This window comes from Malaclemys terrapin, chromosome 2, assembly GCF_027887155.1.
Source record: "Malaclemys terrapin pileata isolate rMalTer1 chromosome 2, rMalTer1.hap1, whole genome shotgun sequence".
Classification (NCBI taxonomy): Eukaryota; Metazoa; Chordata; order Testudines; family Emydidae; genus Malaclemys; species Malaclemys terrapin.
This window is the reverse complement of record NC_071506.1, coordinates 233,668,190-233,740,278: the sequence shown is the minus strand read 5'-3', so window position 1 is coordinate 233,740,278 and position 72,089 is coordinate 233,668,190.

Here is a 72,089-nt window from a genome sequence, read left to right as displayed (position 1 = left end):
ATCCAATTACTTTCTGTGTATGGTTTACACCCCTTGTGCTGTATCCAATTACTTTCTGTGTATGGTTTCTATACCCTGGTTGTATTTGTAGATGGCTGCCCAAACACTCAGCACTTCGCCAAGCTATAATCCAAACCATGCGCTCAGTTGTGGCATTGCCATAGGCCCTGAGTAATGGGCAATGGACAGCTGTGCTTGCTCAGGAGCCAGCCCAGAATCACACTGTGGTGCTGAGACTCAGAGTCTGATTCCTGGTTCCCCCCCACCCCACTCCTTGCTCTGGGTGGCAGGGGAAAAGAGGAAGAAGTGAGCTGCACTAGCCCTATGGCTGGCATAGAGTGCTCTCCCCCTGCACAGCGGTTCAGCTGTACTGGTTGGTATGTTGGAGGAGGGGGACTAAGGCTCTGCCCCACCCTCTTGCCTTCCCACCTGCAAAGGAGGGTAAGTAACAACCCTGTGGAAACTTCTCTCTCTTCGTCACTTACCTTGAGCTACTACCTGGGCGCTTCTGTGAACATGACCTGGGAGTTATAATCTCACCATGAATTTGTTAATTGTTCCTCCTAATTCCTTCAACCCCTTAATCATTTCAGTTTTTCTCCTCTAAACTCCCTTCAGCTTCTGTTAAGAGGTATCCAGGTTTGCAACACTCCATGCATGCTCTCACTGGAAAGGTGCAGAGGCGGGGCTGTAATCTCACTGCTTCTATGATCCCTCTATGTCAGCCCCAAAACTGCACTGGCTTTTGTTTGTGCCTGATGCTATTGAAAATGTGGATTTAATTCACTATCCACTATCCACCCTAGAGCTCTTTTTCCATTACTTGGGCTGATAAACTGTGTTTGACAGTTTTCCTCTAGATGTAGTAGTGTGGATTTTTCTGAGACACATATAGTGAGTAACTTTGCTCACATGAGTATACCCAATGCCGCCAATATTAATAACTCAGGTGATTAGAATTACCCATGTGTAAATTTTTGTGGGATCAAGCTGTTAATTTCTAATCTCTCTATAAGACCCTTGGTATTATTTCTCTGCTATTACTGTTCTTGGTAACTACCCCCTCCCCAACACACACACACACACACCAGTTTATTATCTCCAGATGTAAAGGAGCCTGGTCCTATCACTGATCTTTGTGGCATCTCACAAGTCATGAATGCACCAAACTCTAGGCAGCTGTCTGGCTCAGTCGTGCCTTTTCTTAGGGACTTCTCTGGGTAGGGTTACCAGATAGCAACTGTGAAAAAACAGAACCGGGGGTGGGGGGTAATAGGCACCTATATGAGAAAAAGTCCCCAAAAATGGTCACCCTACCTCTGGGATAAGGTGTGCTAAGGCTGCAGGGTTGCTTTTAAGGGGCACTGAAAAACTGGCACACTCTATCTCATTCACTACATAAGTAATAATCAAGATGGAACTGACATTAGCACTGGGAAGAGTTTTTCCTTTGTATTTTAACATGTTACTGAACTAAGTATAGCAGAACAAATCTAATATCACTAGTTAAGATACCAAAATTAAAACCAACCTCTTTTCATACATTGCATACTACCGTCTCCTGGGTGACCTTGGATAAGTCACATCCCTTCTCTGTGCCTCAGTTTTCCCATCTCTAAAGTGGGGATGATGTTACTGATCTCCTTTATAAAGCACTTTGAGCTCTACTGATTAAAAGTGCTATGCAAAAGCTGTGTATTATTATTATCTAATTCTTTGGAAAGTTGCTGGAATTAATAGCTTGGATGGCTAGAAGCCCCATCCTCTCTACAGAATGTTTGTTATCCAGGAATTTAAAATGAAGTGTGTACTAGTTATGGATAATTTGGACAGTATTTGTTGCCACCAGTCAGAATTCTTTTAAAATGTCAGATGTACAGCTAGGCTAGCAATTCAGAACAACTAATTTAGCCGATGAAACACCATCTTTTTTCTGTTTATGAATTGACTACAGAGAGACTGTGATTGTCTTTCTTTTTTTTTTTATTCACTATATTTTGCCAAATATTTTCTGCAAATAATTCTCAATCTGTGGATTATTTGAAAGCAGTTCATTATGAATTTTCAGTATTCAACTTGCTCTATTTCGTGATAGGATGAGTTCAGATTTTAGAATCAGGTTTCTGGGACAGATACTTACCATTATGAATTTGAATTTAATTTTCAGGAATATTCTGCAATATTTGCAAAAATATCAATTTTAAGTGAACATTCCTACCTGTAAAAGCATAGTATGGAAAAGAGGTAAAAACAGAGTCAAAGTGAGCCCTTTAAAATGTTTATAAGCATATGTGCAAAATAAATTTTGCAGTATTCATCCAACTTTACCCAGATTTCTCAACGGTGGACTATGCTGAGAGAGTGGGCCCTGATTCAGAAAAGCATTCCGATACAAAAAAGGGGCTTAAAACACGTGCTTAACTCCATCCCTATAAAGTAAGTACTGTATGTGATTTCCTGAATAGAGGTGAACTCAAGTATACACATAAATGTTTTCCTGAATCAGGGTCATAGACCGTGGGAATAAAGTTTTGCTCACCTGATATACAGTATTACTTGGACAGTATTTTCTTTGACCAAAACTGATTTGTAAGTTTGAAAGATCTTTGTAAAATAAACTGTGTTAAAATGAAAGAACATAAGTATTCATATTTATTTGGAAAACCACAGTTCCTTTAGTTGCAGAGTACCTGAAGATTAATTTATCTTTCTTCTCTATTGCTGACTTTAACTGAAGGCACCGGGAATGTTTCTTTAATTTTGGTTTACTACACAGAAGAAGCTATCTTGTTGGGTTTTCTTTTTTAAAAACTGCTGTTAATTTGAGTTGTATAGCAATAGTATTCTCATATTTTATTTGACCACAGAATCAGGTTCTACACTGTACGTGACAGGTCTGCACTCTGATTCAATCCAGGGAAAGGAATGAGATTTTTTTCCTTGTTGATTATTGTCTAAATGTGGAGGCTAACACAAAGCCTAATAGGTTGAGGAAAAACAAAAGCAAAGATGTAGTTTCATGGTTCTCTGCTTCAAGGAAGCTGGAGTTATAACATTTTGAGCCTGGTAACCTCAGACATTCCTCTGGTGGGAGTTCAGCCAGGGGTGTCTGTCTAATCCTTTTTGTACTTACAAGATAAGTAGGGTCAGGCTGGGTGAGTTCTTTGATAGCAGAGAAGAGCACTAGAGAAAATCAAGGTGTGGCAGGAAATTATGTTGGTGGTTCAGCGAGTTAGATTCTCTCCTTTTGAGTCAATATTGAAATAATGCCCTCAGCACAGTATTAGGGTTCCCGTGCCACTGTTTTAGGTGCCATCTTTTGATGAGACATAGAATCAATGTCCTAAAAACTTATAGACCATTGAAAATAATATACCACTTTCTGCAAGTATAGCATTGTGGACAATGGTGGATGATTTCTGCAGGATTCATTTGCAATAAACAAACTCCTGCAATTTTGTCTGAGGGCTCAGATTCTACATAGTCAAAGCTTCTAAAAACTCCCTCTTCTATAGTTTCACCCATGGCATTCTCCAACAAGGCCTGGATTTGGAGGAAGGGGAAGTAACCTTTACTCAGGCATTTCAAGAAGACCCTTTCCTTTCTAGTGCTGCTGCTGGAAGAGATGAGGGAGTCTATCGATGTCTTGTTTCTTTACCTTCCAACCTCATGGCTGGAGAGGGTAGGGCTGGCCCATGAACTGCAGAGCTCCCAAACCAGCAGCCCGTTATTTTGCCTGTGCTTAGTTGAGGTAGTGCAAAAATTCTGGAGGGGGCTGCATATTTGCAGCAATGAATGTGGGAGCTCCTACAGCCCTCCAGGGAAAGATTCACCATGGCAGAAGTACATGGGGGGAGGGATAAAAGAGGAAGGAGAGCTGCAGCCGTGGTCCCTGCTTAGCTTATAAGCAGCATAGGGCTTTCTTTATTAGGAAGGGAGAGGATTGATGATTACTCATTTTTATCTTTGACTGCTCTTTTACTATTGCAATTTCTGTCTTTCTGGCTGTATTTTAATGATTAGTACAAATTGCTCACAGTGAGAGAGAGAGAGAGAGAGAGAGAGAGAGAGAGAGAGTAGATTTAAAAGAGTATATAGAATTTTGAGGCTATTGTTGGTTCTCTTGCTGATTTTAAGTCCTAACCCCCTGCGCAATGGGGTAGTCTGCCCCCTTAAGGGTAATGGTGCCTAGGGGTCAGCCCACCCCCGTCACATGGTATAGCCCTTTTAAGATTTTGGTAGGTCTGATATATACAAGGACATAGGAGATATTGGTAGAGAGTCCTGGGAATAAATACAGTTTGGGAGGAGATCTTGTTATCCTTCCTTTAAGGATCCAGGACTGAAAACTTTACAGAGTAGGTTCTCCCAGCCAGTTGTCTCAACCAACATATCTGAGAGACATCAGCACAAAGCTGCCTGCTGAATCCTCTGAGTCGGAGGGCTGACTGGGGGGAAAGGAGCTAACTGAAGGAGAAGGCCCTGCAGTTGTCCTACGTTACAGTTGAGCTCTAGAGAGAAAAGCTGGGGACTTCTGCCTTCAGGAGAGGGACTCCCTATATCACAAGGCAGCTCCAGGTAGGATTGATGGGGACTCCAGTTTGGAAAGAGCGACTGTTTAAAATACAGCTCCAGGAAAAGGGTCTGGGGAGCCTCCTGACCAGGAGCAAGAAAAACCTATCGGGACCAGAGGGGACGTGAACTAAAGAAGTTCATTACACGCTGAAAAAAGCATTACTATACTGACCCCTCCCCGCCACACACACACACACACACGTGAAAGTCAGGGATGGGAGATGTGTTCTGAACTACTCAGATTTGGGTAACTGACTGGAAGAGTCAGAGTGGTTGCTGTGAGCAGCATGCTTCCAGGGCCAAAAGCAGCTCTCTGAAGGTGGTCGCCCCGTAACACAGCGGTAAGGGAGAGGAATGCCCCACAAGCAACTCAAGAGTTTTTTGTGCCTGAGGCTCAGTAAAAAGCAGAGAAAAAGAGGGCAGGAGTAAAACACATGGCCTTTATTTTAATGTAATTGGTCACCCCATGCAGACTTCAACCCCAACCAAGTGTATTCAGAATAGGTTAACTACAGAGTGGAGTTGCATCCTCTAAACTATGATTCCTTTTTCCTTCCAAGTATTGTAGCTTGGCAAAACATTTTGGATGGATGGAGCACCTAGGCAGCCATGAAGTCAGGGTAAAGTTCACCTCCCCACCCTATCAGAATATCAGCAAAAGGCTTATGTGCCACTTAAATCCCATTCAGCATCTCAAAATAGTCTTAATTGGGACTAAATTGGTGCATAAGTCTTGTGCTGGCTCTCTGCACGGGGTGAATGTCACCAACCATGAACATACTGTAACATAATACACCCTTTTGATCACTGAGACATCTTTTGAAACAGCAAGATCAATTCCATACATAGCCCGGAATAATTGCTTAGCCTGTTTGTCCCTGTACAGAGCACCTCAGTGTTAACTGTAAAATAAACCAAGGTTATGATTGCTGGCAAATCAATTAAATCAAAGGATCTGTAATCTAAACTTTAATTAGCTTAACCAGAGCATGTATTTCTTTGGAACTAATGAATCGAAGTATTATTGGCTTTGTTTTTTCCAAAGCTTCTGGATACATTATTGTTTAAATAAAGAAGAGTAAATATTATATTTGTTAACAGGCTGATGAGCTAGCTTTACTTTTCTGATCACATTTTATACTTTGGTTGGATTACGACATTCTCATTATTGAGCCTGTGTCCCGTCATTTCCCTGTCTCTGAGATAAATATGTCTAGTCAACTAATCCTTCATTTCATTTTTTGGTTGGGTCACTTTATCTCAGAGTACTGGGGATGTGTACAAGAGAAGCAATCAAAGTGAGCATTTGCCAAGGTCAATGTTCGCCAATCTCAGCCACAAACTTAACACATATCTCCTATGCTAATTATAGAGGGGATTATTGTAATCTCAGATACCACTTTGTGGAAACTCTTGGGAAATGCTGGTTTTAGGCCGCTTCCTATGAAGCTTCCTATGAAGATGGGTGGGCAGCTCGGTGCTCTAGATCCCGTGTTAGAGTCTGGCTGCAACAGTAGATGTAGCCTCCACCCGAGGAAAAGCAGCATCCAACCTGAGAAAGAGAAATAACAGATGGGATAGCAGTTGACAAGTCTCCTCCCATAGGATCCTATGCTTTCAGGTTGAGACTGGCTACTGTCTTGTCTTAATGCCACATCTCTGCTTACAGTCAGGCCCTGGAAAGGAAGAAAGGATTCTTTAAAAGGGAGATGATCTTTTCAAAGGGGATGATGGAAGTGAAGGCTATCTCCTACACTGTTGTTTTTGTCCTTGCATGCCCTTTGGGGGATGCTGCCTTGAATTCCTTGGCTTGGTTCAGTAAGGCATTCAAGCATCTTGTCAACTTTAAGCAGGTTCTTAAGTCCTATTGAATGGGACTTCAGTAGGGCTTTGGTATTGCCTAAAATAAAACAATGTTCTTAAGTAGGGATGGACTGCTGAATCGGGGTTCTTCTGTGTAGTATATCTTTAAGACCTTTGCCCCTCTTTCCAAGCAAGCCCTTCTTTATCCCATTTTAAATATATTCAGCCAAACTTGGGACTGAAGCTTTGATTCAGGAAAGCACTTACGTTGATGCTTAAATCCCTCTGAAATCAGCAAATCATTCAAGTCAAGTCGTCGGTCCTCTAGCTAAAGAGACCACACCAGGCAGTGTTTTATGGGTTAAATCCAAGATTTAAAAATCATTGCATTGATGCACTTAGAGCCAATGCAATAGGCAGAGCATAGAGGTGATGTGATCAGATGATTTAGGCAGCCAGTCTTAGAGATATGACTGAAACTGCTGAAGTGAATGCAGAGCATTTACAGGAAAGTTGGCATGAAGAACATTGCAATAATAAAGCCTGCTTGTGATGAATGCCTGGATGAAGGTCATAGCACTGTCCTGGGTAGCAGAACACCTTATCAGGGTAATAATTCTAAGGTGGTTTTCAGAAAAAGATGCCCTAGTGGTTGTAGAGATGTGTTGAGTAAAAAGAAATCTTATGCTTCTGGACACCACCAAGATGCTTTATAGATTTTTCCTGGCATAACATTTACTCCCATCAAAAGGCAAATATGGGAAGCTCTTCTTATTTATTCACTTAGCCGCCTAGCAGCTTTTTCAGCGGTTAGTCACAGCCAAGTTGTATGCATGTAGGACTTTTCAAAATTTTCCAGCATCATTGACATAACGCTCCTGTGCTGACTTTGTGTCCACTAGAAATTTGGTTGATCCTACCACCATTACTGATATGAGTAGCGTCATTTATTTCAGCAAGGCTTCTCATGTAAGTAAGGATTACTCGTGAGAGTAAAGTGTGAAGGATCAGTCCCAAATTATGTATATGTGGATAACAGCTGAATGCCAAAAAAAAAAAAAAACTCACCACCAACCAACCCCCCACTCAATTAACAGACCAACTTAATAGTTGTGTGAAGTATAGTGAGACATAAAAGTTATATAGCATGAACTCCCATAAGGATAGCTGTGAACTTCACATTGCATTTCTGCAGCAGTGGAGTTTTGCTCTCCAAAAGTCACAAATTGAGGTCCTGATCCTGCAATGAGATACAAACAGCATCACCTTTGTGCCTATGCACAAGAGACCATCTGTATGTATACCAAGGTCCATGATGTTGAAAATAGCATGGTCCAGAAATGACAAACTCTCCAGTATTCCAAAATAGTTAATTATGAACTTCATTTAACACTAGGGCTGACTTTGCGTAGTGACAATCCAAGATCAGACCGGAATGTATCCCAAAGTGTTTCTTAAATAAAGTCCAGGCTGGTGTCCCACCACTTACTGGAAAAGCTTGGGCAGAACTGGGAGACTGCCAACAAAGAGGTACCCAGGCAAATAGTCTGAAATGAGGAGACTTTCTTTAAAGGGAATAGTCAAAACTGTTATTTCTAGAGCAGGAGAGACATAACCTCTTAATGACAAATAAACCACGAAAGTCCTGGTCAACACACACATGACAGGATGTAACTTCAGTCAGCTCAGCCTCAGGAACAGGGAAAAAATTGTACTGCCATGTCAGAAGGCAATAAAGGACCAGAAATGCCATCAGCTTTGGGACGACATTAGCAAAAACCTGTGGTCTGAGACCACTGATCTTGTGTATAAAGGCAGCCAGAAAATGATTGCAGTTGACAGAAGCTGTGAATTTAAAAAACAAATCCTAATCCAGAAATAATGAAACTGATAGTGTCTGAACCCAATATATTGTGCATTTATATAACATCCTCTGATATGTGTGTGGCAGCAATACAACAACAGCTGAGTTTAAAATAAACAAGAAAATAATCTTTGATCATGTGTAAGGATGTTAGCAAGTAACATGTTCTAAATGAAATCCTTCCAAAGGAAAAAATACCCTGTGCTGCTGAATGACATCCAGATTGTTGCACATCTGGAACCTCCATTACACATTTCACTAAAATAAATTTTAAGATGAGCCTAAACTCAACCTGTCATTTTTTATATATACTAAGATGTGGGTACAATAATCTAGGGATGCAAATGACCCAATTTAGGTATATTACTAGCAGGCTGATGGGAACAAACAGAAAGTTAGATATCTAGGCCTGGATCCTCAGCTGATGGAAACTGGCATAACTTCATTCAAGTCAATTGTGTTACACCAATGTACACTGGCTAAGGACCAAGCCCCTAAAATTTTATCACTAGTATCCTCAGATGCTTACATCAAGGATGAGTGGCTGCCAAGGGCTATAGGCAAGAAACAGGAATGTAGACAAGGCAGAAGGGCTATTGAAGGAGGCAGACAGCACTGGAAAAAGGCAGTAATTAGTGGATCTGTGGTGATATTTTCTGAATGGAGCTTTTTAAGATATGAAGAAAAAGGGGACTAATGCCTAAGCGTGTCAGATTTGAAAAGTAGGCCAGAGTCGTCCTGCTTCTGCTGCCATTGAAGTCCATAACAAAATTCCCATTCATTTTAATGATGAAGGATCAGGCCCCATGTCTGATGTACTATGATGATATGTGTGCATGTTACGTTTGGAATTTGCAGCAATTGTGGTTATTTAGCTACAGGGAGCCAAAAATGCGAGACTATATAAGGCAAAGTAAAAGAAGATAATTTATTTTCCAATGGCACTTCTGTAAAACTAGTAAATATTTTACTAAGCAAATGCTGTGGCAAAATCCAGTTGTTCCCTAAAGAGGCACTGTGTTAAATATGGAGTATAAAGTCAGTCGTTAAAATGTGAAGGAGAGGGATTTTAAAACTCCTTTCAGAATAATTTGCAATCAACCTTAACTCTGGAGGTGCTACTGATTAGAGCTGGGTGAAATTTTTTGGCCTATACTGTTTTTGGCTAAAAATGAAAATACAGCATCACTTAAGCATTTTGTGACTGTGTCTGACAGTTTTGCTGGATTATTTATTTTGAGGGAAATTTTTTTTAAAAAAATATGAAAATATCAAAACATTTTGTTTCAATGTTTTCAAAATAAGATTTCAGTATTTTGGATTAAAATGACTTTTTGTTTCAAAATATCCTTCAATTGTATTTAAAAATATTCAAAATGTTTTTAAAAATGCTCAAAATTGGCCTTCATGTTTCGTGTTAAATCAAACATTTCCTTCCACTCAAAATTATCTTTTTTTTTTTTTTTTTTAACTTTTCAGTTTGCCAACATGTTTTGGTTTTGGTCCAAGTCTAAACAATTTTTTTTTCTGGCTTTTTGAAATTGCCAGTGAACTGAAAAATCTGTTAATCACCTAGCTATACTACCAATGCCTCCATATTCTGTGAACAATCTTTGTTAAAAGTCTGGAATGTCTAAAAGGGTCACAGAAATATCAAAGCTAGAGAGAGGACCTATTTGCATTGGTAAATCCATGTCACATCCAATGCAGGATCTCTTTAGTATTGTAAATTTTCTAAGGATTTGTCTACATGGTAAGTTAGTGTGTGACAAACCAAGGTGTGAATCTATAGTACACTAGCTTGCTCTGTGGACCCTGCTATCACACATTACACGTCCCAGGATGTTTAGCACCCATACCTTGCCTTAGTGCTTGCTGTGCACTAACTTGCCCTCAGTTTCTGTTTCTGTTATACTTCTTGGAAAGAGAGGTATGCAAACTTGGATTTAAAAACAATTAAAGGTAAAAAGATAAAATGAGCATTCAGGAAGATTTAGAAACCACTTTGCACATCAATAACATTAACTTAACTTATAATTTTTAAGCACCTGGTGTTTAACACTCATACTATGTACTTAATATATGGTTGATTAAAAGGAGTTCAGAACAATACTTTTCCTAAATGGGATCCAGTTGCATTATATTTGTGCTTGTTCTCCCTCTTACTGCTTTGAAACATGTTCAACAAATCACCAGCCCAGTTCTATGTCAAAATGTCTGAGCTTCAGTAAATGTGGAAATAATTGAAATGTTCTAAGTGCTGCATGTTTTACTGGAGAGGTATGTACTCATGAACGTGGTTTCAGTAGTTCTTGTGCATGCATAAAATCTTCTCTGCAACATTCAGAAATGTATCTCAGTATCATTAGGTGAATTTTAATTTCCTAGTTATTAATGCTTTATGCAATTACAGTGTCAGTAGCACAAAATAGTCAGAACTGAGCCAGCAGAACAAAGTGATGCTTTAATGTAAAGTGTAACACCTACAGATACATCACAAGGGAGTTGAAAAGTACAACATTTTAAATACTAGAGTTATAATCAAGTAATGCCACATTGGTATCTATTTTACTGTTACAGTAAATAAGAACAAAAATGCAGCCAAATAATGGATAATTGAATGAAAAGTAAATCTAGAAGAAAGACACAGAAGATTACAGAAAAAGTATATGTGGCATCAAAAGTGAGATATTTTACTAGACTAACAGATTAAAAGCTGCTACTCCAACTCTAAACTTCATCAGGTGTTTGTCATACCAAAGAAACTTGACTGGCTTTCTGCATAAAAACTTGGTATGAGCTGTGGGAAATGATTGCAGAACCGTTGTCAAACACTGTGCTCAAAGCTAATCAACACTGTTCAGCCTATAATCATGAAATGGAATTTCTAGAGAGAAAAGACACCACCTTGGAAATTATACAGTTGTGCTCCTTATTGAAAGTGCTGCCATGCATGGAAATAGAAATCTGGCAATACATTTGGAAAAGCAGAAAGAAAAGAGGTATCTCTTAAAGCAAGATGTCACAACATGGTATATGGATAAAGTTTCCTTTTCCATAATTTGGATAATGTACAGAGTGTAACTTGCCATAGTGTATGTTTGTGTTGTTTTTTTTTTAAAAAAAGGGGGCAGAAAAATGAAGACATTGTTACTGAAGAAGTGGGGAAAAGGCAACTTGAGTAGTATCATGAGAAGATAATGATGTGAAATGAGCAGTCATTCTTATCTCTAAAGCTACCTCCCTGGCTGTCCTAGCTGTCAACATGCTTAGAGAGTCTCAGAAAATTAATTCCATGGTTTGTTTTAATGGGCAAAATAAAGACAGTTTTTAACTCTCAACTTCTAAAACTGACATCAGTCTTGAAATTCTGCTATTTGAAAACCAATTATAGGTGTTATAACAACCAACAATGTCATTGAAAATGATACAGGTGTAAGGGGATCTCTGTTCAGCATTGAGACTAAAGCCTGACGTGTTTAACTTCACAGTTTACAAAGGTTCGGTATGTTGAAAGGCAGTAGAGGGTTAATAAGAGCCTTGTATTCTTTGGTTGCCCTGCTGGCTACAAAACCAGAATATTTCCTTCTGCCCTTGCCAAAATAAATGTTTTGAAAACCTTGTAGTTCTCAGCTCTGGTTGGAAGTGATGGTATGGGGAGGCCGGCAGTGATAAAAAGCTGAAGCATTGATCCGAGGGAGATCTTCCAGAAGGCATGAGACTGCTAGTGGGACAGGAGTTTTTAAATCATGATTTGAGGACTTCAGTAACTCAACCAGAGATTAGGGGTCTATCACAGGAGTGGGTGGGTGAGGTTCTGAGGCCTGCAATGTGCAGGAGGTCACACTAGATGATCATGATGGTCCCTTCTGACCTTAAAGTCTGAGTCTATGTAAGAGAAAATAGTGGATTTGTGTCTTTTTTCCACTTTACATCTTGTGTTAAAACTTGCCAGGCCCTAGAGAAACTCAGAATCTCTGCCTGCTCCTAAGTACATTGAATTCAATGGTGTTTTTCCACTGATTTAATTGGGCATTGGATCAGGCTCTTAATGCAGGACCCTATAGTCACCAAACCACACCCTAAATAGGAAAAGCTTGAATAACTCAGCTAATTTGCCAAAAATATAAAAACCTTCCCCAGCAAATCAGTTGAAATGAATCTCTTTTTCTAGCCAAAATATTTGGGGCCTGATTCTGATCTCACTTCCTCTCCATTGACTTGAATGGCATTAGTCCTGATTCTTAGATTCAGACCCTCAGCTTTTATTTATCACCATAGTTATAAAATTTGAAAATTCTAGGATATTCTAAAATCATGTTGCCAGATTCTGCTCTCAGTTACATCTGTGTAAATCCAGATCAACTGAAATCAGACTTTGGCCTAGTCTTTAGACATACTGCAGTATACCAAAGAACCAATTGAAGGTAGTTGTAAGAGGAGTGAATGAATATGAATGAGGTTAAATTGGAAAGGAGGTATTGCTTAAATGAACTGGAGATAAGGCGGGAGAGGGGACTTTTTCATAAAGCAGGAACCAAATCATACATAATTTGCAAGTATTAAAACCTTTTTTTAACACTCCAATTTTTTAATTGCAAATTTAATTTTTTAAAGGCAAACATGCTTTTAAAGAGCTTCTGCAACTTCACAATAATTTCACTCCATGACCAGGATTGGAATTTATTCTCTTTCAAAGGTTTTATCTTCATACTTATTGCTCTAGTCTTCTGGGCTTTGACAGGACTTCAGTGTGCCAACAGAGGGCAATAGTCAAGCTAGGATAGGCTGCATCTATCATTTTTGCGACTTCTAATGAGTTAGAAGGACACACAGAATCCTCATCTGCCTTTATGGATATTGCTGTGTAATTGCTGTGTAATTATGGCGCACAACAGCTTCAGAAAATTATCTTAGAAGAAAACAGCTGGTTCTCTTTAACAAACAGATGAAATCTTGTCAATTTAAAAAAATTCCAAAGAAAAAATACTAAAAATATATACCGATAATAAACTGGCAGCAAAAAAAGAAATAACAAAAAAAATTAAAATGTATAAATCAGAGCAACTGCTATGAAAATAAGGACTAAAGTATACAACTCTAGAAAATTACAATGATGTGGAGGTGCTTTCATTATATAGCTTTATATTCCAAGGCAAACAGACTGTTTCTCCTTTCACTCATGTACCATGTAAAGCCCCAGTCCTGCAGATGCTTATGCACATTCTAAACTTTGAGAGGGCAAGATGGTCACTTGATTGCAATGAGATTATTCAAACAGGACCAGATCCCCAGCTGCTATAAATTGGCATAGTTTTGCTGAAGTCAATGGAACTACAACAGCAAAGGAAAGTAAGTGTATTTGGTGTATAATATCTCTGAAGTGGAGTCAAGTATCAAAGGGGTAGCCGCGTTAGTCTGGATCTGTAAAAGCAGCAGAGTCCTGTGGCACCTTATAGACTAACAGACGTATAGGAGCATGAGCTTTCGTGGGTGAATACCCACTTCTTCAGATGCATGCATGCATCTGAAGAAGTGGGTATTCACCCACGAAAGCTCATGCTCCTATACGTCTGTTAGTCTATAAGGTGCCACAGGACTTTTTGCTGCTTCTGAAGTGGAGGTAACAGAAAAGTAAATTAAAATGCTGCAATACACTTAGGGTGAGATTCACAATGAAACATAGGAATGAGAATTGTCACGCCGAACTTTTAGGTGTCTAGAAAATCATTGGGATTCACAAAGTCTGAGTTAGGTGCGTAGCTAAGCATGAATGGGGAAAGAGAGGTATCTCAGAATTGGATTTTAAAAAAGCCCGCATGCATGGGATGTGGGAGTTCCTCAGTTCAAGTCCCCTCTCCACCTGAGGAATAGAAAGGATTTGAAGTGGTATCTACCACCTCTCAGGTGAGTGCCCTATCCCTGAACTATGGGATATTCTAAGGTGGGGTTCCCTCCATTTCTCCGGTTGATGTTATTCCGCTGTGAATAAATAATGAAAAAAAATCACTGGGCCAGAGAGAGAGAGCATGAAAGAGACTCTGGAGCCTGGGGGTAGGATAACTCATGGGAGACCCTGGATCCAGTCCCCCTGCTTAGATGACTTTTAAAAATTATGTATCCATAGTGGAACAGCTTCAACAGGAAAGATGGGGAACCCTATGTCAGAATATCCCATAATCCAATGAATACCGTACTTTGCTGACGGGTGGCAGATCCCAATTTAAATCCCTTCTTCCCCTCAGGTGGAGGGGGGCCCTGAACCAGGAGTCTCTGCTGTCCGAAGTGGGTGCTCTAAACACTGGGCTAAAAGTTATGAGGGAGATCCTCCTCTGGCCATTTTGTGGCTCACCTTTAGGGGCCTGATCCAGTAGACAGCTCCGAGCACACTTACTAGACTGAAATTGAAACGTTTCATTTTGAAAATGTTTAAATGAACTGTTTTGACATTTCTGAATTTTTTCTTCTTTCCCTTTGACCAAAACAATTCACCAAAACTGACACAAATTCGCAAAATGTTTTGGTCAACCCAAATCTGCATTTTTCTGCCTCCAAAAAAGTTTGGGCCAAAAAATTTTGCACCATTCTATTATGAGGTGTTACTTTCTTATGCTACTAGTTGCACAGTGGAGGAACCAAGAATTTATAAAATACATGCTAGAGAAATATGTAGAAAGTGTCAGCTGTATGCATCCTTTCTGATAATAGAAGATAAGAGAAATATTTATTCATATAGATAAATATTTAATTTTTGCCAAGAGGACAAGAAAAATTAACCAGAATGATGGCCCTATTAAAATGCATTTGAAATGATGCACAACTGTTGTTAATATTATTTGAGAGAATATAGGCAAATATTGTAATTGAAGGGTATCGTAGTTTTGAAACACAAGGAAATAAAGAAACAAATCAACAGAGCCAGACATGTACCCAGAAGCCTCCTGCTACAAGACAGGCCCAAAAAAGAAACCAACAGAACTCCACTGGCCATCACCTACAGTCCTCAGCTTAAACCTCTCCAACGCATCATCAGTGATCTACAGCCCATCCTGGACAATGATCCCTCACTTTCACAGACCTTGGGAGGCAGGCCAGTCCTCGCCCACAGACAACCCGCCAACCTTAAGCATATTCTCACCAGCAACCACGCACCGCACCATAACAACTCTAACTCAGGAACCAACCCATGCAACAAACCTCGATGCCAACTCTGCCCACATATCTACACCAGCAAGACCATCACAGGACCTAACCAGATCAGCTACAACATCACCGGTTCATTCACCTGCACGTCCACCAATGTTATATATGCCATCATGTGCCAGCAATGCCCCTCTGCTATGTACGTTGGCCAAACTGGTTAGTCACTACGCAAGAGGATAAATGGACACAAGTCAGATACCAGGAATGGCAATCTACAAAAACCTGTCGGAGAACACTTCAACCTCCCTGGCCACACAATAGCAGATGTAAAGGTAGCCATCTTACAGTGAAAAAACTTCAGGACCAGACTCCAAAGAGAAACTGCTGAGCTCCAGTTCATTTGCAAATTTGACACCATCAGAAAAGGATTAAACAAAGACTGTGAATGGCTATCCAACTACAGAAGCAGTTTCTCCTCCCTTGGTGTTCACACCTCAACTGCTAGCAGAGCACCTCACCCTCCCTGATTGAACTAACCTCGTTATCTCCATACTGATTTATACCTGCCTCTGGAAATTTCCATTACTTGCGCCTGATGAAGTGGGCATTCACCCACGAAAGCTTATGCTCCAATATCCTGTTAGTCTTAAAGGTGCCACAGGACCCTCTGTTGCTCTATACTTGATTCAAATTATAGTCCTTGCCACATCCTTCTAATAGCATAACTGACCAAATTTTCTGGGTCCGGACCCCTCCGCCAATGTTCAACAACTGTTTCTTTTGTCATCTTAGCTACAAAGAGGGAGGTGAACAGGGTGTTTGCCCCTCATACAGTTCTATTCAGTTGAGCAGAAGGAGACATGGAGTCTAGTAGGAAAGAAGCTTCATGCTATTTTCTTTGTCCCCAGATTTCCTTTGTCCCCTTTCTTTTCCATCTCACTGTCTGAGGATTCTGTTTACAGCTTATATGCAAATTGAGGTATCCACACAGCCCTTTGTTTAAGACCTGCTTGACCATTTGTGCCTAATCAAGGCTTCAACATATGCCTTTAATGTTATATCGGGGCATTTCATAACTTGACAACTGGGTGACTGGGCAACAAAATGGCAGATGAAATTCAGTGTTGAAAAATGTAAGGTAATGCACATGGAAAACATAACCCCAACTATACAAATAAAATGATGGGGTCTAAATTAGCTGTTACCACTCAAGAAAGAGATCTTGGAGTCATTGTGGATAGTTCTCTGAAAACATCTACTCTATGTGCAGTGGCAGTCAAAAAAGCTAACAGAATGTTAGGAATCATTAGGAAATGGATAGATAATAAAAAACAGAAAATATCATAATGCCACTATATAAATCCATGGTACGCCCACACCTTGAATCCTGCATGCAGTTCTCATAGAATAGTTGGACTAGAAGAGACCTCGAGAGATCTTCTAGTCCAGTCCCCTGCACTCAGGGCAGGAATAATTTTTTAGATGGTCACCCCATCTCAAAAAAGATATTTTAGAAATGGAAAAGGTACGGAGAAGGGCAACAAAAAGATTATGGGTATGGAACAGCTTCTGTACGAGGCGAGATTTAAAAAACTGGGATATTTCAGCTTGGAAAACAGATGACTAAGAGGGGATATGATAGACTGATGTGGAGAAAGTGAATAAGGAATATTTACCCCTCCACATAACACAAGAACCAGGGGTCACCCAATGAAATTAATAGGCATCAGGCTTAAAACGAACAAAAGGAAGTACTTCTTCTCTCAATGCACAGTCAACCTGTGGAACTCATTGCCCGGGGATCTTGTGAAGGCCAAACTATAACGGGGTTCAGAAAAGAGCTAGATAAATTAATGGAGGATAGGTCTATCAATTGCTATTAGCCAAGATACTAGCTATGCAACCCCATGCTCGGGTTGTCCCTAACCTCTGACTGCCAGAAGCTGGGAGTGAACAACGGGATGGATCACTTGATGAATGCCTGTTCTGTTCATTCCCTTTGAAGCACCTAGCACTGGATATTGTTGGAAGACAGGATACTGGGTTAGACAGACCATTGGTCTGACCCAATATGGCTGTTCTTATGTTCCTATGTAATATTGCTAAATAAATGTTACCATGATATTATTGAATACAGGGGTGTATTTGTATTTGTCAAAAAAGTGAAAAGGCAAGCTGCACCATCTCGCTGCCCCATCGTGATGACCTGGAATGACCATATCTGGAGGTGAGGGGTCTGGCCATGGAAACTACATGAACTTTGAGCCATTGGTCTGTCTCCGGAAACTGTCAACAAAGTTGGCAACTAATAACTATGATGTGGCTTTTTGTTGGGGCCAGATCTAGTCCATCAGCAGAACCGTGGGTTCAAGTGGACTTCACAGGCTTTTTTCACACTTTTTTCTTCCTAGTTTTTTATTGTTTGATCATGACACATTCACTGCAGTGGAAAACAAAAGAGATTCGTTTGGTCATAAGTGATATAGTAGTATTTCTGTTCCCTGACTGGATGAACTTAACTCTTATAAACAGGAAATTGTTTGAAGAAGTTGCTGGATAATAGAATCATAGAAGATTAGGGAAGAGAACTCAGGAGGTCATCTAATCCAACCCCCTGCTCAAAGCAGGACCAATACCAACTAAATCATCTCAGCCAGGGCTTTGTCAGGCTTAAAAACCTCTACAGATGGAGATTCCACCATCTCCCTAAGTAGTGGAATTCCAGTGCTTCACCACCCTCCTAGTGAAATAGTGTTTCCTAATATCCAACCTAGACCTCCACCTAGAACAGACAAGCTCTAACCTCTTTGGAACTCCCCTTCAGGTTGTTGAAGGCTGCTATCAAATCCCCCCTCACTCTTATCTTCTGCAGACTAAACGATCCCAGTTCCCTCAGCCGCTCCTCGTAAGTCATGTGCCCCAGCCCCCTGATCTTTTTCGTTGCCCTCTGCTGGACTCTCTCCAATTTGTCCACATCCTTTCTGTAGTGAGGGGCCCAAAATTGGACGCAATGCTCAAGATGTGTCCTCACCAGTGCCAAATAGAGGGGAATAATCACTTCCCTCGATCTGCTGGAAATGCTCCTACTAATGCAGCCCAATATGCCATTAGCCTTCTTAGCAACAAGGGCACACTGCTGACTCATATCCAGCTTCTCATCCACTGTAATCCCCAGGTCCTTTTCTGCAGAACTGCTGCTTAGCCAGTCGGTCCCCAGCCTGTAGCGATACATGGGATTCTTCCATTCTAAGTGCAGAACCCTTGGGGCACTCCGCTTGATACTGGCTGTCAACTAGACATGGAGCTATTGATCACTACCCATTGAGTCTGACGATCTAGCCAGCTTTCTATCCACCTTATAGTCCATTCATCCAGCCCCAACTTTTTTAACTTGCTGGCAAGAATACTATGGGAGACCGTGTCAAAAGCTTTGCTAAAGTCAAGATATATCACATCCACTGCTTTCCCCGTATCCACAAAGCCAGTTATCTCATCTTAGAAGGCAATCAGGTTAGTCAGGCATGACTTGCCCTTGGTGAATCCATACTGACTGTTCCTGATCACTTTCCACTCTGAGGTGAGGCTGACTGGTCTGTAGTTCCCCGGGTTTTCCTTCTTCCCTTTTTAAAAGATGGACATTATATTTGCCTTTTTCCTATCATCCGGGACCTCCCCCAATCTCCACGAGTTTTCAGAGATAATGGCCAACAGCTCTGCAATCACATCAGCCAATTCCCTCAGCACCCTCGGATGCATTAGATCTGGACCCATGGACTTGTGCATGTCCAGCTTTTCTAAATAGTCCTTAACCTGTTCTTTCACCACTGACAGCTGCTCACCTCCTCCCCATACCATGTTGCCCAGGACAGCAGTGTGGGAGCTGACCTTGTTTCTGAAGACGGAGGCAAAAAAAAGCATTGAGTACTGCAGCTTTTTCCACATCATCTTTCGCTAGATTGCCTCCCCCAGGAGCATTGGCCTGCTAAACTCAGGGTTGTGAGTTCAATCCTTCAGGGGGCCATTTAGGGATCTGGGGCAAAAATCTGTCTGGGGATTGGTCCTGCTTTGAGCAGGGGGTTGGACTAGATGACTTCCTGAGGTCCCTTCAAACCCTGATATTCTATGATTCTATGAAAAATCCCACACTTTCCCTGAGCTTTTTCTTGTTGCTAACATACCTGTAGAAACCCTTCTTGTTACTCTTTACATCTTTGAGGATCTTTGAGTATGACACAGGACTTTTGAACAACTGAAGAACAGATTAGCCCCAATTAATTCCAAATCTTATCTAAAACCCAGCACATACTAAGACAGGAACTTTGGAGAATTAGATAGTTTAGTGTCAATGCCCAGCCAAAACATGTGTTCAATACATTTTATAGTTCTTTAAACAATGAGTCACTGACTTTTAGGGTCATATTCTTCACTCAGATCAACACAAACAATAAGCGTCCCACCCATTTATGGGATTACTCATATGTACACTGAAGGCAAAACTTGCAATGGCCAATGTGTATTATTTCCTGGCTTTCATAAACTTGTGCTACTATAAGCTAAATGAAACTTTATTGCTGGTTATATGGGAATTTAAAAATTCTGACTTCTCTTTCCGGACTACTTTCACTTTTGGTATCACCAATGATAAAACTCCTGGAGCACAATGAGAACACCCCTCTGGAAGCACATAGATCACCATAGGAAGGTTACCTTGAATCTAGTTTATCAGACCTGGGTCTCTGAGGGCTTTTTTCCATCATGCAGGAAGGAGGAATTGTGTATTTTTGTCTCTCGTGATGATGGGAATGTCAGGATTCTGTGGTTTGTTGTTGGCAGCTCTACTAAAATAGCTCTCGGCAGCTCTCATATTAGTTTAAACATTGTACTAACAATGTAGAGTTTAAAAAGCCTCCTCTTTGATTTCTGCATGTTTGTAGTAAGCTTCCAGTTGTGTAACTGTTTCTTTCATGCTTGTATATTTCAAGGTCAAATAGAAGATGGGCTTTGTGTTGAGCAACTGAGATAAAAAGCAGAAAAGAGTGCCCTTCTTTGAAGTCCAGACTACTATAAATATTTAGCATAAACTTCATAAAGGTCAAACTAGTCAGTTTTTCATGCCCATACTTCACCCATAACTTCAAAATAGGATTGGCTAACATAAGCAAATCTGTAATCGCAACAGTTTTGTGTTTTAGTAACTTTGTTTGGTGTAGGGTAATTCCTTGGATCTTAATGATCAAAGTCTTTTCATTTTGCCATTCTAAGAACTTACACAAGATGAATTCCTCCTTTGCTATTAAGAATTGAAAAATATGTCCTATTTCATTTTAAAGGTAATTTTCTCCAAATTTGCAATAAACTCTCAGACTTGTTTGATATGGGTGCTGGGCAGCCTATGTTGCCTCCATATAGATTGAAGAATCAACATTTTTTTCACTCTGACGCATTTTCTTGTTGTCCTTTTCTGAGCTACCTGCCTCAATGGTAGCAAAGCAGTTTGTGTGCCAGTTCAGGTGTGCTGGCGAATGCTTTGCGGGTTGAGGCTAAAGTCAGAGCTTCTCCTATTCTCCACCGCTGCCTGCCCACATCCTGCCAACTTGTGGCTCCACCAAGCCACTTTCCCCTTTGTACTGTGACCCATCATGTGGGTTGTCCATACAGAGCTACAATCTTGTCCAGTGTCTTTAAATCACTTATTGCCATTGGATTCTGAAGTTAGAACAGAACAAAAACACCAAACAGTGAAAGGTTTCTGTGTTCCCAGGGAATTCTAACTAATGATAAGGACTGTACTGTAAACAGCACATGCATGTTCTACTGCCATCTTAGAAATCACCAATAAAACTCAAAACATCGCAGTTTCAAGTTACATATATGTTTCAGCTAAGCAAATCTGTTAATTTTACAATCAAAGTTGTTTTTAAATTAATCCTGGTAATTAAAGGGAACAAAATATGTATGCAGGTATTTTCAGTGTATACCTGCCACTAAACATCTCCTTCTCCAATCCAGTTTTTTAGCAGAGGAATCTACAGTTGGCCATGAGCCCTGTCTCCGAGGGATCTTCTTCACCAACATATGGCTGTGCTCAGAATGATTACCCTGGCCTTCAGTCTGCTCATTTAAGTCTAATGAGGTCCTCAAAGGTGACTGTATGACTCATACAATGAAGTCATTTTTCCAATTAGCATTCTGACAAATGCATTATAAGTAGAGCTGCTTCAATAGGTCTTCACAGCTGGGGAAGAGATCAGGTATCACAAGATTTTTCAGTTACTTTCTGCTGGTGTGGTCCAAGAAATCCTATTGTTTCTGAGTATGATTCTTTATACAGCTGACACATGTCTTATGAGGCTGACCCATTCTTAAAACAAGTCCTTTCTACAATTCTAGATAGCAGTATTCATACAAGGCACAGAAAATAACTTTGTCCTTCCTTAGATGTGAGTGATGTCCACTACAAAATATCTTCCCTTTAAACTTCCTTTTAGATTTTTAAATAACTAATTTAGAAACCATTTCCCTGTATATGCATGTCTCTTTGTTTTGCCATTCACGAACATTCACACAAACAGGTTTATGTTTGCATGAATGTTGGGGGAAGAAGGAATCAGAAATCAGTGTTTGTTTGTTTGTTTTAAGTATTCATTATTTATTATACAGTATTTGTTATTTGCCCATCATTATTCTCCTGTTTTTAAAATTGATCATCTGATGGCCTGTGACATAGGTGAACTATCATACACCAGCACCAGCCTGTGACATAAGTGAACTACCATACACGTCCTATAGTGAATAGTCAAAGTGAACAGTTGGCAAAACAGCCTGGAGACTGAAATTTGGCAATAAAGCTGTTCCCAGAACAATTACAAACAATGAATACATTCATAGAAATCCAAGTCCTTTATCAAACGATTTGCAAACAGAAAAAAAAGAATATATCCGTTTAGATAATATATTCACTCAGCCAGCTCTAAGTGCACATATACAATGTAAAAAAAAAAAAAAATCAAGCTTGACCTTGTTCGGTAAAAGACTTGGATGTTTGTGAGCAGTTTATGTGCCAAACTTAAATTTTTGTTCAGAGATGCAATCTACAGCACTACCAAGTAAAATCTACAAAATCTGTACAGTAGCCTCTTCATAGGGAAAAAGGTCTCAGAATTTATTCCAAGAGACAATAAACAAGTTAACCTTCTGCTGCATTCCTTTAAAATTTATTTGGGTTTCAGCAGTCTTACGTTTGCATTCCTGAGGACTCAAACAAATGTCTTCTCTTTGTTTTGTTTTTTACACTATACATTATTTTGCCATTTCCATTTCCATGGTGGAAGTTAAGGTGTAAAGAAGACATTCAAAATAATGTAAAGAGAAAAATAATTGGAAATTTTTTTTACCAAACTTCTTCAAAGCGTAAATAAAGTTTGGTTCCTGTTTGGGGCAAAGGTTCATGTGACTTCTTGTTCCGTTGAAACCTTTTACCATTCACAAAATCAATAATCAACATCTATAATTATGTGAGGTTATTATTATTATTGCTAACATGAAATAGATGTTAACATTTAATTATACACACATATATATGGTAAAATTTTCCAAAGTGCGTAAGTCCCATTTTCAAAAGTGACATACTCACTGAGAACCCTAAATCTCATTGATATTTTTGTTCAATGTGACTTAGGTTATTAAGTCAGTTAGGTGCTTTTGAAAATGTTTCTTCTAGTAAGCACGTTTACTGGAACATTTAATGAAAGCGTAAACAGGGTCAAAGTGGATTATTAATTTTTAGACTCAAACAAAATATTCATGGCTATTGTTTTGTAGTATACGCCTAGCACTACTTACAGCCCACTGATCACCGTAAGTGAAGGGCGGAGGCAAACAGATCAGAATTTATGGGAAATGCTTTTAGGAAAGTAAGATTTTCTACATGGGGTAGATTGTGACTTGGACTGTGGTATAAAGGAAAGTAGGAACTCTACTTTTGCCCCTGTACAGGTTACCAGGACTTTGAGTCTGAGTGCACCATAGTGCAGACACTGCACTTCTGCCTGCTCCCCACTTTGGAGCAAGTGGGATAGGACCAATGGGTAACAGGTAGAGCTTTGATTCCACTCCACATCACACGAGAACCAGCAGTAAATCACTACCCTCTGGAGCTGGAGAGGACTCAGAGGAGAATGTTTCTGAGGCTCAGTGCCTCCCCAGGGTTACTTTTGAGCTGAGGTGATGCAGTTTACATTCTTCCCTCTCCCCACCCCTGCAATGCTCAATGCCCAAAGGCAAGATCTAGTCCATAATGATCACTACAAGTGGTAATTACCAAATCCCCTTGGAGATCATTTCCACCAGTCTGAGGTCAGGAGCTAAAGAAAACTGTGTGTGTGTGTTGGAGTACACTTTACTTTAGTGTGAAATACGAAATTTGATTATCTTTTTATTGTGAGTTAAATATTGTTTTCTATCCTTTTTTAGTTTTTGGTGTGTTTTTTTGCAGAGCAGGGAAAATGTAACCTTTGTTTTTTTGACTCAGCAATACTTTCAAATAAAATGATTTCCTATCATTACCAGTTATCTTAATCTGTTGTTAACATTGTTGGTTACTGACACAGCACTGTAATTCTTAACAAGCTGGCAATCATCTGTTTCATAGTGAATTAAGATACACCTTCTATACCATTTGTTCATTGAACAGTAAGTCCTATTTTACTTTTTCGCCCTTGCCCAGATAAATTGATGCATTTGACAGATACAGGAGCCTGACAGAAATATCAGGCTGGAAAGAGTGGAAGAGAAAAAGAGAATAATATAGTAACATTATACGATTCCAGGGCAGACAGCACATTTGATGATCTCATCATGAAGGTTACTAAATAAATGAAAGTAAATGGCTAGTTTAATTCAACATGTGGTGTAGACACTTCCTTCCCATTCCCCTTCTACAGTACATTGGATAACATTAGGCCTGACAATATGGATTGATTTAGTGGTTTTCAGATCTGTGCAGTGATTTTGATCCTTTGTGTAAATGATTTACTGATTCTCACAATGTACTTTTTAACTCTAGTTTTTGTTAAATCTTTTGGAAATTCTTTGCTACAACATACTGAGTGCTAATTTTAAAATCTCCCAGTTGCTACTTGACTACTACATTTGAATCGTATCACTGACTTTTTCACTCAGTCTTTCCGTGGAAGCAAAGATCATACTTGTCAAGGAAGTAATAGGATACCAAAGTTACTATTGAATTAAGGCAGGTATGAATTTTGTAGGAATGTGTTTGACTTAAAGCAGGCATGAAATATTGGGCATGAGATGCAAATATTCCCTTGTGTAAAATAACGGCAAGTAAAAGGAAATGAACATAAAGTACTGAATCAACTGCTCACAATCAATGCTAGTAAGGATGTTGGGATAGATGGTTTAGAATTTCTGAAGATGGTTACACAATGTTAATCCACTGTCTTGAGTTATTTAATACGTACTTGATAGATACTCGGGCATTGGTGAGGCTTTGCATACATCCTGGAATTAGTGTCATTTAAAGAATTATCAGTTTTTATCGCCTCTCTTGCCAGTCAGTACAAGTTAACATATTAGACTATAAAAGGCAGAGAAAGATGGAGATTACAAATTCTTTTGACAATTTTCTTATAATCATCTTTTCATTTGCCTTTCATCCTTATTGTTTTATGGCTATGAGCCTTTCCAAATTTATTAATGATAGAACTTTCACTTCTAAAAATTGGTTGACCCAAGTAAGTCTTTCAAATTTCTTGAAATTTTTTTTCTGTATCCGATTTAATTAATAGGTCACTATAGACTTTTAAAAAAATCATTAGATCTGGGCTTTTTTTACCATTACATATCTTAGCAGCAAAGAGAATCCATTTCTGGTTTATATTATTAATATTGATTTACCTTCAGTTTCCAAAAATATCCATCTGATAGCACAGTGCAATGGGGCTGGTATTACATCAAGTTTAAAGTCAGCTTTGCAAAGAGATTTTGATCTTAGTCAGGACTGTTTGTGGATTTGACTGAAGTGGATTGATAATCAATTGTTGCTGTGCTTTTGGAACATAAAATTGAAATTCAATCTATATTTTTAAGTAGCTAAACCAAGCAACTTCTTCCTAATTTATTTTTGCATGTTTTGTACAACAAGAATGCACAACACGTTCCATGGAATATTTATTTTATCACGAGCATGCTATCTTCTCTTTTTAGCTAACAATTTCTGGAGCACCCATCACCTTTAAGTCCCATTCTGCCACCCTTGCATATGTTGATTATATTAACTCATTCCATCAGTAATTATTGAAGTCAATGGGACTATTTGTGGAATAAAGGGCTACTCAGCATGTGTAAGGATATCAGAATCTGCCTCTGTGGCATCTAAGCACCAAACAGGAGGCCAAGTCTGCCTTCCTTTACTGCACAAGCACTCCCATTGCTCTCATCTACTTGCAAAATGATAACTAGGGCTGTGCAAAATGTCCACAATAAAACCTGAACCAATCCAAGCTGATCTGTTTTCAGATTCTTAAAATTCAGACCAGGGTGAAATCCCGGCTCCACTGAAGTCAATGGGAGTCCTGCTGGTGACTTCATTTGAACCAATCACTATGGGTTTGTGGGAAGATTTGTAAACATATTGCGTGAACTATGGCCCTATTAATGGTTTTGCAAACCTGGGTGAAACCTTGGTGTTTTTGACAGAGGAGCATGACCCCATGCTGGTCAAAACCAAAGCTAGCATTCATGCAAGCTTCTGTGAACCAAACATCACCAAATTTCTCCTAGCTCTCGTAATAGCAGGCAATTATTCATTGTCTGATCATTGTTTTAGGGCAACAAGAAAATTCTCTTTGTTTCTTGAATGCATTTTGAATGTAAGAATATTTAGCCCTAAACTGTTAAGATAGAAAATGTCTCCAGTATTGTCCAGGCAATTTTATACCTGCATAATTGTGGGGGCAAATAGGCCCCCTGCTTGCATCCATTGTGATGACTATCTTACTGCATACACAAAGCATGGAGTTAGGCATCTAAAAAAGTGAAACTGAGGGAGCATATTAACTGCAATTTGACACTCGCATGTGACTGTGGAGACTAGGCTGAAGAATGGCTTTAATTTGGAAACTGTGAATGTACCTTTTGCCCCAGGACATCAATGAACATATTTCGTATTTCAGAAATGTAACCTCCGGTCAGAATGAAGATACAATAGAATGATGAGATCCTCTGATATGGTAAGCATGCTCCATTCTGCAGACTGGTGGAAAGGAGAATGACTGTAGAAATAGAAATTAATGGAGATATCCTATCTCCTAGAACTGGAAGGGACCTTGAAAGGTCATCGAGTCCAGCCCCCTGCCTTCACTAGCAGGACCAAGTACTGATTTTGTCCCAGATCCCCAAGTGGCCCCCTCAAGGATTGAACTCACAACCCTGGGTTTAGCAGGCCAATGCTCAAACCACTGAGCTATCCCTCCCCCCAGAGGAGCTGGATTGTGTCTGTGGGGGAAAAATGACTGTGGACCAAGGATGTAAACTTTCCTTTTCTGGTGCTCCCCATGCAGGGCCCTACAACAATTTCCATTCCGACACTATTCTGAGCTCAGGGATTTCGTCAATCCCTATATGGAGAAAGATTCCTTGTATACTTCATTCCTGTCACCCCTCGAAAAGCCACAGAAGGGCTAGGCACAATCAGGCCTTATGTAGCAACAAATTCTGTTCTGCAATTCACAGAGGTGATCCCCATTGATGTCAATGGGGTTGTAGAGGGATGAGCAGTATTTGGTCCTACAGATATAAAGATTTTCCAAAACCGATTTTAAAAAGTAATCAGAGTTCATGGTCCTAAATAAAACCTTTGTTTCTGCTCCAAAGTTCTTGGGTGCACTCACATTACTGAGCATTTGAAGAATTATATTCAATTACTACTTGCATGAACTGGATTCATTTGCAAACAGTGAATTAACTCCATCTCTCTCTCTCTCTCTCTTTGTTCTCCATCTATTGATAATGCTGTCTCTATCTTTCAGCATATCAAGAACCTTGGAAATAGAACTGTTCATAAAAATTGAATGAATAGATTTTTACTCCAGCACACTGTAAAGATATTATTTCCACAAGGCAAAACTTATTACCTACTTGGATCTTAAAGCAGTGATTTCCAGGATATGAACTGAAAAACCTGATGTAGAAAAGCCTATGACTCAGCTGTAAGACATTTCATTACAAGAGAGCTTCCATGTGCCATTTAAAATGTATAAGTGTCATCATAAACCTCCCACTCTCCTAAGAATAGAGCTATCACTGGACCCTGTTATCTCACGACCCCAAGGTACAATATGATAATGATACCGCTTAACATCAGTGCAGAGAGAGAGAAAACATTGGAGATGCCGCAAGCGTCTCAACTATAAAGAAAATCAAATTAAAATATTAATTTACTGATTAATATAACATTAGGTGACCCATTTCTCCAGCTTGTTAAACAACAAAGACTTGTGAAACTAAATAACTGCCTCAGAGATAAGTGTTTTAAGAATTCCCATGGAGAAGTTTAGCTCCTTTTTAAACATCATTAAAGCTATGCTTTGCATATAACAGACTGTTTTATTTTCTGCTGCATTGACAAGTCCTGTTTGTGTTTATTAATATACACTTTTTAAAAGGGTCACAAAGAGTTTGTTGGTTACAGAGTTTGAGTAAGCAGAGTGAATCTTAAAATGCTAAACAATATGGTGTGATGGGAAGATGATGGCCTTGTGGTGAAGAAAAGAAAGATGATCTGATGGTCAAGGGATGGGGTGAGGACTCAGAAGATCTGGGTTTGGATCCTGGCTCTGTCACAGACTTCCATTGAGACTTTGAGCAAGCCACTTGATCTCTCTGTGCCTCAGTTCCTTATCTGTAAAATGGGGATTATAATACTTCTTTCCCGGTCTAGTTTATTTAAGTTGTCAGCTGTTTGGGATGGGGGGAAACCCTGCATATGGCTTTCCATTAATCCATTATGCAACCATTAATTCTAGAACCTTCTCAAAAAATGAAAGGTGAGATTCTATAGTAAATTCTATGTGCACAGAATCCTGGAGTACACAGGATTCTAATTACACATGACCGTGTTATATGTTCCCAATACGCCGTATTTAACAGAAAAAAAAATTATTAGGAATATTTTATAGAGATTTTAAAAACTGCATTATTGTCATCTTTCATCTCTCCCCATTTTAGAGCTGGGGGTGGGGGAAGGGAAGGGAGCAAGTCACTTTACCTATCTTAGCTGAGGATACCCAGCGAGGCAGAGCTGGGTGTAAAGACCAAGTCTCTTGAGTCCCAGTCCAGTCCTCTGTCCCATTTGCCACACACTCTCTTTCATGGTACCATGATTCCTACTGTACAGATATCAGAGGCATCTCATGGTTTACTAGGGTTAGAAGTATCAGAGGGGTAGCCGTATTAGTCTGAATCTGTAAAAAGCAACAGAGGGTCCTGTGGCACCTTTAAGACTAACAGAAGTATTAGGAGCATAAGCTTTCGTGGGTAAGAACCTCACCTCTTGCATCTGAAGAAGTGAGGTTCTTACCCACGAAAGCTTATGCTCCCAATACTTCTGTTAGTCTTAAAGGTGCCACAGGACCCTCTGTTGCTTTTTATAGGGTTAGAAGCAAATCCTTTTTCTATTGGAACCCTGGGAATCTCCCTTTCCCAATGATATAAAACTACCATTTCTATCCCTGATAGGCCATGAGATATCAGCCTTTAAACACACCATTGATGTTAACGCTGCACCTCAGACCATCATAATGGTGTTTGAGCACGTGTGGTTGTGAATTCCAAATTTGCAGGGAAAGAAACAAATATTTGTCTAGGAGTTTTTTGTCATTGTTTTGTTAACATTGGCTTTGGGGAGCTACTAAGGCATCTGGAATGCTAGCCCCAGGGAAGAGGTGTGTGTGAGGGGGAATGTGTCATACACACACACAATATTCCAAGCTTTTGGTTTTTTCTTCCTTTTTTTCCCTTGCAAAGTCCCAATTGCTACTTCCAGACTGCCATGTCTACTCTCATGGTAACTGTTCTCTGCATCAAAAATGATGACTGTGTATCTTCTGTCTATGATCCTCTCTCATCTGCAAGCTTCTATGGCATAGATGCTGCCAAGATCTCCCTCATCTCTTTTATTTACCAAACTGTCTGTGTTAGTGCCAGGCCCCGAGGCCATATTTTGTCTTTGAATATAGAGGCATAACTCCTATGTGCAACTCCCATTGAAGTAAACATATAACTGAGGGTTGAATTGGTCTCTTTCTTTCTTCTCCCAGTGCTTTCTCCTCCAATATAATTTTGCTGTCTAGAAAAGGAAAAGAGAATTATTATTTTTTAAACATTGTCCTCCACCATTTCTGTATCTGGGGCAGCATGAACTGAATTGGAACAACAAATATTTTTTTAAAATGCAAATTATATTATGAAAGTGTAGCGTTATATCTGTTTTAAAACATTCCAACTTGTGCTGGACTCAGATTTTATACAGTTTATGTATAGAAAAGGCAAGATGTGAATTTAAAAAAAAAATCTGCTGGCATCAACGAATTGGGGAAAAGATTTCAGAATTACCATTTTCTTTTATTGCTGTTTGGCTCCTTAGTATGCTGGAAAGCCTTCCGCAACACAAAATACTCACTTGGGACTAACGTTCAATTGTGCCAACAAGCCAGTAAAAAGCTAACACTTCAGAAGCAATATGCAGCCATTTAGTAATGCCAAAAGTGCATGGTCCCCAATGATAGAAAACATGGGATACCAATTAGATGATGGTAGGGTGGGAGGAAACCAATGGGGCTATAATGCAGAGCCTGAGTAGTATATGTAGCACTAGATGCTTCATTATGAAGTCCACTTATTGGCTTGTGACCGTGATTGTCACTGTTAATGAAGGGATCATCCTATGCTGCAGTGCATAACCAGATGTTCATTTTTCTATTTCAAAATGATTTTTTTAAAGCTGCAGTAAACTTTCTCCAGTATTTTTTTTTTCAGACCATGGACCCAATACTCAATGGTGCTGAGCACTTGCAGTTCCCATACACCCCAAAGGCAGTTGCAGGTGCTCAGCAGTTCTCAAGACATGGCCCCCTATAGAGATGGCCTGGCCAAACACCATTTCATGGAGAAGTAATTAGCCATCTCCCAGCCAATCCCTAAACTTAGAAGCCTAAATTATGACTGTGTGTAAATAGTGTTCATCAAATGCTAATCTTGTTCAGAGTTCCTGGGTAAATCTTTAAACAGGAGAGCTTGGTAGCTAATTAGAAAACTTTGAACACAATGTCAAAGGTGACAAAACACATTTTTTGTCCAATAGAGTAGAAAAAGCATGCATACCAAGCCACTAGAAAGAGGCATCCCAATTTGAATAATGTTTCAAGATCCACATTATAGCAGGTAATTAGGTGAAGAGAGAGTTATGTGGGTACATCAAGATGGGATAGATCCCAAATACACTAGACTGAGACAACACTGGATAATTCACTTAGGCACGTCACTGGGACCTTCGACAAATGATGTAATCTCTCTGTGCCTCAGGTCTCACAAAATTCCCTACTTTGCATAAGTGTTGGTAGGATACATTCATTAGCATTTGTGAGATGCTCAGATCTTCAGCTGGTTTCCAAAGAAGTTTTGCTGATTTATATCAGCTAAGGATCTGACCTCTTATGTTGATGGAAGGCATGTGAGCACCTAGGTAAAATATTTCCAAGAGGAGAGCTAGTCCCATGGTACCATGCCTTCCTGTGAGGCATGGAAACCTCTTGCTAGCTAGCTAGATATAATTTATTTGTGGTCCATAAGGTAGGTTTAATTATAGCGAATGACAAATGCCTGGAGAGGAGGTAGAAACATGTAAGTCCTGTCCTGTGGCAGGAAGTAAACAGCTTCATTTTTATCTCAGAATCTTCTGATGGTCCATGAATTGAAGTATCCGTGCTTGATCTGCCCCTAAAAGTCAATATCGTGTCCAAGTCTTTCCCCCAGACTCCTGCTTGTGTTCCAGGTGGATAGCTCTACTTTGTGAGTATCTTGAGACATGGTTGGTGGTAGTTCAGTGTTGTGTATGTTTTCTGTGATGAGATGTATGTTTATAAGCTTTAAATTGCTTTCCTGACAAAATACGCATAAGCTGAAAGCTCCTGCTCTTGTAAAATTGTGATAGATAGCATTATTACAACTTATTTTAAATAGCTCTTTCATTTTAAGAAACACACCCTTTAAATGCCATAAGAAAGAAATGCACGTATGCAGACACAGCACGCGACTGTGGAAGGCTTACTCATGTTGCTGAGTGAGTGTGTGTGTGTGTGTGTGTGTGTGTGGACACACATACACACACTCAGGTTTTTTTTAAAACACCATTTTGGGTGCTAAGATGGACACTTTAAAGAGGCCTGGTTTTTTTTAGTTGTTGAGTTCTCAGCCCAGGCCCCAAGCTGAGGACCCAAAAAACACATATTATATGTATGTGTGTGTGACCACATACACAAATATAGTGGTCACATTTAAAATGTTTCTTTTTTCAAGAGAGATTACAGTATTCCTTATTTAAACTGTAGGGCATAATCGTCAATCCAGTGGACTCTTTCAAAACAGAAGTTACTTTTCAAATGTGTCCACTGTGTGTGTGTGTGTGTGTGTGTGTGCGCGCACGCGCATGGGGGGGGGAGCGGGTGAGAGAGAGATAGAGATGTTTGTCTTTTTTCCCCTGACTAAGAAATTTGTAATAGAAGGGTTAAATGTCAGCTATAATTAGACAAAACTGTTGTTTAAAATCCAAAAGAAAATAGCAGGTACCTGTGAAGACTGTCTGTCAGAAACTTAAAAAGTAGTAGTGCATAATTTATCAATGTTAATAGCCCTAGGTGCATTTGTAAGGGAATTAACCTAAACAGTCAAACTATTTATCACATCACAATACATAAAATGTACTTTTAATTAATAAATGGACATTCTATTGCCTCTATGGCTAGAGCAAATCAATCTTTTTTTACCTTTTGTCTACAGTTTGGGTTCCTTTAATGGGTTTTAATGGGTTTTGCTCAACACTCACACAGCAAAGCTTATGCACTTACTTCCTGGAAGACTTTCTGTACTTTGTGGCATAATCTCACAGCCCCTTTGGTATACTTCCACCAAGATATCACTACATACGTAAATAGTAATTCTTTTTGCTACTTTAAAGTATCATTCATTACTCTTGAGTTGACCTCACTGGCCCAACTCTAGCTTGAAAGTAATAAAGTTACTGTAATGTAATGTAGTTCTCGTCAATAGATTAAGTCTGTGTGGTCCTTTTGGTTAAAACCATTATGCTCAGGAAAATAGAATATATTCAGCGACAAAGAGTCCTGTGACACCTTATAGACTAACAGACGTATTGGAGCAAGCTTTCATGGGTGAATACCCACTTCGTCAGATGCATACACCCTTCCCAAAAATGCTTATCTGACAAATGTCTCTGAAGTTAATATGAATTCCTAAATCACTAATAGAAGTATGAGTTCATGTGTTTTGGAGACAGATGGTGAAATCCTGGCCCCACTGAAGTAAATGGCCTAACTCATTTAAGTGGCAACAGTATTTCACCCAAAAGGCCTGATTCTGCATGGCCATCACCTTGTGTAGTTATTTAAACTTGAGCAAAATGGGTGTAAAACATCGCCATTCTGATTTGTACAGACTTAAATGGTATCATGAAGTGTAAGGTAGCAGAGAATTGGCACCAGAATCATCACCACTCCAGTCAGAATAACACTTGCTATTCATGTACTGTCTACTTGTAGCTTTTCGCCAATGCACTTGTATGAAGTACAGTATGAGAGAAGACTTAAATCTAATGCATCTTCTCATTGGAAGATTCCCCTGGTGGCATAGCACTCTGCTCTCTGGTGATCCCTGGCTGCCAGAATGCTGCCAGAAAGTTGCATTGGTTGGTAGGTAAGATCCCATGGGAATCAAGTCTAACAGGAAAAACAATTGAAGACAGTTGGCAGTTTTTCAAAGAGACATAATTAAGGGCACAAGATAGTTATCCCACTGCATGGGAAAGATACGAAGTATGGCTAGAGACCACCCTGGCTTAACCAGGAGCTCTTCAATGATCTAAAAATAAAAAATAAAAAGAGTCCTACAAAAAAACTAAGTCAAATTACAGAGGATGAATATAAACAAATAACATAAGTATGTAGGGACAAAATTAGAAAGACCAAGGCACAAAATGAGATCAAACTAGCTAGAGGCATAAAGAGTAACAAGAAAACATTCTACAAATACATTAGAAGCAAGAGGAAGACCAAGGACAGGGTAGGCCCATTACTCAATGAGGAGGGGGGGAAAACAATAACAGAAAATGTGGAAATGGCAGAGGTGCTTAATGACTTCTTTGTTTCAGTTTTCACCAAGAAGATTAGTGGTGATTGGACATCTAACATAGTGAATGGCAGTGAAAATGAGGTAGGATCAGAGGCTAATATCGGGAAAGAACAAGTTAAAAATTACTTAGACAAGTTAGATGTCTTCAAGTCACCAGGGCCTGATGAAATACATTCTAGAATACTCAAGGAGCTGACTGAGGAGATATCTGAGCTATTAGCAATTATCTCTGAAAAGTCATGGAAGACGGGAGAGATTTCAGAAGACTGGAAAAGGGCAAATATAGTGCCAATTTATAAAAAGGGAAATAAGGACAACTTGGGGAATTACAGACCAGTCCTCTTAACTTCTGTACCTGGAAAGATAATGGAGCAGATCATTAAGCAATCAATTTGCAAACATCTAGAAGATAATAAGGTGATAAGTAACAGTCAGCATGGATTTGTCAAGAACAAATTTTGTCAAACCAACCTGATTAGCTTTCTTTGACAGGGTAATGAACCTTATGGATGGGGGGGAAGTGGTAGACGTGGTATATCTTGACTTTAGTAAAGCTTTTGTTACCCTCTCACATGACCTTTTCATAAACAAACTAAGGAAATGCAACCCAGATGGAGCTACTATAAGGAGGGTGCATAACTGGTTAGAAAACCATTCCCAGAGAGTAGTTATCAGTAGTTCACAGTCATGCTGGAAAGGCATAATGAGTGGGGTCCCTGCGGCCCACCACTTCCCGCAGCTCCCATTGGCCAGGAATGGCAAATCGCAGCCACTGGGAGCCGCCGGGGGCCATGCCTGCACACGGTCAATGTTAGCAAAATGTCTCACAGCCTGCAACGGATTACCCTGATGGGCCGCACGTGGCCCATGGATCACAGGCCCGCCCACCACTGGTCTAGATAATACTTAGTCCTGCCATGAGTGCAGAGGACTGGATTAGACGACCTCTCAAGGTCCCTTCCAGTCCTATGATTCCATTAAAAAGAATTATTATTTACGTATGTAGTGAGTGTTGAGCAATGCTTGGGGGTCATTGGCAGGTGGCATACTTTAGAGAAATCTTGAGGAAATGAAACTGGAAATGACTCCTTTGCACCCCTCACACCTCTGTTAGCTTTGCTCAGCACATATTAGGTGTAGCTGAGAATCTGGCCTTATCTTTTCCCTTCACATCATGGGAATCAATCCGGCGCTTCATGGAAGTGAATGGGAGCTTTGCTTGAGTATGGAGTACAGAATTGAATCCCAATTTGAAAATAACTGAACTATTTTTCCTCCGACTTTTTTTTAAATGTTGAATCCCCTTTTTTATTGTGAGCAAGCATAGAAAATTTCAAATAAAAAAGGAGAATTTTTGAGAGAGTTATCATGATTGGCTGAAAATCAGACGGTGTTATAATAGAAGTCCCCAAGGAACCTTAACATTGGTCTTTACTATTGCAAAAGCTATAATCAATGCTCCAAAATTCCTCTTAATTTACAGGAACAGAACAGACACAACTTGCATTCTTATAGAAAACTGAAAAGCTCCTAACTTATTTTAAGTTCATCTCCCAAAGTACCTCTCATCTCTCTCAGGGAAACTGGCTTTTCTGAAAGTCCACCTCTCTAGCCCCCCATTTGTGTCTGAGTCCAATTACCATTTTGCTCAACAGTGACAAATGATTAATATTCATACTAGTACTGCTACTGATGGAAGAGGAACGATATCTACAGAAACATATACAACCAGTACCAGATAAAGCAAAAAATGCAATCTTTACCTTATACTAAATAACTAATGACAGAAAAGAATAAACACTCTCTGTTCAGTGATTCCACACCTGAAAACAGATGCATGTCACAGGTAATCAGGCCCTGCCAGCTGTTTCTTGCCTTTCACAACTCCCCTTCCGATATATTTTAAGGTGACGTGACTGTGGCTTTTTACTATTTATGGAGTCTCAGATCTCCACTACTAATTCTATAGACATCATTCCCTGAACCAAAGGCCCAAATGAAACTGACACCAAATGGCGATTCACCTGCAAAATTTATTCCAAGAACTTACAAATTCTATTCTAGAATTTAACCTGAAAAAACCTGGCAGCTATCAAGGCAAAATCTACGTGTCATCTTAAGAACATTCAGAGCTGCAGATTATATGAAATTCATTCTGAAAGTGAATTCTTATACTCTGTTCTTCTTTGTTTGTCTAGCTATTTCTCTTGGGTTTTGCATAGACAATTGTAGTTAGAAATTATAAAATAGTATCTTAGAACCTGAGAAATTTTCCCCAAAATAAAACTAAACATACTATTGACACAGCACTGACAGCCATGATAAACATGGATAAAAGTGGTGGTTTGCAGAATACATTCATCCAGCAAATGAGAATCTTTTGTCCTTGAAGGACCTCAAAATGCTACTGAGGATTACCATGAAAAGGCTGGTGAGGCCTGTGCACATTAGCAAACATTGAAAGATTTGTCATTATAAAAAGAGGACCAAATGCTGCTCTCAAATCTGGAATAACACAGAGCAGACTCCAGTAGAATTTGGCTGTTGCAGCCTTATTTCAGAGAAGCACATTTATCTTTACTGCATTGTTTTTCCTTTAGCATTTCCCCATTTGAAATAAGTTGCCTCATCAATTTCAATGGAAGCTTATTTTAGGCTACAAAAACCCAAACATCATTTTCATAAGGATCACGTGAGTCACATTTCCCCAAAGCCATTTTGCTGTTGGGTATTTCAGTTTTATCCCATGTACACACATAATCTTTAAAGTTAAAGTGCATCATAATGATATTTGAAGATATTTAGCACAATGCTGTTTTAGATGGCTTCTTCCCAATAGCACTGATAACTAAAAATTTACGTTTGTTAGTCAAAGAAAGTAGCTCCTTTTTTAATTTTATGTAATTTGAAAGGGTCTTTTTCCCACAACAGTTGATTTGGATACAATTTTTTCCACCAGTGATCCCATCCAGGTGTTGATATTGACATTTCAGAGCCTGTTCACTTCTTGTTTGAATCACTATATACTTTTTTTAATGAGCCATGTACACTTTTAGGAATAAATTAGATTATCATTGGACCAAAATCAGCTACATAACACTGTAAAAGAATGTATCGTCTTTCAGGTTTTTTTAAATTAATAAAGAAATTACAAAATTATGTTTATTCCCTCTAACCATAGATTAATGCCACTAGATGAATCCTCTCTTGTAAATCAATATTAATTAAAAAATATTATGATCAGGCAGCTAAACAAAGGGCCTGTGCTACTAAAGAAAGGGTATGCCCCAGTGACAGATAACTATTACAACCTCTCATACCATTGGGTGATATTTACCATATGTCCTATGATTGATAGTAAGATTTAATGAGTTCTTACAAGCAATTAAATAATCAAGGGTTCCTGCTGTTACATGGCATAGCTTGATAGAACAGTGACAAATGAGAGAATATCTGCAACCTAATCAAAGGGACATATTTCCTTGGGAACAAAATAATAATATCCACCAGAGCAATCAAAGGACAAAAGAACACAGAAAGGATGCAACAGAATGAGATAAATTTTGTGCTCTTTTCATTATTCTGGACACACAGTTTCCATTTATTGGGTTCTATTAAATCAGAAAGAAAATTAGGCTTGTTAAATATGTTTCATTTGTCATACACTGTTGGTTGGTGTGTACATATCCCTGAGTTTTAGAATGTGTCTACCATTCATTATCCAGTCACATTAACCCTTCTTTCCCCATAAAATAAACCTCTCTTATGTTCTTTGTTACTGTTTGCTATTATTTTTGTTGTGGTAACTGAGGTCTTATTATAATTATGTTCTAGTTTTTCATTTTAACTTAAGGGGAATACAATTACATTTACTGCTCAGTAGCAGATTTGTCAAGTGTCTTTGATTTACTAACTAACTGTACATTCCTTGTCATTAGTAAGTCTGTATTAATGTTCACCTAATAGTATTTTATTTGAAAACAATAACCTATCCTCATGAAAGAAGGGTGAGGGGAGAGAGCTTATTACCAGAACTGTTTAGATTCAAACAACATAAAACAGGCCAGTGGAGAAAGTTATTACATACACTGGCCAGTTTTCTTTCCGTTTTAAGTGTTGAGTGTTACTGTAGTTCAGGCACCAAATATAGATCAGCCTACTTTGATTTTGTTTTTTGACACCTTACCTTTTACGGAGAAAAATGTTTGATAAAAGGATCCATTTTGACTCTGATTAATCAAGTTATTCTAACTTGTGACTAACTTCCAGCATATTATTATTTGTGGTTAGCCCTATTGAACTGAATGGGTGAAATCCTGGCCCCATTAAAGACAATGGCAAAACTCCCTTTGACTTCTTAGGAGTCAGGATTTCACCCAGTAGGGACCATTCACACACTTTCAGTTAGGCATGTGGTTAAGTACCTGGCTGAATGAGACCTTAGTTTCCACATAATTTGCATGGTAATGATGCCTCCATTTTGGCTGTCTCTAATCTTAAAGGGAAAGTGCACTATTTTTAAAAGCAATGCGGTTCTTGAGTACCTGACTAAAAAGGTATTACAAGTAACATGTGACCAAGAAAAAAAAATGATTTAACACTCTTTGCAAGCTGCAGCTGTAAAGATATAGCTCTCCTTATCAGAAAATGTAACCATTCTTTGTGGTTGTACTGCAGCTACTACATGCAGTATTGTGTTAGGTGGTGCGCAGGTTAAAAGATTATGGAAAGATTGCAGAGAAAATTGATAAATGAAGGATCAACCACTGATCAACAGGTGTATTCAGATACTTATTTCAAACATATGATCTGTCCTAAGAGATGTACAATACATATGTGTCAAATCTTGATTGACAGGTAGGCTTTTCCAGTCTTTAGTCAAGACTGTGTGGGTAGGTAGCATGTATACGCTCATGTGCCATTAATCCACCTACTCTGCTGCCATGTGGGAGCAGAGTATAAGCTCTCCTGGGACAGGCTCACCACAGGAAAATGTCAGCTCCCTGGAGATTCTGAAGTTCCCTCATATCTTCCTTGGGCGGGGTGGAGCCAGTCAGGAATTTTTGACATTTCGTTGGGAAATGCTGATTAATCAAAACTTTTCATGGAAACATGCTGGTTTCAATTAAATTCTTCTCAGGAAGGTGTCTCAATTCCAGGTTGGGCCTGCATAGGGCACTGAGCTGTGATGTGTGGAATGCGAGTTCAAGTCCCTCCTCTGCCTGATTGAGAGCAGGGACTTGAACTTGTTTCTCCCAAATCAGTGCCCTTACCACTGGGCTATTGGCTAGTCTTGGGTCAGTCTCTCTGCTTTTCCATGAAAAGTCTCAGTTTTGTTCTGATGTGGAACAAAAACCAATAGTGAAACCTCAAATTTTTTCACAAGATGAAATTCTTGTTTTCTGGTCAACCCTACTTGAAGGTGAGGGCCACCTCTTAAATTCTCTGCATCCCATATGCCAGTAATACATCTGTTATATTTCTCCAAAGACTGAGCAAAAGCCAGTGTATATGACTCATATTTCAGATATTAGTCACGTCACTTAATGCACTAATGGAAGTCATTCAGATACCACAGTGATGAGACTGTATAGGAACCTATATTGAATTGAACAGAATTAAGGGAAAGAAAGAAAGGAAGGAAGAAAGAGGATCTAGCTCAATTATTGGTGAATTGGACTCTGTTGTAAGATTCTGTTATCCTCAAAGGCCATGTCAGACAACTCCCATCAGTGAATAGCAGGCTCGCATACAGCATTATGAGCAGCAAGGTCCCAATCCAGGGGAGCCATTAAGCCAATGGTAGTAATCATAAAAGTGGGGTAGTATATGCTTAAATGAAGGCATACACTTTGGATTAGGGAAGCCCTGGTGAATTTATGTGGGTCTTAAAGGTGCAGCACTTTATCTATAATAAAACTTAAGGAGGGGTTTTAAACTTTGTCCAACTGCTGATTATGTATATTCATGAAATGTTTAGCATCTCTGTATAGAGAAGGGTAGTTATTTGGGCACTTGAGGCTGGCAAGACCTGTGCTGCCATTTGCCCATACAGCCAGAACATGATTTAAATGAAAGCAGTTGTAGCAGCAGACATGGCAGGTTTTACATGCTGAACTGGTCACATCAGGTCTCTGCTTAATATGGCCTATTTGAGACCAGTGAAATTAGTTTCATGTGTAGTGGCAAAAGTCAACAATTCATACTAAAATAGTATAGTATATGTAGTAAGTTCTTCATTTAAAAAAAAAAAAACTGGGAGAGAAATGCTAAAAATTTGGCAGCATTTAATTCCTAGGTCTATTCACAATAAATTCACAAAAATTACACACCTCATTAGGTTCCACGCAGATTGCAAAGCTAGCTATAATGTAAAAACAGGCAGACAGTCTGTCTCAATATTATTACAGGAAGGGTTGGTTAAATTAATAGCTTCTCATTGATTAAAAAATCTTGCATTTTACATGTTCTTAAGTTGGTTCCCACCATTACCTTTCAATAACAGAATATGAGTCTTTTGAGAAATGTGGTTATATTGAACTACTCTATTGAAACATAAAGGTAGGCAAAATAAGTTGTTTACATTAGCCTGTCATTGTTTCCTGTCATAAAGTCCTGTCTACCTGAAAGGAAAAGACAATCCCTTCAGTGTGTCCTAAGGATTTCTTTTATGATCTGCCCTACCCTGCTAAAAATGTAATTAGCTTAGAATGGTCACTAAACATAAATCCTCCAAGTCAATTCAGTAATAATTATAGGCAAAAAATCATTACACCCAGGTAGCATCTCGCACTGTATTTGATAATGTTCCCCCTCTTTTTGTCCACTCTTCTCTACTTTATATAATCCCATCATACTATATATGGAATGGGTTTCAGTTATCTGTGAATAAAAATGTAGGTCCTCATCCCACAATGGGCTCTGCACAGATGGCCCCTGTACAGAGTCCTGCAGATTTAGGAACAGGAGTCAATCTGCATAATGTTCACTCTGGGACTGAGACCTTGATAATAGCCATGCTCCAAATACTTCATCAAAAATGATTCTAACAGCCTCCAGAGCACGACAGAGAGAAAAGTGTTCAAATGGAATTTGTTGCAGTACAAGGATAGTGGTGGAAGAATTAGCTAGGTGACACTGAGAAAAAACCAGACTGATTGAAACTGTACAAGTTATCCAGAGAAATTTTTTTTGAAAAAGTAAAACTACTTTTAGTTGTAAATTATCAGTCCTAATTCTCCCTACTCCTCTGCACTAAACAGTTTTCCCATCGTGTGAGAATTTACTAGATTTTTGAACATTTTTCCCAAATCAGGACAAAGACAGACTGTCTCAATATTTACTCCATTAATCTATCTATATATAGAGCAACATAAATATTTGTTTCAGTAATTTTAAAATGTTTCATTGCAGTGTCAACTTTTTTCTGCTTTGAACCTTTGTTAGTTTAAATTTACTAAAATTTCAAAACAAAAAATATTTCTGACTCAAAAGTTTAGGGTATTTTTCCCCCATTCAAAGATTTCATAACAGGATATTTCAACAGTTTCAAAACATCTTTTCAAAAAAATGTTCAGTTGGGAGGTTCATCAGAACTGATCCCGTTTCATGAACTTTTTTGACAAATCAGCTTTTTTCATTAAAAAAAACAGTTGGTTAAACAATTTCCAAGCAGCTCTGCCTTTCACCTATGCAAACTGGCTGTAAAACGCAACCACTCTTCTATAAGGATTCTTAAATCTGCCAGACAACAAAGAAATAAACATAACTTCCAAAATATTATATAAATATTTTGAGATTTTTTTTGTTGAGAAATAATTTTGCTTCCTATTTGAACAGCCACATTACAGCAAACCCTCCCTTTCTTCCTTCATCTCAGAAGACCCCCTGAATTGAGCAGGACCATTGTGGGATCTTCTGTATGGGGAAACACATAGGTAGCCCAAGTCAGGGATCCTTACCTCCTGGGAAGTCATGAAGTTTTCTTGTTTGTTTGGGTTTTTTTTTTTTTTTTTTTTTAATATCTTAATATAGTGGTTGTAGCTCGGAGCCAGGAGATCTAGATTTTATTCATCTGGCTGCAACAGATCTTGAAGTGTGACTTTAGGCAAATCACTTAGATTAATATCTTCAAAGGTGGTCATTGATTTTGGTGCCTCGATTTTGGAGGACACCTGGGGCTTGCTTATTAGAATAACTGAGCACCCACACCTCCATTTGACTTCAGCTGGAGTTTTGGGCGCTTACCCTCTCTGTAATGAGGCTTCAGTGTGGGCACCCCAAATCGAAGGACATATTTGAAAATTTGGCTTTTTAATCTTTTGTGCTTCTGTTTCTCCATCTGAAAGATAGAGATCGTTAACATTTGAAAGTGTAAACTTTATCATCACCCAGAGGCAGGGTGTTAACTACGTACCTAGTGAGCCATTTCTATAACGTGCACAGCTTGGATTTGTACCGTGGTGTGGGCTTGTGGGAAAGGAGAGTCCATATACAGGCCAAGTCAATTTTCCTATCTTGTATCTCCAGTAACAGGAATGTAAATCTATCATGTCATTTGCCCGACACTTCATGGAAACAATTGCTCAGCATGCTGAGTCACTATCCCCTTCTGTCAGCTGTCCACTAACATATGCAGAATTTTGCACTGTATGAAAGGGTGACTTTTCCTTCCCGTGAGACTGAGAACCTGCTAACTCCCAGGAGCAAGGATGTGTCCCCTTCCCCAGTTACTCCCCTTATTGGCTCAATCTCTGCTGATGCCTCTATTTTTTTTTTCTGTCTTTTTCGTGCGTCAGAGCCCCTGCTGTGCAATCAAAAGAGAGTGCCTGGCTCTCAATGAATTCTGTTGAGGTACCAAAAGGAAAGAGTAAGCATCTGTATTTGGAATAAATCTGAACTATTAGCAGCAAGGGCTTTTGGAAGTATTTGTTATTTATCTGCACAGACCAGGAGCAATAGAAAAGCATATGGGTGATAAACAACGTAACCATGGCAAGGTCTTTCCTGTGTCTGTTGACAAGTAATGTGCACCAGGAGGCCAGTGCCATATGTTTGCATGTACATTACCCCAGGAGGGCAGTGCCATATGTTCACATGTATGTCACCCCTCTGGCCTGCTATCATAAGGCTGCTTCCCCAGGGACATGCTCCCTTGAAAAAGGAGGAGGGGAGACGAAAACCCACAAATGTAATTCTTATACATTTTCCTTCCTTATTGACACATTCTGTAAGACCAGCACCATATTGGTGAGCTGTCAGAACAGCTGCCTCACCCCAGAGCAGAGGACTATATAGCCCTACAGCTATTCCTTGGAGAGAGTGGCAAAGAATGAAGACAGTCTGCCACAGCGGACTTCTGACTGAAGTACCAAGAGTAGCACCTGGGAGCCTCAGATGAGACTGAAGTCCCATTGTATTAGCTGCTATTCACACACACAGCAAGAGACAGTCTAAATCAACAAAGAATGGAGGAGAGGAAGAAAGAGACAGAGAGGAGAAGAGATTTGCCCAAGGTCATACAGTAGAGCTGAGGATAGAACCCATCTCCCTTGAGTCAGAGTTCAATGCCCTCTCTGCTGGACTGCATTGTCTTGCTAAGAAATAACGTATCTCCTTTTTTCTTAAACTTTCGTTTCCAAAGAATAGAGTTCCTCCTATTCCCTTAAGGCAAATGGTGAAATCATGTCCCACTGAAGTCAATGGGAATTTTTGCCTTTGACTTAAATGGGGTCTGGATTGTATCCAAAATATTTAACGTTGATATTTTATTTTTGATTCCTGATCCTGCAATTGTAAAAGCCTGCCTGAGTGGCTGACCAGGGCTATAGGTCTGAGTAGTGAATATTAAAGTCTTGCACAGATATTTTCATGATCAATCCGTAGAGTTAAAATATTTCGCACAGAAAAATATTGAATACTTTCAAATAACCAATAAATTAGAGGGGAATGCATATTCTGCAACAGGGGAAAAAAGGCTGAAATTGGCTAAATTATTCATTGCGAGGCATTTGCTTTGTGGAAGAAGTAGATCATGAGCAGGGATCTGAAAGAGGAAAAAGTAGGTGCTTGATATACCTGACTAGAGAGAAGAACTCAAGTATAAGAGGCAGCAAAGAAGAATGTACAGAAGTGGCCATGGGAGAAGGATGTAAAGAAGTGATTAGGCAGGAGGAGTTAGGGTAGCAAAGAGGATGGGTTTGCAGTAAGAGATGAGACCAGAGATGTAGTTCAGAAAAGAGATGTGAAGAGGCCAAGGACTTTTAAATGTCATAGGAGCCATCTTGTGTAGAGATTCAAGAAGATAAGTAACAGTCATATCAACATGCATAGAAGATTATTGGTGGCAACATGGGTACATAGAATCATAACATCTGGAGATCGAGAAGACCTACTAGGTCACTTAATGCCTCCTCTCTGCCAATGCAAGATTGTTTCCTATTGAACACTAACTAGTGATGTAGTTTTAAATATCACAAAACACATTTTCCTCTGGGGATCTTTCTCCCTCTACCCTTTTCTGATACATATTATTACAGTGTCCAGAGACTTGCATTTTCATTATTTATTGTGGTGCTTTCTAAAATTTGTTTTGAATGTCTGTCTCTCTAGCAAAGGCAAAGAGAACTGTCATATTATCATATTAGTTTTATATATTTGCAGTTTGAGTGTGTGTGATGAATAGAAGGGTTGTTTTATTCCACACTGTTAAGCATAGTCACTGTAATAATTCAAGAATTATTACATAAATGTAATTAAATGTACAGCCCCAACCCCAGTTTGTAATTTTATTTTGAAGTTCTTTAGAATTAGCTTATTTATATCAAAATCTTATTCCAGTTTCTTCTCCCCTCTCCTTCCCCCAACTCATGTTTTAGGCAACTCTCTCTATCCTCTTTAATCAAATTCATAGCATATGTCCTCCCTGGCTAAACAGAGTTAATGGCCATGTATGCCACAGAGAGAGGACTGAATCCTGATCACATTTCCAAAACACTGATTTCAAAAAGGATAACATACCTGAGAAAGGCAAGCTAGATTTTGTTCACAGTGCCTCGCTCCCTATAAGGACACATGTCACAATATTATGCTCATAGACACCATCACTAACTCCAACTTCAGTTTTATTCATCATGTCTGGTTTCTTTCAAGTTATTTGGCTTAGGGTCAGAATTACTGGGAGTACAGTCTTTCCGACCATATTCTGGCACTTCCAATTCCAGACCCAGCCACAGCTTGGACATGTAGAGTAAGCTTAAAACTGCAAATAATACTAATTTTGCAAAGTTCATCAATCTTTCTGGAGCTTCAGAACTGTTTGATTGTGGATTTGGTTCAAGAGATGAACAAAGATTCAGTAGGTGGCTGGGATTTTTCCCCCAACTATAACTGTCCCTGGCACATGCTCTTCTCATCCCTGCAATGAGTACAGCATGAATGCTCCTGATCATGTCGGTAACTTGTGATCAAGAACAAGAGATGCAGCAATCTAATGAGTAAATTCAGCCTAACCTTGCATAGGTCTTGGCAGGATCTTGAGAATATATAGAACCCCTGTGCCTATGCCAGCCATGCTCTAGCAGGAGCCAAGCAGATTTGTGGCTTGCCACTCCACTGGGCCCTAAGTCAACGGCCTATCTAATACCAAAAATAGCTCCTCCTCTCCAAAGGGGTGTTGTGGCAACTTGGGGTTTGGTGAGGTCACTTCAGGCTTGCTGTCACCTGGAAGCAGGTGCTGGAGGTAACACATCATGTTCCATTTTGAACCAGCAATAATGATCACTGATTCCCACAGCACCTCTAAAACCATCTTGTGATTTAATTAAACCAACCTAACCCCCAGTATAGACAGCGCTAGGTCACCAGAGAATTCTCACCAGTGTAGCATTCAAAGTGTAGACAAGCCCCGAGTCTACCCTACAGACCCATTTCTCCCCACCCCCAGTGCCATTATGGCAATACACCTGTAAACCAATCTCAACTCTAAATTTGCCCTTCCTCCTTTTATTGTGATACAAGCATAACTTTGGGGTTTTGCCCAGGACAAAAATGAACTGTCACTTATTCTCACAACTAGAAGAAGGGAAACTAAAAAGAACAACCACCTGAAATGGAGTGCTTTGCTCCATGTTTCTATCTACAGTGAGATCCTGTATCACTTCTCCATGCAATCTTTGTGTGTACCCCCCCAACCCTATTTCTGTGATACAATAGGTGTTCCAAATTCCTACATGTGTTCTTCAGCTGTCCTCAATATAATGATGGCCTGACATTGATGCAGTTCCCTAAATTCTAGCCTCCTAGACATTCCCCCTCCACACCCCCAGTTTTAATTATTCAGTCCTTCCACAGCCAACATGTACGCTCCAAGTTTGGTAGCCGTTCTTTGTTTTTCGTTTTGCTTTTATAAGAGATGGGTTGTTAGCAGCAGTAGCCATGCTATTATATTTGTCTGAGTGTGAGATTCCTTTGTCTGTCTGCCTTGGCATTCCTTTGGTTAGTTTGCATAGAGGGAGCATGGATTGCTGTTTTCAGGATGCAAGTGGCAATTAGTGTTGCTGAGCTATCGTTTTGTTTTTTGACAGAGCTGCTGAGTTTAAAGAAAGCGGGGCACAGGAAATTGGGGGGAGCCGTCAGAATTTGCCTAAGCAGCACATGAGCTGCTATTGCAGCATAGACCATCTCCATTCAATAAATGTCCGTTTTAGTCTGGTTTTTGCAGTCGAGTGTGAAGAAAAGTCATCTGGAATTAGTAACAACGAAAATATCCATACGGATACAGGACAGCCCCAGAAGTGAACTGGGGAAGAGAAGAAAAAACAGGAAAAGAAAAAATAGAGAGGTGCTTTTATAACATAACGAAAGCACACGAGTATTCAGTACATGAGATGGGGCCAGGTCTTCAAGTCCAAACGTTCAGAGGTGATCAGTTTCTGGGTTTACTCAGCCCCCTCTGAGGACCTATGTAGATTTACAATACATGATGGGATGGGACAGATTCTTCCTGCCCGTTGCAGAGGGTATGTATGGGAAAAGGTACAAGGAAGCTTGCCTCCCCTGCCCAGTAGGGTGCGAATTATATACCCTTACTTGTATTTCAGTAGCGCCCACAATGCACTAGACACTATGCAGACATGTAGGAAGGATGGTTCTAGATGCATGGAGCTTGCAGTCTAAAAAACAAATAGGCAAAAGGTAGGGGGAAGGGCACAACATGCCACTAAAATGGTCAAGGTGATGATTGGTCACATCTTGCTGATTGAATTTTTGCATTTATTAGCTATGTGAACTATTTGCAATCGTCTCTCAAGCTCGCTATTACTAATTGATTAATTTCTTGTTGGCATCAGACTGGACGTGGGTCTTCTGAGCCACAGTATAGCCTTATGGACCAGCTCACAGGAACAATATAGGAGATGTGAGGCAGGATGGCAAGACCATGTTTCCACCTGGCTTAGATATTTATATGACCCACATTACACCATAGTATCAGAATACAACATTTATCCACACATCAGTCCTGTGAGGTAGGGCATTGCTATTACCCCATTTAAAGGTGGTACACTGAGGCACAGAGAGGCTAGATGATTTGCCCAAGGTCACACAGGAGATCTGTGGTGGAACAGAGACTTGAGCCCAAGTCTAAGTGAGTACCTTACCCACTGGGTCATAGAATATCAGGGTTGGAAGGGACCTCAGGAGGTCATCTAGGTCAACCCCCTGCTCAAAGCAGGACCAATTCCCAACTAAATCATCCCAGCCAGGGCTTTGTCAAGCCTGACCTTAAAAACCTCTAAGGAAGGAGATTCCGCCATTTCCCAAGGTAACCCATTCCAGTGCTTCACCACCCTCCTAGTGAAAAAGTTTTTCCTAATATCCAACCTAAACCTCCCCCACTGCAACTTGAGACCATTACTCCTTGTTCTGTCATCTGCTACCACCGAGAACAGTCTAGATCCACCCTCTCTGGAACTCCCTTTCAGATAGTTGAAAGCAGCTATCAAATCCCCCCTCATTCTTCTCTTCTTCAGATTAAACAATCCCAGTTCCCTCAGCCTCTCCTCATAAGTCATGTGCTCCAGCCCCCTAATCATTTTTGTTGCCCTCCGCTGGACTCTTTCCAATTTTTCCACATCCTTCTTGTAGTGTGGGGCCCACTCTCTGGCGTACACAGTGGGATGAGATCACCAGAGTGAAAAAGATGCACTACCTTAAAGGTTGGCATAGCCTGTGCACTTCCCCTATGTAGCTCCTGGGATAGTGTCTCTGAGACACACTGCTTCCCTGAGCTCTCCTGGTGATGTGGACTACACTGCCGCTAGCAAGGCTGTGCAAAATGGCACAACGTACACCCAGTATGTTGCTGATGGGCAAAACCAGGAGTGATCTGGGATTTATAAAACCTTGGGGTTTGCACTTCTAAATTCATCAGATGCGCTGAGTCAGATCCCAGTGTTCTAGGCAAGGAAGAGTGCTCAGACAAATGCACTGTGTACGTATGACCAGGGCTTCTAAGAGTGTCCATTTTCATGAGCCACTGGCTAATATGCATCCAACAAAGTTTCACTCTTGTTGCTCCAGTTCCCTTGTTTAGTATTCGTGTATATACACAGTGGGCTTTCACGGAATAGCATGAATATTATTCTCTTCATGATGCTTACGTGGTCTCAGTGAATTGACTCTAGGACTTTTTGCCTCATCTCTCTAGTAACACCTTACTTTAGCTCACATTACATCAGCCAGCCAAACAAGGACATTTTCCAACTTGTTCTAGGTCCTTGCATATCTAATAATTACTGGTTCATTCATAAATGTTGGGATTCCCTCTGAGACCTTTATCCACTCGGCTTCCCAAGACCTCAGTTTGACACCAGACTTCATCATTCAAGTGTCTTTATTTGGCATACAGCAAGTCTATGCTGAGTTGATCAGACTCAAATGCACAGGGTGTATGCAGAGTACACCATAGATCCAAAGCTACACAGAAACCCTCTCCCTTTATATACATTGGCACATCTCATTGCATTTACTATACATTACATCACACATTTTGGGAGTGGCTTGGTTACTTTGTAGGACCCAATTCTTGTACATCATGCTCTGTCCACACACGGTCTGTGTATGACCTACTCTTTACCTCATCTTTAACTTCCCCATCATAGTTTGCCCATTGTTATCTTGTTCTTTGTAAATGGTTCCCTGTGTGTTCCCCCTTATCTTAGCTAGTTCAGACATTCTGTCTCTTAGCTCACTGACCCATTTACCTTATTATTAGCACAAAATGTTCTGTTTTCAGCCGGCAGATCTATTTACCTCCCATATCCTGTCTTCCAAGGAATGAGGACTCCCCCATATTTAGTTACTCATGTCAAGCCTGGCCCTCAGTAAACAGACAGGGGTTGTATGAAAATAAGTCCTATATTAAGAGAATATGACTGCTAACAAAAATACTCAGAAGAATTCCAGGCTTGCAAGCACAACTGCCTCTGCCATCTTTACAAAAGCACATCTTCTGGGAAAGAGAGAGAGAGGCCCATTTACACTAATATTAAACTGAGATAGACCCAACTATTTAAACATAATTTATGGCCTCACATGCACTAGACACTTTTTCCCCCTAAAATGTCCCACTATTGCTACCACAGGCATAGCTCTACCACAGGTGGTTGTGCTAGTGTAGATAACACACTGGTATTTTTGTCCTTATGTCATCTTTCTAACCCAGAGGTCGGCAACCTTCAGCACGTGGCCCATCAGAGTAATCCACTGGCAGGCCGCGAGACATTTTGTTTACATTGATCATCCACAGGCACAGCTCCTCGCATCTCCCAATAGCCGCAGTTCACCGGTTCCTGGCCAATGGGAGCTATGGGAAGTGGTGGCCAGTATGTCCCTGCGACCCATGGCTTCCCGCAAGCTCCCACTGTCTGGGAACAGCAAACTGCAGCCACTGGGAACTGTGAGGGGCCATGCCTGCGGATGGTCAACGTAAACAGTCTCACGGCCTGCCAGCAGATTTCCCTGATGTGCCGCGTGCCGAAGGTTGCCGACCCCTGTTCTAGCCATATGTAAAACAAGTCTAGATGATAGGCAGGTAGAAACACCAGTAGCCACTGGCACCTTTACTTCGCTAGCACACTGATCACTTCTACCACCAGTGGAATTGCCCTATTGATAGCAACAGTTGGAAATGTTAGGAATAAATGTCTAATGTAGCCACAACTGTTAATAGGACACTGATGACGTGGCTTTACTGGCCAGTGTAGGCCTATAATTGTTCAATTTTTTTATATTACCTTTCTATTTAGGACCTGTACCTTCGTCTGTACCTTCCATCTAGGCCCTGATTCTGCTAACATTTAGACACATAATAACTTTATGCATGTGAGTAGATGCGTTGAGTTCATAAATTATTCAAATGCATAAGTGTTTGCAGGACTGGGACTTTAAGATTTAATTCTGCTCCCATTTAACCAATGAAAGCTTTGCTATTGACTCTTACTGAAGTGGGATTGGTATCTATCTGTTACATAATATTTTCAAAAAGCCGCCTGACTGATATTTTTTTTGCTACTGCTTTCTAGTCTGATGTGAGACAGTCAGTTTTATTTACTTCTAAAACGATTTGTTTTTATTTATTAGAAGCTCCTTCTAAGTGTTTTAATAAAAGATTAAATATAGTAATTATTTTTTTTAAAAAAACAGCAATTTTAGAAGGCAGTAGCTTTGCGTGTTAGTCTATTGCAGTTAATGGAACATGCACAATCCTCATCCCTGGAGTTCTAAAACATTTCAGACTGAAACCCCTCAAAGTTACCAAATGTAGGGTTCCAATTTCCCTCAGTCCCATTTGACTGTCTATTAGCAATTCTTAGCATGATCTATTGAAATTATCCAGTCCATTCTTAAAGTGTTGTTTTTAAAATGAAAAATGCTATGATCTTTTAATGCCTACACCATTATAATATGTACTAAATTAGCACAGCCTTGATGCTCTGATCATTTACACCACAATATGCTATTTAAAGCGGGAAGCCCGGCAGGAGACTTTATTTGTATTAATTTAGTATAATTTTAAACATTACAAAAATAGCTCCCTTACAGCTTCCCTGCTGAGTCCTAGATTGTTGCCACAGCCTTCTCTAATACTTTATCAGGAAAGTGACATCACTCTGTAAATATCATATATTTGATTGTGGTATCAACCCAGAATACAAAGGAGTGGGAGAGGGAGAGACAAAAATTAGGTTTTTGTTGTTTTTTGTTTTTTACCCAAAATATGTTGCATCCCTTCTATAATTGGAGAGGTGGCTTAGTGATCTAAGTCTGGGGTTTGAGTTTAATAGTTAATGTTAAGCATGTGTGTAGTCCTATTGCTTCCACATGCTTATGCTGAACTTTATGCTTAGGTGCTTTAATCAACTGGATCCTGAAAATCTAGAGTTCCTAGAAATCACTATGCATTTACTGTGTGTAGGTTTGTCATATACACTTTATAATCTCAGAGGCGGGATGTGGGAGGTACACACCCATATGCAATTATATCCCCACTTCATCACGTGGACATTGGGCCTCTCTTCTCAAAAATGTAGCCCATAAAATCCAAATAAGGGCAAACCGTGTACCTTGGCTTTATAAGATCTCATTTATTTTACTAGCCTTTGCTTGAGCAACCACCCAGTTTGCACATGCAGTCACGGTATTATGCGCTCAAATATGGGGGTATACAATTATGTGCATTTCTGCCTGCAGATCTCAGGTCTCCTTTAAAAAGCTGTGGCCCAAAATATCCCATCAGATTTTTCAAGAGCAAAGGTTTTCCATAACGTTAATATCTTGGGGCTCCCTAAAACTCAGAGCCCAGTATTATCTCTAGTGTAAATGCCCAATACATTGTAAATATAATGATATACATGGAAGCTCTCCGAAAGTTAGGGCATATCTACACTGCAATGAAAAACCCGCGGCTGGCCTGTGCCAGCTGACTCTGGTTCGTGGGGTTCAGGCTAAGGGGCTATTTAACTGTGCAGTAGATGTTTGGGCTTGGGCTGGAGCCCAGTCTCGAGGATCTTGGGAGGGTCCCAGAGTTTGGACTGCAGCCCGAGCCCCAACATCTACACTACAATTAAACAGCCCGATAGCCTAAGCCTGAATATCTACACCACAATTAAATAATCCTGCAGCCCGAACCTGTGAGCCTGAGTCAGCTGGCATGGGCCAGCCAAGGGTTTCTAATTGCAATGTAGATAGACCTCTACAAACCCATTTCCACATTCCAGCAGAATCTCTGGGGTTTCTTTCATTGAAAAGCATGAAGAACATTTCAAGTTATGCTGACTTGGGCTGTGAGACAATTCCGGCAGTCCTAGGAATAAAGAGTCACATTCTATAGGCCCTTTGCAGAATCTATCCCTAACCTCCACTGCCGAGGACACCCTGACTTGCTGAAGTCCTCAGTGTGTAGATGCGATATAACTGTTTCCTGTGCCATGCTCTCTGCAGTCCCTGGGGATGAATTGGGGGCAAGAAGGGATGGGTAGGAGGAGTGGCTGAGGTGCTCTGGCTATATTCAGCTAATGGGATAGTTCTGTAGGGACTGTTGCCAAAGGGCACAAGTTAGAGTGGCTTCCAGGCTGCTCTAAGATGATCTAGGGTGGGGCAGAGAATTAGAGAGCCATACTGGATCCTTGACCTTCTATTCACCTTCTCCCCTGTCTGCAATCAGCTGAGTTCAGCAGAAACTCTGGCCCAGAAACTGCATTATAAACTGAAAACAGGTGTTCTAACTCACAATAGCTATTCCGACTTGTGAGGAGTGGCTCTAGTTGTGTAAGGATGGAGGGTGTGGCTGCAGACACCGAAGTTCAGGTGTGGTGCTAGATGGCAGAAGGCAGAACAGACTTTGGTTGGCTGCAACTTACAGCAGGTCCTCATTGCTGTGTTACATTTAGATAAAAATGTCATTGTTAAATACAAACTCTCTGTGCCTTTATAAGAACACCACCACACTATCTCTAGTGTAATGTGTCTGAGGAAAGCTTTAATATCGATATTTCTTAACATTATAATTTGTATAATTTGTATTTACATGGCCCATTTATATTTTTACTCATATTATCTACACTGTAGACAATTAAATTAAATTTAATTCAAAACAATTAGAGCGTATCATGTAAATATGTATTTAGGAGCATTCTTAGCATGTGGATAATTGATTATCATTCAAACCCCTCTTAGCTTTGTTTGAGAATTATTGATCTGATAGAGCTATTGTGTAATTATAATTGGCACACTTGGGGGCCTTCCCTTCACAATCTCCTGACCCATATGGGTTAAGTCTTATATAGGAATTAATTGAGTGGCATGTTGGCAACTCAACAATCTCCCAGACAGTGACTGCATATAGGTCTGTCTGGGGCACCAAGAAGCAGGGAATCTTCCTCTTTGATGACCTATCAATTAAACTTAATTAAATCAATAGTATTTTTCTTGGAAGCACATCTATATTGCCTAAAATTCCCCTCCCAGCCTTCAGCACATACACATGTTGACTGACCAACTTCTCATTAATTAGCTAAAACCCTTCTGTGCATCTCAAAAGGATGAGGGCTGATATATTGCTAGTGTTGTGTTATTTGCATTTGTGTGTCCACACTGTGAAAATACTAATTCATTCCGTAAACCTCCTCGTTCTCTGTAACTGCCAAGGAAACATGCGTGGGGTAAGTCAATCCAAGGATATTGGGAGAAATGAGGCATGAAATTAAACATTTCCTGCACTCTCCGCCGAGCCTCAGGAATGCTTGGCAACTCATTGCAGAGGAGCACCCAGGCATTAAGTAAGGCACTGGGACAGTGAGGACTGAGTTCACTGTGTGACAGTCTCCTGAATAGATGACAACATCAATATACTGCTCAGTCATTGTTCTGAGTTCATGCAGTCCAGGTCTATCAGATGTCTCACTTGCCACTCTTCCCTTGACATTGCCAGAGCAGTTCACCTGCAGACCTGAGAGCTATAAAGACCTGGTGTGAGAGAGATTTGTGCTGGTAGGGTTATGAGTACCTGGGGTTAGGTCTCTTCTGGTTTTATTGTTCATTGTATTAATGAAATCGGCTGAGATGTTATTTCAGCTAGTTTCATGTGTTCAGTCACTTAACGAACAAAACCTGAAGGAGGCTGAAACAGTGGAGGGCCTGTACTGAGTAGCTTCCAGTATGAAGTAGGATTTTCTCGCACTACTGGGGTGAATTTCTCCGTCATTTGGAGTAATCTCTCCCATATTTTGCTATTTTTAATAGTTATTGTGCCATTGGCTGAAGCAGGGCCACATGACATTGTGACATAAATAGAGAAGCCTCAACATATGTCTTCTCTGAAGCTGTTGGTGTAGTAAATTTGGAAGAAAAGATCCTGAGTCAAGTTATTGAACACAGCTTTAGGGCTAGATCTCACTAACTTAACTGACCAAAGGATGATCCCTGCAGCATAACAGTGATCCACGATAGGGCCAAATTGTGTGTCTGGGATGTCCCAGAACAATATCAGTCCTTGGCTGCAGTTTATGCCCTTTGTGGCTATTGTTAATCCTACTTACCTTCACCTTTCAGTCCTTTCACTGGTCCTATGCAGACATCTTGTTCCAAACTTCAGAGTCCACAGTTGAATTTATGAGATTTCTGCTACCTTTGAGAATAAAACTTTTGTGAGTTAAATTGTTCTCATGAGGCATTTGCCATCTTATGTTGAACTGTTATTACTGCTTTTGTGTGCTTTCTTCCATATCTAAACTAGAAGAGGAAAATAGGCACTTTGCAATATTGATCGGACCTGAATGAGCTTATATTCACTATTCTATTTTGGCTGATCTCCACACCAAGCTAGCTGTCTGGGGCTGTTTCCACTGAAACAAATGGCAAAATTCCCATAGACTTCAAGGAATAAGCTTTTGAGAATGTCCCAGACCCACAATATGTATACGTGGTATCTGCTTTTTAAGCTGCCACCTGCTCTCTCTCTTATCCAGTTTAAAATACTGCAAAAGGAGGAAATGTAAAAGTGGGGGCTTTGAAGAATGTAGCATGGAGCCAGCTCTAAAACGAAGTGCTCACAAATTCACTTTATTCATGTTGTGTCCTTCTTAGACAAATATAAAATAAGTGTCTTTCAGATTTTGGCTAGTAACAGCTTCAGCCCTCTTTCCTCTCTCAATTTGTTCAGATGTGGATTTCTACATGAGCGCAAATCTAAATGTTATGCCATGAGCTCCACTCCATTCACTATAAAATCCTGTATGGTTTGTTTTAGTTTCATCATTTTAAAAAAGAGTTTGAGTCAATATATTGCCCGCTATAAAAATTAGATTATAGCTCCCAAGGAGTAGCTGTGGAGAATAAGTTATATTGTCACTTCACATGAGGTATTTATAGAAGATTTTTCATAAACCTTTTATTTATTAACTATGAATCAGTTTTGCAATAATCTATAAGTAGATAATAGTGTAGATATTGAAGATGGACTGACTTGAATGGAAGTTGGAGTTGAATAAATATTGTAAGATATAAAAAAAAATATCCTGGATGTATTAAAAACTGCTTCAAACCTTTCTCATTGGTACTTAGTAAGGCACATGCAGCTTTCTATTAAATTATTTTCCAAATGTTATTAAATTTCTTTACCAAATAAAATTTACTACTCTGCAATCCATTGAGCACTTCCTAATTTAATTTTCATATTCTGCATTTCCTGGGATTTACAATTAAAATTGTGATGAGCCAGACGTTCACATTCTTACATGTGAGATTTTTTTTTTTAGCTAAGCAATATCGAAGGAATTTTGTTTATATATATATATATATATATATATATATATATATATATATAAAAATAAAATAAAAACCACAAGCAAAAGAGACCTTTGATAAAGTGACTGTAAAGTTTTTACTAAGTTTGGCAAGCACTTTACCTTCTTTTTCCCACCTCCCTTCTCACTCACGCACTTGGCGACGTTGACTGCTTATTCCAATACCAGATACAGTTAATAGAAAATAATAGTCCTGACATTTTATACTCTCCAACATTGATCAAATTAAAAAAAAAACGAACCTATTCTCCAGAACAGACATTGTCATTAAAATTCTTGCAGATTTTTGTTTGTAGTATGCAGTGGTGACCAATATCATTTATGTAATTACTGCCAAATTTAGCATGAATGCCACCAAGTAAGTACAAAATAATGAGCTGCTGTTTCCAGGGAGGTAGGTCACATTATTTCTGCTTTATTATCCGTGGCTTCTAGGATCAGAATAGGTATATTCTTGTTATTTTCTAATAAGAATGCTTTAACTAAACTTTTTGAACTTTGTAATGGGCTCAAAGGTTTGTGTTGGTTATTTTCTTCATACTTATAAAAGGCTAGATTATGGTTTTACCATTAGCTCAAAGGAAGGGACAGTGCATAGATGGTGCTGCCCCAGGAGCAGTCTAAGAGTATGTCTTTGCTGCCGAGTTAAATTGGGTGTTGCCCCCAACCTTGTTCCTGGCCATGCACAAAATCCTCTCACCTGAATTTCATAGAGCTTTAATCCCAGGTTAGTTGGCCTTGCTCTGAGTATAGGCCAAAGCTCGGATGCCACTTTCACTTCAGCTGGTAACCCAGCCACTTTGCAGTGAGGACACAGGCTAAATCACTCAAGTGCTGATAGTCCTCCAGTGTCTCCCCACAATTCTCCCTGTGTGCCTAGGACCAGGGCTGTAGCAACAAAGAACATGGCCCCCTCCGAACATATGCCCCTTACAATGCAGAAACTGGAATGCGGTATTTATTTTATACAATATACAGGATTCATATTATATATACATAGGCCTACAGTGTACATGTATTCCGTATTTACGCAAAGCGCTTCTTTCGAGCCTTGTTCTCCGCAAATTGGTTAATCAATGCATCATAGTCCAGAGATCTGGCAATCTTGTTTTCGATTGAGATAACTGCAAGTGCAGAAAGCCTGTCATCTGTCATGGTTGAGCGCAGGATATTCTTGATCAGTTTCATTCTGCTGAAGCTCCTTTCAGCACCAGCGCCAGTAACTGGTGTGGTCAGAAGAATTCTGATGCAAATGCAAAGATTCGGAAATATCTCCTGAAGGCTGTTCTTGTATATGTATGTTAAAAAATTGTTTGCCGTGACAAGTCCTCTCTAGTTCTCGATGACATAAATAAAATGATTCAATTCCATTATGAGTTCATTGGCATCAATGTCTCCCATTTTTCTTTAAAATTTTTGCTGTGATTCTCCAGTTCATTTTCTCTGTGACACTGCTTCAGGCTGTTAGCATTGTACAGAAATCCAAATAACTTATACCACTCCACAAGTTGGTCAAATCGCAACGAAACAGAAGATATGGCCTGATCAGTGAGAACAAGAAAGAACTACGATTTGAATTTTTCTTCGGCAGAAAGACGACTCGAATCATCAGCACATTCGTAATCAAACATTCTCTTCTTACGTCGCGCCCTGGTTTCTGGAAACACCTGCTCAATACCCATATGCTCTGCTGTTTCACGTGCATTTGTGACCACAGAGATATATCCTGTATTTTGATAGTCTTCCAAAAACTTCTTTGTAGCACCGACTTCTTCCTGCAGTACGTCAATTGACACATCTGGTGACTGAATTAATTTGCTGGTTTTATTGACGTGAAATAGTATATCGTACCACGTGTACACAGTCAGAATAAAAGGCCACGTAGTAACATGGTCTTAAAGCGCACCGGCTTCTGTTGCTGTATTGCCATCTTTCTTTTCGAGTGCATATTCTCACAAAGATGACAAAGCATTGCACAATTCTTCAAGGTGATAACGCAATGGCTTCACAGCATCAATTCTCGACTCCCAACGAGTGTCCGATAACCCTTTAACAGATATTGGCATATGTTCTTGAAGTATATCCCAACGTGAAGGTGAAGAAGAAAAGATAACATATATTCTGTTAATCAGACCGAAAAAGTCAACGGCATATTTCGATGACTTTGCCGCGTCTGAGATCACAAGATTCCAAGTGTGAGCTCCACATGGTACATACAAGGCACGGTCATTTATTTCTAACATGCGGGCTTGAACTCCTTTATTCTTTCCTCTCATATTTGCGCCGTTATCATAAGCTTGGCCTCTTATGTCAGCAATGTCTATTCCTAAGTTGTTTGCCTTTTCAAGAAATGCTTCCAATAAGCCCTCGCCAGTTGTATCATGAACATTAAGAAAACCAACAAACGCTTCACGAATATTGACACCATCTTCACCGTTACATTCAACAAAGCATAACACCACAGACATCTGTTCTTCATGTGACACGTCAGAAGTACAGTCCAAAATAACTGAATAATATTTTGCTTTTTTAAGCTGCGCTATGTTGGCCTCTTGAATGTTACTGGCAACAAGTTGAATCAGCTCGTTTTGGATCTGTGGACTGAGGTACTGAACATGTGTCTCTGCCTTCTTAATCCTCTGTAAAAGTTCGCTGAGGACAGTATCATACTTTGCAAGCAATTCAAACAGTCCCAAAAAGTTGCCATTCGAAGGATTGCAGAGCTTTTCATTACTTCCTCGAAATGCCAAGTTTCTTTCGGACAAGAAAATAACGACATCAACCATGCGTTTGACAACATTTCTACACATATCTTTCAGAAAAGTCTGCAATTCGAATTGGTCAATAGATGTATGGTTTACTATACCTGACCGAAGGTCAAACCATTTCTCCATACAGTCTTGATGACCTTTGCCTGTTTCATGCTGCTGAAGTCTTTTTGACAGTGCTTTCCAAGCAGATGTTCCACGACGTAGTGGTATGTTGCCAGTGCCAAATAATTTACAACAAAAACAAAAAATGGCATCTTTCTGAACTGACAGGTTTCAGAGTAGCAGCCGTGTTAGTCTGTATCCGCAAAAAGAACAGGAGTACTTGTGGTACCTTAGAGACTAACAGATTTATTAGAGCATAAGCTTTCGTGGACTACAGCCCACAAGTACTCCTGTTCTTTTTTCTGAACTGCGTACATTAACCATGAATGTCTTATTTTCTCGCCATTTGCCATGGTTCGATAGAAATGAGTACCTGTGAACCTCCGTCTTTCCTCGTTAAATGGAAATTCGTAACTTTCATTCTGCTGTGGTGGGCCATGTACAACAATGTCACACACTTGCCTGTCCGATATTATAGACGGTCAATCTCCTGGATCATCAGTCAGTGGTTCAGATTCAGATACTTCTTTCCCGGCAGCAGCTGGAATATCTGTCACAGTTTGTTTGGTAGAACAACTGGCTTCACCTTCGACCTCACTTGAAGCACTTCTGGATACTTCTGGATACGATTCGTCGCTGCTAGCGCTGTCCGTTTCATGTGTCCGTACCTGTACGTTGGATTGCAGCGCAAAATACATTGACAGCTTTGGAATTTTCTCAAGTTCCTTCTCGGCATCTTTTGCTGCCTTTCGTTTACTAGCTCCACTCTTATACGTTCTCTTAGACATCACAAAGCATGCTTCTGCGTTGGAAATGAATCATTTCAAATGATAAAAAATTAAACAACTAAATTAATAACATTTATCCGCCGACTGCCATTATGAACGCAAATACACATTCTTTGAATGGGTCCAACTAAAATTCGAAACTGACCGACAGACAACTGATGTAGCCAATAGCATTATGATGTATCATAATGACTTCACGGTTTTGTCAGTAAAACCGACATGGATTCTGCAATAGCGTCAATAAATGTCACTTACCTAGTTATACCTTACATTTTTTTTGCCACTTTTAGGGGCCCCCTTCCTTGCGGGGCCCCCTCCGGTCGGAGGGTACGGAGGGCGCTCGCTACGCTCTGCCTAGGACAGACAAGTTGTCCCACAATCACTAGGGAAGAATGATACAGCTCAACTTACTTAGCACAAAGAACCATGGGCTGTGCCTCCAGAATCCCTAAAGACACACACAGTTGGCTGCAGAACCAGTGAGGGCTAACTCACATAGGGCTTTTCAGCATGGCTGCTTACACCCGGGTTAGACTAACAGGGTACTCAGTCCCAGGTATTGAACACCCAAGTTAATTGTGCATAGAAGATATACCCTAAGGAAGGAATTGTGAGTTTGAGTCTTGGTTCCCCACTCTGCTGCAGGGGGTCAGTAATCTGCTATTGGTCTGTATCAATAGCGGAGTACTTCCCACTCTGTTGTGCTTGCAGGTGTGTTGGGAAGTGAGGGGTGGATTAAAGCCTGCTCCTGACACCTGCCTGGGGGATGCCCTGTGGAAACAGCTGTGCTTTTCCTGTCTTACACTGCTAGTAGTCGTAAGGGGGCTGGTACCTGTATGCCGCCTAACTGCCCTAGCCTAGGAGGCTAGGGGAAGAGACCCTACCCAAAATCATAGATTTACTTATGTGCTGGAAGGTGCTTTAAGGGTTAATAATGTAGGTCTGACTACATCTGCAAGTAGTGTTGACTCTAATGTGTCATTTCTGGGGCTTTATTAAGACCTGATCCTGTCTTATGACCCGTTAACCTGGACCAATTTTTTTAGAGTCCAAGACATTTGGGACTGTGAAGGTACAGACTGATCAGAGCCTAATCAAGCATTTACTTCTCAGTGTTGCAATTTCAGCTATGATTATCAGGTGTAGAGCTGGTCTAATTTTTGTGAACAAACTATCAGACAAATTTAGCCCTTTTTCCTCTTCATGAATTGTTTTTGAACCTATCCTAAGTCTTCTCCAAAGAGCTTCAATTTCAACCTAAAGATGTTTGCGAATTGTTCTCCTGGAGGGCTACAAGCTATGTTACTTTTCTAATATCCCTTGTGGCCACTGTTGAGGAGCCATGAGATCTTCAGGCATCTGTCAGCTGGGTGTCATGTATGTTGCATCTTTAAAGAGATTAAATTATATGGGAAGAAATAGTAGCCCAATATGTGGGGTGGAGGAAAAACCTAACCAATAAGCTCATCTAGCCCTTCCTGCACATAAAATATTAGAACTCGCTAAACTGTGTTTAACAAATAGAAGTAATAACAGCTTAACTATATCTATAGACTAGGATAAGAGGCATAGTCTTGTACCACATTCATGCAATTAAAATGAAATACTAATTGTTACAAGAAAAGTTGGTGCCTGCGGAATATAACTCAATTCTAACAAGAGCTGTATCAGGGGAAAGAATTGTACCCAGGCCTGGAAGGTGTCCAGTCTGAGGAAAAAACTTACTGAAGCATCTCTGAGGGTGAGATTATCTGTATTCAGTTTGATTAGACATAGATTTGCGCATTTTATTTTATTTTGCTTGGTGACTTACTTTGTTCTGTCTGTTACTACTTGGAACCACTTATATCCTACTTTCTATATTTAATAAAATCACTTTTTACTTATTAATTGACTCAGAGTATGTATTAATACTTGGGGGAGCAAACAGCTGTGCATATCTCTCTATCAGTGTTATAGAGGGTGAACAATTTATGAGTTTACCCTGTATAAGCTTTATACAGGGTAAAACGGATTTTTTGAGGGTTAGACCCCATTGGGGAGTTGGGCATCTGAGTGCTAAAGATAAGCACACTTCTGTGAGCTGTTTTCAGGTAAACCTGCAGCTTTGGGGAGAGTAATTCAGACCCTGGGTCTTTGTTGGAGCAGACGGGAGTGTCTGGCTCAGCAAGACAGGGTGCTGGAGTCCTGAGCTGGCAGGGAAAATACGGATAGAAGTAGTCTTGGCACATCAGGTGGCAGCTCTCAGGGGGGTTTCTGTGATCACAGTCGCCCCATCTCAAAAAAGATATATTGGAATTAGAAAAGGTACAGGAAAAGGCAACAAAAATGATTTACGGGTATGGAACAGCTTCCATATGAGGAGAGATTAATAAAACTGGGACTTTTCAGCTTGGAAAAGAGGCGACTAAGGGGGGATATGATAGAGGTGTGGAGAGAGTAAATAAGGAAGTGTTATTTACTCCTTCTCATAACGCAAGAACTAAGCATCACCAAATGACATTAATAGGCAGCAGCTTTAAAACAAACAAAAGGAAGTATTTCTTCACACAACGCACAGTCAACCTATGGAACTCTTTGCCAGAAGATGTTGTGAAGGCCAAGACTACAACAGGGTTAAAAAAAGAACTAGATAACTTCGTGGAGGATAGGCCCATCAATGGCTATTATCCAGGATGGACAGGGATGGTGTCCCTAGCCTCTGTTTGCCAGAAGCTGGGAATGGATGACAGGGGATGGATCACTTGATGATTACCTGTTCTGTTCATTTCCTCTGAAACCCCTGACATTGGCCACTGTCGGAAGACAGGATACTGGGCTAGATGGACGTTTAGTCTGCCCCAGTATGGCTGTTCTTATGATCTTACTCCTGTTGAAGCCAGTGGGGCTTCATACAGGTGCTGAGGTCTGCCCAAACAGTATCAGTTACAGAACATGAGGGAAAAGTCGACAACATTATCCTCCCATGTCTAAACTAGTAAGACCTGGGGTCTATACTTTTTTTTTATTGCAGTCATCGCCTTATGAAACATCAAGCAGCTATGTCTATAGCCTTCATTGACCTTAGTGATATATTTTTATTTACTATATTTATCAACTCAATTGCAGGTAAAGCAATGCAATTTTTAAAAAAAGAAAATGCATACTTATGATACAGTGGGACTATAAGTACATATGAAATTGTTTCTGTTTTCTTCACATGGAAATCTAAGGATACAAAGCTAGCATCAAAAATGTATTCTTCTGCGGTGTGAGAGAAAAGCTATTTGTTTTGCTTTTGAGGTGGAGATTTTCATAAGCACAAATGACTATTTGTCATCTGACTTCTACTGAAAGTCAATGGGAATTATGTGCCTATCATTTGTGCCTTTGAAAATCTCCCCCTGAAATATATCAGTACTGTTTATCTTCAGTCTTCTCTTTGCTGTTTAAATAAATATATATATGACACTTTGTGTTTTAAAATATATGTAATACTGTTTTCTTAAAGAAACCCACATATATTTTATGGGTGAAATCCTGGCTCCATTGAAATCAATGGCAAAGCTACTATAAACTTCAGTGGAGCCAGGATTTTACTATGAGTATTTCAGTGTAGGGTTTCTTTGCATCAGTTTGTAGTGTAGTGATTTTGTAATTCCTTTGTAAAATATAATATGAAATGTATTTTTTTTCCTTTACTTTGTAATGTTCTTTACATTGGGCGTAGTTCTATAGGGTTTTTATTATCAAACAAATTCCTTTCAATAAAACACTTTGCTTGAAAATAATAGAACTCTTGGTGTCTTGGGATAATTGATTTTCTGATAAGATCTTCAAAGAGAGTTGTATTTTTTAACCTGCCAGTCAACCTATACATTAGAATAAGCCCTTCTGTGTCTATTCTTTATAAACTGGGTTTCACATTACTATTGGGTTGTTGGAATTATTAAATAAAGTAGATAGACATAAAACAAGGTATTTTATTTTACATCTCTTTTCCATGGCACTCCAATTTGTACACTCTCCTACAGAAGAAGAGAGTAAATTACTCAGACAACATTTATTGGCATAGTGTTGATCTATTTTAGATCTAGGTAGAATTTGGTCTCTTGTTTTCCATTTAGTAAAGTAGCCCATATGGGATGACCAGAAATGTAATTCTGTGTTCAAGAAGCTGAATCTACCTTAGTGTTCCCCTAAATTTAAGGTTTTTAAGAAAAAGCTTTGCACTTCCTATCTTACCATAAAAGAGAATAAGGGTTCTGTTTAATTTATTAAAGAAGATGGGCTTAAATTATCATTAGAACACTTGTATTTGTTACAGCAGACAAGGAAGGATGTTCATTTATAAAGGCAACTTTTCCCATAATTTGAAATGGTGGTAACAGATCATGAATATTTAAAATATGGTGTTAGTCATCAATTCACATTGTGAGATATGGTAAAAGAAGTTGGACGTCTCAGAGTGCATTGATAGGATTCCATGTGATCTCCAGGTTAATAATATGTACAGTTACCAGTTTGTAATTAGAGATCACTGGCTGAAAACATTGTCAAATAACACTGATTGAATCTTCTCCTCTAGAAATCTGAAGAACAGAGACACAACACAGAACTATGTCTGTTCCACCCACAAAATAGTCCAGGAAATGCTCACTAGAAAATATAGAATTTAACTATCTAAATAGTTCTCTCAACAGTTTAGTGAAACTCTCTTCAAATGTGATTAAGTGTATCAAAAACACCATGATTAGCTACGTTTCTCCATCCTCTTTAATTAATCAACTAGAATTAAGGCTGGAGAATGAGATGCTACAAAGCAGCATATCTTGCAGTTGGTTACAACTATTATTGTCCATCAACAATTTGAAAGTAATTGTGTTTTTGCAGTTTTGTTACTAGTGTTTCCTGTCCAACTCACTAGCAAATTGAAGTCAATGGGAAGAGACCCTTATGCCCTCACTCTCCTAAGCCATCAAAGTTACTTTTGAGATCTCATGAAACCTCTGCTGCCTTGTGTTTCTCATTGAGCAGTGTCTATTGTGTGAAAACTTGAAAGTCCTAATGAAACAAAAACACAAAGATGTCTGAGGTGGCTTTGCTATTTATTGGAATGGTTTTCATGTTTAAAAATAAATGAACTGATCTGGGCCTTAAGATGTTTTTTTTAATGCTGCGTGATCTCAGATATATTTTACTAAATACATTGATGAAACAGCTGATCTAAATATTAGCATGTGCCTGATTTAAATACCATATACTTTATGCAAACTGTCTTGTGCTTTCCCACTGTATCATGACTTTTTTTTTTTTCAAAGTATCATAATGAAAAGTCTCAGGCAAAATTTTTATGTGCCCATAAGCTACTGATTTGGGGTGCCCATACTGGGACTAAAGAGTCTGATTTTCAAGGTAAAGGTGCTCAACTCTTTCTGAAAATTGGGGATTTTAAAGTCTCTCAAGGTAGCCACCTATAATCAATGGACACTTCTGAAAATTCTGGCTGTAGTAAAAGATGCGGGGATTTAAGGGGAGGAGAAAAGAAAAAAACACTTTTTAATTTTAAAAATTATTATTTTATTTTATTTTATTTTACTTTTGTATTACCATGATGCCTAGGAGCAATAGTCATGGACTAGGACCCCATTGCGCAAAATTACTTATATATTACAGTTCTTAATGTTAAATTTAACACATTTTTGGTTTCTCCCATCAATACCACTCTTGAGTTCTCCTTTCACTGCTCGATTTTTGTAAGGCTTGAGTCCGTCTGTCATTACTTTTTCTAGGATCTTTAGCTCAATTAGCATATAATAATTTTGTGAACCAAGAAGCCCAAGAGAATCTCCTGTCTGAACAACCTGTCCCCTCTAGCTCCCTTCCTTCTTCTTGTCCCCGTTTTCCTTACACACGCACGTGCCCACACACCCCTTTGCTCCTGAAACACATCAGTGCTAAGCACATTCAGCCTGACAATAACACTCTTCACTTTTAAAAAAGTGCTGCCTTAAAAAAAAAATAAAAAAACTTTTCCTCGTCAACAATACAACTTACAAACTGCATGCACATGCAAATACACTATATTAAATCGCAAAGCTTGCTGTTAGCACTTCCCATAAACCCTCGGCTTGTAGATACACAAAACATACATGCTGTAAATAGTACTAAGAAAGAAAGGAGGCATAGTTCTGTCTATCTATCTGTAATATATAATGTACCAATGAGGAGACGCTCTCCTTTCAAGCCTTCTCATTTGGAGCAGGAGCATGTCTAGGTGATGCACATTGAACAGGGAAGTCCCGTTAACACATTGCACTCTAGTGTTAAGTGAAAGCTCCTATGGCAGCCTGGAGTGCAGAGAAATCACTAGGGATGGCAAAAAAAAAAACCTGGTTATATTATTTTTCTTAATGTATTTGAATCTGCAGTGGAAATGTGAACAAAGTTTCTAAATGTTTGGCTGGTTTTGGTTTGTTTTGTTTGTTTCATTTTTACCCCCAGTGATATTTCTCTTCCAAACACAGCCAAAACCAGAAATAAAAGCAAATGTCAGGAGAGAGGCAGTGCTTGTGAGAGTTCAAGCTCCATTTCTACATGGAAAGGTCAAATACACTTCAGAGAAATATCCTAACTTTAGGGTCCTAATCCTAATATTATCTCTGATGTTAGGTCATCTAGTCCAGTCCTCTCGACTCAAAGGAGGACTAAGTATTATCTAGACCAGGGTGGGCAAACTTTCTGGGCCAAGGGCCACATCTGGGTGGGGAAATTGTATGCAGGGCCGGGGCAAGAGGTTGGGGTGCGGGAGGGAGTGCGGGGGGTGCAAGAGGGTGTGGTGTGCAGGAAGGGACTCAGGGCAGGGGGTTGGGATGCAGGAGGGGTGCAGGGTGTATGAGGGGGCTCAGGGCAGGGGGTTGGGGTGCAGGAGGGTTGTGGAGTGCAGGAGGGGGCTTGGGGCAAGGGGTTGAGATGCAGGAGGGGTGCAGGGGGCTCAGGGCAAGGTGTGCAGGAGGCATGTGGGGTATATGAGGGGGCTCAGGGAAGGGAGTAGGGGTGCAGGAAGGGTGCAGGGTGTGGCAGGGGGCTTAGGCAGGGAATTAGGGGGCGGTGTGCGGGTGGGGTTCGGGCTCCAGCCCAGCACTACTTACCTAAAGTGGCTCCGGGGTGGCAGCAGTGCGCACTGGGGCCAGGGCAGTCTCCCTGCATGCCTGCTCTGTCCCCAGCCCCACGCTGCTCCAGGAAGCGCTGCGGCCCGTGGGGAATGGGGGGGCAGAGGGCTCCACGTGTGCTGCCCTTGGCGTGCCTCCAGGTACCTCCCTGACTCTCCCATTGGCCACGGTTCCCCGTTCCCAGCCAATGGGAGCTGTGGGGTGTGGTGCCTGGAGGCAAGGGCAACACACGAAGTCCTCTGCCCTCCCACCCGGGGGCCACAGGAACATGGTGCCAGCCACTTCTCAGAGTGGTGCGGGGCCCACAGCGCCATGGGGGGCAATCCCACGGGCCGAATCCAAAGCCCTGAGGGGCCAGATCCGACCCACGGGCCATAGTTTGCCCACCCCTGATCTAGACCCTCCATGGCAGGTGTTTTCTTCAAAATCTCCAATGACCAAGATTCCACAGCCTCCTTAGCTAATTTGTTCCGGTGCTTAGCTACCGTGACAGTTAGGAAGTTTTTCCAAATCTGTAATCAAAATCTCCCTTGCTGCAATTTAAGCCCATTACTTCTTGTCCTGCCCTTAGTGGTTAAGGAGAACGATTTGTCACCATCCTCTTTATAACAACCTTTTACATAGTTGAAGACTGTTATAATAGAATCCTAGAATACTAGGGTTGGAAGAGACCTCAGGAAGTTATCTAGTCCAATTCCCTGCTCAATGCAGGACCAGAACCAACTTAATCATCCTAGCCAGGGCTTTGTCAAGCCAGGCCTTAAAAACCTCTAAGGATGGAGATTCCACCACCTCCCTAGGAACCCATTCCAATGCTTCACCACCCTCTTAGTGAAATAGCGTTTCCTAATATCCAACCTAGACCTCCCTCGCTGCAACTTGAGACCATTGATCCTTGTTCTGTCATGTCCTCCCTCACACTCACCCCCGTCTTCTCTTCTCTAAACAAACAAACTAAACAGACTAAACAAACCCAGTTTTTTCAGTCTTTCCCAATATGTCATGTTTTCTAAACCTTTAATAATTATTGTTGCTCTCTTCTAGATTTTCTCCAAGTTATCCACCTCTTTCCCAAAGTGTGGTGCCCAGATCTGGACACAGTACTCCAGGGGAGGCATTATCAGTGCTGAGTAGAGTGGAAGAATTATTTCTCATGTCACACTTACTATACTCCTGCTAATATATCCCAGAATGATGTCCACTTCTGTTGTTATTTCTTTTTTGCAACAGTATTACTAATACCTTCCTTGGGAAAATGTACCTTATACAGCAGATGCATATGTATTGCTCTGCCATTCCCCAGTTGGTAACAAAGGCTGGCTAGTGACATTTCATTTAAAAAAAAGAAAAGAAAAGAAGTTTCTCATGCATGGAAGAATTACTGAAACTTTAGAAGATGACCAGAATAAGCGTGAGAGAAAATATCAAAGTTCTTCTGGCAACGGCTCAGATATCTCAAACTATTGTCATCTTGACATTTTACTCTGACAAACATGCTATGCACATTAAAGCATAATCAGTATAAAAATTTGCCATGTGACAGGCCTGACCTGTATTGAAAAAGCCAATCCTCTTTTCTTCTATTTTTTTTTAAACTGAAAAAATATAGCAGCAGTAATATGAGTAAAAGGCTCAATAAAATCTGTCAGAACTGATTTCTAGTGACACATAATGTCTGGCAATTTAAAGCTTTATTTTGCCAACTGTTTAATCTGCACTACAAGTAAAAGTGTTCCATATGCATAATTTCTTCATTTCAGTGATGATCCTCTTAAAGATTTGTTCCAGCAGCATTTATTTAATGACCTTTATAAAGAATTTTCTCATTCTTCTACTAGTTATATTTAAACTTAGCAGTAATAAAAATAAAGTGCACAATAGGAAAAAATACCTCCACTATACATTACTTAATTTTTTAAAATGTAATTACTTTTAAAAATTAAGTATGTATTAATGACAAAGGCTGGGAATACAGAAATGTTAATAGTAGATTCTAGTGTAACCTAGTGGTTGACACTTGCACCCTTATTTTATTAAATTGTATTCATTTAAAATTAAAACTGGGGTGGGGGAATCTCAAACTCACTGCTGTCCTTATGAGCTTGGTTCTCTTATTCTATTGATTTAAATATTATTTTGCTTCTCTCCTCCTCAACAGGAAGTATGAGGTCATTGCTATAGCTCAAACACATGTCTTGTTAGAGCACTATTCATCCCAGATACACTCTGTACTTTATTTCATATTTTGAATTATTTATATTTCATGGGAGTTAACATGAGGGGAAGGAGTTAGCTGGGTGATTGAACTGAAGGTGGCAAATGTCTAACATGCAGATTCAGCTGCACAAAATAAGATCATCATAGATACTGGTATAAAGGTTCAGAATCAGTGGCAATGGATCGCTCAGTAATACCAGAGTAAAGAAGAAGAAAGTATCCTCTTGGGAGCATAAGTAGGGCAAATGGCTTGAGGTTTCAAATTCTATAAACCAGGTGAAATCTAGTGTTCATTTTCTATTTACTGGAGATGAAGGCTGCGTGAGACATGTTTAAATCTGACACATGCATACAACCCTGACTTTCAAGGACAGCCACCCATATATAGTATGGAGGAAAAGGTGAATCAAGAGAGCAGTATGACTTAAGAAAATGCGTAGGGTAGCTGACTGATTCAATTCATAAATCCCAGTGACAAAATTCTTTCCTGAGATCCATAATGTCTGGATTCTTACTTATCTGGTCTTTTTTGTATATTAAGAAATGGCCAATAAAATGTCAGCCAAGAAACACACTGTTCATTCCTTTCAGGTTTATTTTAAACCTATTGCACTTAGGCTACAGCTAAATCAATTTTTCATGAATATCTACCCTAGTAGATTGCACCTCAAGCCAGTTCAGGTCTCCAGAGAATTTTAAAAAAGAGATTTATCAAGTAACAAGTAACACCTCAGGAAAAAGAAACAGGGTTTTTAATTGCTTTGTGCGCTCCATAATTGAAGGCAGGCACCTTCTTGAGGCACTCACTGCCAGGAGGAGTGTGACTCCACTTGGCCCTGCCTAATTAATCCTGTGATACAAACCTTCTGGCTTCAATTTTCACATTTCTGTCTCTTTTTAGAGGTGATAATAAAACTAAAAATTTATGTTGGTTACTGTATGACTATAACTGTGCCAGCGGAACACAAATAAAACCATATGGACTAAGGAGACCTTATCTTCCCATTTCTGGCTTCTCTGTTTTGTGGGGTGCACAGGGGCGCACTTTGTGCTAACAAGAAAAGATAGAGAGAGTTTCAGTAGCAGGAAGGAAGTGCAGGTCAACTGATCCTTGTGATAGTTTGCTCTGCTGAGATGACTCACTGAAGCATATGTCTTATTTGTTTATTGACAAAATCTCAAAATAGAAGTATACACTCTGGAAGCTCCACTGAGCTGGCTACAAATCACAAAACTGCACAACAGCTCTTAATGAAAAACAAATTGTGCAGCTTAGCCTTTAAAAAGCAGTCAGAGCTGCTTGTGCAGATGACTTCAATCTTAATAGCTTACACACTGTGATCGGTGCATAGTATCTTCCAGTTCCTACTGAATGCAATGGAAGTATCCATATTTCAACAAGAATGTAACTGACCTGCTATCCTACCTTGAATCTTTTAGATGCTATAATTCTTTATCTTAAATTCTGTATGTGTCAACTATATAATGCAGTAGGCCAAATTCTGCTCTGAGTTCAATTGATTTGAACGGAATGCATATTTATACCAGGGTAACTGAGAGCAGAATTTTGCCCCTATTGGTTTGATGACGTGATTTTTTTTTTATTTGGGCAAATCTAGTTGGAGGGGCAAACTTCCAGTTTCCTCTTTAAATATTTCCTCAAAACTCACTTCTTTCCACTTCTATTGTCCAGTCAAGTACTTCCCACTACCATGGCCAAACATCGCCTATTACTTCATTGTAACATTTGACCACAATAAGATATGTATATAAAGAAAAATATTACCAAGGCATGATAACACATTGATAGCAACTCAGTGAAAATAGAGGAGAATAGAGGAAAATGCTCTCCCAAATGCAATTCTTCTTCTACACTGGTTTTGTCCATTACACTCCATCCTCTTTCCATCTGTATAGCATGTTGTGTTGTATAACTTGCGTGGTACGTACATCTAACTCAGGGTACATCTACATTTGAGCTGGGAGGTGTGATTACCAATTTGCGGTAGCTGTGCTTGAGGTAACCCCTAAAAATAGCAGTTTGTCTGTGGGAGCTAGGGTGACCAGATGTCCCGATTTTATAGGGACAGTCCGGATATTTGAGGCTTTGTCTTATATAGGCACCTATTACTCTCCACCCCCTGTCCCGATTTTTCACACTTGCTGTCTGGTCACCCTAATGGCAGCACAGGCAGCTGCTCAGGCTAACCATCCTGAGTACAAGCCCATCTGACCCCACTGGCTATGTATCCCATTCAGGGCCAGCTCCAGGGTTTTGGCCGCCCCAAGCAGCCAAACAAAACAAAACAAAAAAGCCGCGATCGCGATCTGCGGTGGCAATTCGGCGGGAGGTCCTTCGCTCCGAGCAGGAGTGAGGGACCGTCCGCCGAATTGCCGCCGAACAGTTGGATGTGCCGCCCCTCTCCGAAGTGGCCGCCCCAAGCACCTGCTTGGTAAGCTGGTGCCTGGAGCCGGCCCTGATCCCATTCTCCTTACCTAGCTAGTTCCAGTCTCCAACTGCCACAGGCTCCTCATCCCAGTTCCAGTCTCCTTAGGCAGCCAATACCAGTCTCCCACTCTAAGCTTGTCATCCAAATGAAGGACGGTTGAAACTCAGGGATAATGGGTTCAATTCCAGGTTCTAGAGGGAACTGTCCTTTAGTGGCTATAAGTATCAGAGGGGTAGCTGTGTTAGTCTGAATCTGTAAAAAGCAACAGAGGGTCCTGTGGCACCTTTGAGATTAACAGAAGTATTGGGAGCATAAGCTTTCGTGGGTAAGAACCTCACTTCTTCAGATGCAAGTAATGGAAATCTCTAGAGGCAGGTATATATCAGTGTGGAGATAACGAGGTTAGTTCAATCAGGGAGGGTGAGGTGCTCTGCTAGCAGTTGAGGTGTGAACACCAAGGGAGGAGAAACTGTTTCTGTAGTTGGATAGCCATTCACAGTCTTTGTTTAATCCAGCTACACACTCAACCCAGCAGAAGAGTCTGTCCTATCTCGGGGACTCTCCTTTTGCCCCAGCACCCCCACGAACATGATACAGTTCTGTGGTGATCTGGAAGCCTACTTTCGCCGCCTCCGACTCAAAGAATACTTTCATGATAACACTGAACAGCGCACTGATACACAGATACCCTCCCACCAACAACACAGGAAGAAGAACTCCACATGGACTCCTCCTGAGGGTCGAAATGACAGTCTGGACCTATACATAGAATGCTTCCGCCGACGTGCACAGGCAGAAATTGTGGAAAAACAACATCGCTTGCCTCATAACCTAAGTCATGCAGAACGCAATGCCATCCACAGCCTCAGAAACCACCCTGACATTATCATCAAAGAGGCTGATAAAGGAGGTGCTGTT